The sequence below is a fragment of the Halichoerus grypus genome, chromosome 14 (genome assembly GCF_964656455.1).
Source record: "Halichoerus grypus chromosome 14, mHalGry1.hap1.1, whole genome shotgun sequence".
Lineage (NCBI taxonomy): Eukaryota > Metazoa > Chordata > Mammalia > Carnivora > Phocidae > Halichoerus > Halichoerus grypus.
Window position 1 is genome coordinate 1,591,393 of NC_135725.1, and position 71,562 is coordinate 1,662,954.

At 47.8% G+C, this 71,562-nt stretch overlaps 1 protein-coding gene and 1 long non-coding RNA gene across 2 annotated transcripts; both read left to right on the top strand.

Moving 5' to 3' along the window:
* The first annotated feature begins 744 nt into the window (after window positions 1–744).
* On the top strand, window positions 745–19,521 carry PTPDC1 (protein tyrosine phosphatase domain containing 1). The gene is given in 10 exon segments (XM_036113713.2): window positions 745–954; window positions 956–1,164; window positions 1,614–1,785; window positions 3,814–3,894; window positions 4,114–4,232; window positions 5,235–5,372; window positions 8,878–10,118; window positions 13,405–13,590; window positions 14,957–15,067; window positions 16,789–19,521. Coding segments are annotated over 10 exon segments (2,484 nt in total). The 5' UTR covers window positions 745–844; the 3' UTR covers window positions 16,906–19,521.
* A 10,234-nt stretch (window positions 19,522–29,755) lies between these two features.
* Window positions 29,756–39,452, top strand: LOC118549378 (uncharacterized). Its single transcript, XR_013443981.1, has 4 exons — window positions 29,756–29,832; window positions 30,710–30,851; window positions 38,083–38,198; window positions 38,576–39,452. It is a non-coding gene; the product is annotated as an uncharacterized LOC118549378 (long non-coding RNA).
* The last annotated feature ends 32,110 nt before the right edge of the window (window positions 39,453–71,562 follow it).

Sequence of the window (71,562 nt, forward strand, 5' to 3'; positions counted from 1 at the left end):
AGGGAGGAGGCGGACATCAATGTTAGATTTTCTGTGTTCTTTGTGTCCTTTATCCTCAAGTTGCAGCCACCTCCTCATCCAGTTCCTGAGAAGAATGTGATACTTAGTGAATTTTTTCCACATGCCTCCACTAAGACATTCCTAAAGCTTCGTTCCCCCCCGACAGTCAGTGACAAAAGGCACAGAATTGCATCTTTTGAGTGTTTGAGAGGCATGGCCACTTCACTACCTGATCAAGGCATGGGCAGGATCTGTGTTTTCACATTCTGAAAGTAAAAGTACAGTAGTCCCTGTCTTCTGATTAAATCAACCCTACAGACGTCTTTATGTGTTCTGTGCAAGTATTTTTTTTAAATAGTTCTATCAGGAAAATTACAGGGGACTTTTTGGTTTTGAAGAACTGGATGGTGTTTTAATAATGTTACGAGGTATGCTACACATTTTACTTCATTAGAGTTAACTTCTTGTCCACCCTGTTCCAGGGAGCAGTAGAAAGAGAAGTTTTTTCAGACTGTTCAGAGAGTAGTTATGAAAGGAGTAACAGAATTTAAACCTTTCAACATGTGTATGAACGGCAGGGTCTGTGTCATAAACACATTTTTCTAAACTCATTACAGTGTGTGAGATGTAATTCTTTGAGCTGGCAGATCTTTCAACTGTGTATGAGAAACAAAAGAGAGTAGTTGCAATTTAGTGTAATCTATTTAAAATACATGTTCTTTCCTCTATTTGAACAATCTGTCCAAAATGCAATCCATTCATGTGGGATTTTGCCTGTACAGCTCTGAGTGGGAATCAGTAGTTTCTTTGTTCGTCACTATGGAAACAAGTGAGCCTATCCCGAATGGCTGTCAGATCTCGCAGAGTGCTGCTGGCGGCTCAGCGTAACTTCACCACGGAGCAGGCTGGCGCTGCCATCCCCTCGCCCGCAGCTCTTTCCCGCTGGGAGCCCAGCCATGCAGGACCTGCCCCGGCGGTGCTCGGCCCTGCCCTTCCTCAGCTCCTTCTTCCAGGGCCGCCGGCACTCGTCCTCGGACCCTGTCCTGCAGCATGGCCGGCGTGGCTCGGCCGCCCAGACGCTCTCCTCGTCCTCTCTCCAGGTGATGGTGGCGGTGGCCTCCGTCAGCTGTGCCGAGAGAAACCCAGCTAGCCTCCAGAGAAAAAGTAAAGCTCTTTCCTTCTTAAAGATTGCCACAGCTTTGAGTTTAAATTCAGACTGTTGACAATTAATTCTACGTTGTACTTTCACTGTGTGTTATGCTAGGAGCTTCGGTGGACATGTAATAGGAGATAAAGTGATTGAATGTTTTGTGCTTTTGCATTAAAAATGTAATTTTTGAAAAAATTCATTCTCTTGTAAAAGATCTGCTTTTATGGTTTCTTCCTCTTCGTTACCAATATGACATGTGGAGATTATTGTGTGTGAAAGCCTTTTCTGTATTAAGAGATCATGCACTCAGATGAAAAGGAAACCGTTTTATTTCTGGCAAAATGAAGGGAATGTAGCCCCGGCTCGTCATCTACAATCCTGAGGTGACATGGAAGCTGTTTCTCATGTTACTGTTGCATTTGGAGAGTGGAATTTTGAATCCTCTCTTCCTTGTATGTTCTAGGAAATTCAGGACGTCCAACACCAAAGTACACGAAAGTCGGAGAGCGCTTACGGCATGTGATTCCCGGCCACATGGCCTGCTCCCTGGCGTGTGGCGGCAGGGCCTGCAAGTACGAAAGCCCAGCGCGCTGGGGCGAGCAGGAGCAAGCCATCCACGGGGTGTACTCGTCGTGGTGAGTGAGTCTGCGGGGCCAGCGGCACGGGGGTGTGGAGGCGGAGGGCCCCGCCCCTGCCCCGGCCTTGCGGCTTGATGAGCCGTGTGATCTTGGCTGCCTCACGTGGGTGTTCTGAACTTCTTGTGTAAAATGGAAATAATAAAACCAACCCACAGGGGTTTTTTAATTAAGTGAAATGATGTACGTAAATCTTAAAGAAATGGTAACGAGATAGCTCTTAAGCATTGGAAGTTGCTAGAAATAATGTGCTCAGCTATAAATTTGAGAAGGCAGGAGGTACATACATGGTTTGTCAGTTTCACACAGGTACGTGTTAGCCTCATTTCTTTTTGTTCCCGTCTTCTGGATGAAAGGGCACACTTCCACGCAAATACACCGCCCGCGTGCCTCAGTAGAGAGCGGTGCACGTTGTTGGCTCAGCAGGCAGGGTGAAGACGGGTGCATGCTTTATGGTGTGCAGATGTGATTCATTCTGCAGTGAATCCTTCTGCTGCTTGTTACTAACGGTAAACTGTTAAGTGTACCTCTTTTGATGTAGTGATGTCTCTGATGAATTCTGATAATCAAGCCAAATCACCTTTGTTTTGTTTGTTTGTTTTTTAAAGATTTTTTATTTATTTATTAGAGAGAGCACAAGCGGGGGGGAGCAGAGAGAGAAGGAGAAGCAGACTTCCCGCTGAGCAGGGAGCCTGATGTGGGGCTTAATGTAGGGCTCGATCCCAGCACCCAGAGATCATGACCTGAACCGAAGGCAGACACTTAACCTACTGAGCCACCCAGGTGCCCCGCCAAATCACCTTTGAAGCCCACTAAGAGGAATTCACGGTTTAAAGAACTCTAGTGGTGAATCATTTCCTGCAGCAAGAATCCATTTCCAAATTAGACTTTCGTCAACCGGCTTACCTAACTTGCAGCCTGGGCTTTTTTATATTTGCTGGCACGTGTGTAGTGATAGAGTTGGGGTCCATTGTCACTGCCGTTCCCCACAGATCATATTCTAGTCTAAAGAATGTTGTGTGAAAGCAAGCACTAGGCCTGAGGTGTGCTCGGACCATAAATTTCCAATAATGCAGCTTGAAATCACGTTAATATTTTTGGTTTATTGTTGACTAAACATCTGAGTCTTTTTCACCTGTCATGCTTTCACTTCTCTCCTCGTCTTATACTAAGTACTACTGAATTTGGCGGGGGAGGCCCCCATCAATTTTCAGGGCTTGCCTCAGCAGGGAGGCATGGTATCTTTCTGGATTGTGCTCTGCTCAGCTGATGTCTCTGTTACTCATCAGGCTCATGTGACCCATAGCTCCCAATAGACTGCCTGACGTACCTTTCACCAGACCCCTGAGGAGGGGCAGCTGTCTGTTGGGGGGCCTCTGTCCATTTGTCCTCAGGCCAGCACTGTGCTAGACACGGTCAAATTATTACGTCGTCTTCATAAAGCTCCTGAAAGTAGGCGTGGTTAATGTCATTCTATTGATGAAGGAATTGAGGTCCAGAGAGACTAATCTACTACCCAGCTAGAAGTAGAAAAGCCAGCATTTGAAACCAGGCCCAAATGACTCCAAAGCCCATATGTTTTGCTGAATTACAATAACTCAGCATTTATTCCTAACCACATGCCAGGATTTGTGCTAAAGACTTTACACCCACATTGTGTTGAATTCTCCTGCCAACCCTGCGAGGCAGGCGTTATTCCTACTTAACATAATAGGTAACTGAGGGGCAGAATTACCTTTGCTGCTCAACGAGGTTCCTCCACAACATCCACTAGAATCTCAGGAGAGTACTTGAAACCACACTGCGGGAGTCCACAAATACTTTACATCCTGGAATTTTTTCCAGGGATTCAGGGTTTCTTAGAGCCCTCATCGTGATGCAAAATTGAAGCCAGAATTTGTATAAGAAAATTGTTCTAGATTTGTTAAAATCATAGAAAAGTAGGGACTTGATATCTTGTTCTCTTAGTTCTTAGAGCTGGAACGTTCCAAGTTTTGTGCATCTCACCAGCCCCTCCTCCCATCCTAGGGTCACTGAGAATATCCTAGCCATGGCTCGCCCGTCCACTGAGCTCCTCGAGAAGTACCGCCTCATCGAGCAGTTCCAAAGGTAAATGCCGTGTCGTTGACACACTTGCTAAGCCAATTTGCATGTTCTTGTCCATTGCTTTTGACGTCAAATAGTCAAACGATAGGCAGTGGACAGCTTATTTCGACTAGGAAATTGAGGTTTTTGAGAGTGATTAATAATGTTTATTAATGCCAAAAATACTTGATTTTTTTTTTAAACACTTGCTCTCAAAATAACTTTTTTCTTTTCTCCTGTCAGCCATGGCATAAAAACAGTCATCAACCTGCAGCGCCCTGGTGAGCATGCCAGCTGTGGGAACCCTCTGGAACAAGAAAGTGGCTTCACGTACCTTCCGGAAGCTTTCATGGAGGCTGGCAGTAAGTCCTTCCACCTCCCCTCCATGAGTTACCAAGAACAGCACCCAGACTCTTGTCTGCCCAGCTCTCCCGTTACCGGGTGATAGAATGACCGCTTTCTGCAGGGGGTGGGCTCCCTACGGAGAAGATGAGCTGACTGATTCTAGATAATGTGGCCATTCTTCTCGGGTGGTGCTGCTGAAAGTACAGGATTCCTTTTGTCCTGTGAGAGGGATCTTGGGAGGGGCCCTGTAGAAACAATGCCCGCGTTAGTTACCATGGACACTGGCCCTGCTGCTCTGCGCATCCCATAGTTCTTGTTTCTGCCTCACACTCAGGCCCTGCAGGCTTCGTGAGTCCCCACTCGCCTGGGTCACACAGTGTACACATGGCAGCAGGATTGGAACCCGGGACTCACTCATGCCCGTACTGCTGCCCAGCTCTGCCTCTGGGTAGGACGCAGGGAGTCTTTATGTGACAGTCCCAGAAGCCCCAGTCTTGGGAGCCTAGGGATGGAGTCCACCGAACACATGCCATTCAGGACCAGACTGGAAAGGACCAACCCTGGCCACTTTGGGGACTTGTTTTTAAGAAGTGTGTGTCTAGCTTTTTTTGTCTCCACTGGGTGGAAAATCTGTATGTACCCACCTTGTGCCATTTATGAGTCCTTTAGACACATTGCCATACTTAAACAAGATGCCATGCTTTCCCTCTGTAGCTGAGTAATTTGGGCCAAGGTCGGGGACTTTATTAATTTGTAATCCTGTTTCACCTTAATTCTTTCTGGCTGAGTTTTAGCAGGAAATATCTTAAGTAATATAGAATGTGCTTTGTGAGAAATGTTAACGTGAACTTACTGGAAATGTAAAAAGTCTATTATTTTAGGCCTCTGCATCCAGTTCAATCCATGTGCCTTACAGCTTTACACTTTTCATGAATTCACTTCCTTTCTTCAGATGGCTATGCAAGTACTTTTCCTCGATGTCAATTGTTTTTTCCTGTTTTCTTTTTTTCATTGTCCAGTTTATTTCTACAATTTTGGATGGAAGGATTATGGTGTAGCATCGCTCACCACCATCTTAGATATGGTGAAGGTGATGACATTTGCCTTACAAGAAGGAAAAGTAGCTGTCCATTGTCATGCAGGGCTTGGTCGGACAGGTAAATACTAGGAAGTGGATTTATTGTCTTGTAGCATATTTAAACATGTAAAGAATAGTATTTTGTAATTCTAGAGGATAAATATTTTTCAGAATCCTATCAAAGTTTTGGAGTCAAATGGTAGAAGCCACTGAAAGAAATTAGAAATAACTTAAACAAATGGTTTCAGTGATCATTTATTTGTGAGAGTATTTTTGAGAGACTTAAGCCTGAAAACTCATCATATTTAGTAAACAGATGGGTTTCCACAGCTCACTAAATGATTATTCTGGTTATTCTTTTTCAAAGGAAAAAAGCCCCAACACTTTATTTATAATACATAATATCTTTTTAAAATGTAATTTTCCTTAACCAAAATAATGAAAATAGAAAGCATTGTTTTATTTGGTGTGTTCTAAGCACTTTACACAAACTGTTTTTTTAAGTCTTTAGCAATAATGTGAGTCTTGAAGGAGCTTAAGTAATTTGCTACATTGAGTAAGTGGCAGAGCCAAGATTTAAATTCGTGGCTGGAAGGAATTTATTTGTGAAGGGAGTCTATCTGTGCCTAAAATTCTATATAAAAATCAATGATTTTACTTAAAAATGCAGCAGATCTCAATGCAGTGCTGATACTGGGGCAAAAATAAATACTGTAAGGTTAGAATATTAATTGTCATCTGGTCCAGCCAGACACCTGAGCTCAACACTGTCCACAGTGTACCTGCGTACCCGCCTCCAGTTCTCCCACCTGCTTGGGAGTGTGTTCAGGGCAGGGACTCAGTTCTGCCTGAGAATGTCAGCTCTTAGGGTCCAGCTAAAATCTCACTGTTCTTGGGGATTCCACACGACAGCACTGCAGATACTTCCTGCTTACACTGAAGTGCCATGTCCTGGTGAGAAAGATTTGTGGGACACTGTAGCTACTGGGAACCATGCAGTTTGCAGAGGTCCTGATTTTCATGTGTAACGTGATTAACAAACTTGGTGAATCACACAGATGTCTTCTGATTTGCCTTTTACCTTGATATTAGTTAACTATCAAAGTTGGATTAATTGATTATCACCACTGTGTTATTCATTTTAATTTAAAATTAATTAACAAGAATAATAAGGTTTATAACATTAAGGTTGTTTCCTTTAATAATAAGTCTTTATCGAATAAAGTTATATCTTGGTCTAGAGAAAAGCACTATTAGTGTAGAGAAAAGTCCAGAAGTAAACTGTCAGTGTGAATAATCCCCAAAGAAAAAAAGCCCGAAAAGGAGGAATGCCAGGCTGGGAATGTGGCAACAATCGATGGCAAAGGTGGCAGGAGTAGGAAGTAAGTGTGCAGTCAGGGCGGGGGATGGAGTGAACTGTGCTCGGCTCCTTATCCTCTTCAGACCAACTTCAACAGGGATGAAAGCAAATCCTGCTCTACTTCCTGCTCAACTGCTTTTAAAATATTCCATCCAGTCAATCCATACACTGTTTGGACCTTCCCCTAACCCCCTCTCACTCCGTCATGCCCTCACCATACTTTCTCCCTCATCCCCTTACCACACTCACTCCCTCATCCGCCTCACCCACACTCACTCCCTCACCCACACTCTCTCCCTCATCCCCTCAGCCCCTCTCACTCCCTCCTCCCCCTCACCCACACTCACTCCCTTATCCCCTCACCACATTCTCTCCCACCTCCCCCTCACCCACACTCTCTCCCTCATCCCCTCAGCCCCACTCACTCCCTCATCCCCCTCACCCACACTCACTCCCTTATCCCCTCACTACATTCTCTCCCTCATCCCCCTCACCCACACTCTCTCCCTCATCCCCTCAGCCCCTCTCACTCCCTCCTCCCCTCACCCACACTCACTCCCTTATCCCCTCACTACATTCTCTCCCTCATCCCCCTCACCCACACTCTCTCCCTCATCCCCTCAGCCCCACTCACTCCCTCATCCCCCTCACCCACACTCACTCCCTTATCCCCTCACTACCTTCTCTCCCTCATCCCCCTCACCCACACTCTCTCCCTCATCCCCTCAGCCCCACTCACTCCCTCATCCCCCTCACCCACACTCACTCCCTTATCCCCTCACTACATTCTCTCCCTCCCCCTCACCCACACTCTCTCCCTCATCCCCTCAGCCCCTCTCACTCCCTCCTCCCCTCACCCACACTCACTCCCTTATCCCCTCACTACATTCTCTCCCTCATCCCCCTCACCCACACTCTCTCCCTCATCCCCTCAGCCCCTCTCACTCCCTCCTCCCCTTCACCCACACTCACTCCCTTATCCCCTCACTACATTCTCTCCCTCATCCCCCTCACCCACACTCTCTCCCTCATCCCCTCAGCCCCACTCACTCCCTCATCCCCCTCACCCATACTCTCTCCCTCATCCCCTCAGCCCCTCTCACTCCCTCCTCCCCCTCAGCCCCTCTCACTCCCTCCTCCCCCTCACCCACACTCACTCCCTTATCCCCTCACCACATTCTCTCCCTCATCCCCCTCACCCACACTCTCTCCCTCATCCCCTCAGCCCCACTAACTCCCTCATCCCCCCACCCACACTCTCTCCCTCATCCCCTCAGCCCCTCTCACTCCCTCCTCCCCCTCACCCACACTCACTCCCTTATCCCCTCACTATATTCTCTCCCTCATCCCCCTCACCCACACTCTCTCTCATCCCCTCAGCCCCTCTCACTCCCTCCTCCCCCTCACCCACACTCACTCCCTCATCCCCTCACTACATTCTCTCCCTCATCCCCCTCACCCACACTCACTCCCTCATCCCCTCACTACATTCTCTCCCTCATCCCCCTCACCCACACTCACTCCCTCATCCCCTCAGCCCCACTCACTCCCTCATCCCCTCAGCCCCACTCACTCCCTCATCCCCCTCACCCACACTCTCTCCCTCATCCCCTCAGCCCCACTCACTCCCTCATCCCCTCACTACATTCTCTCCCTCATCCCCCTCACCCACATTCTCTCCCTCATCCCCCTCACCCACACTCACTCCCTCATCCCCTCACTACATTCTCTCCCTCATCCCCCTCACCCACACTCTCCCCCTCATCCCCTCACCCCTGCTCACTCCCTCATCCCCTCACTCACACTCACTCCGTCATGCCCCTCACCACACTCTCTCCCTCAACTCTTCACCACACTCTCCCTCATCCCCCTCACCCCCGCTCACCCCACTCTATCCCTCATCCCCTCACTACATTCTCTCCCTCATCCACCTCACCACACTCACTCTCTCATCCCCTTGCCCCCTCTTACTCCCTCATCCCCCTCACCCACACTCTCTCCCTCATCCCCTCACCCATACTTACTTCCTTTCAGGGTACAGAGATGACTGTGGATTCTCAGTCAGGTGAATAAACACTTGTACAAGAAGTCAGTAAGTTATAATTGTCCTTAAAATGATCCTTTATATGGTTTCCTGACACGTATTCAAAATTTAAAACTTAAAGAGTGATAAGTAAATAAGTTATAAAGTTTTTCATACCAATCTTCTCTTCTTCACCTCTAGGTGTTTTAATAGCATGTTACTTAGTTTTTGCAACAAGAATGACTGCTGACCAAGCAATTATATTTGTTCGGGCAAAGCGACCCAATTCCATACAAACTCGAGGACAACTACTCTGTGTAAGGGAGTTTACTCAGTTTCTGATTCCTCTTCGCAATATATTCTCTTGCTGTGACCCCAAAGCACACGCTGTTACTTTAGCACAGTATCTTATTCGCCAGCGGCATCTGCTTCATGGTTATGAGGCCCGACTTCTGAAACATGTACCCAAAATTATCCACCTCGTTTGCAAATTGCTCCTTGACTTAGCCGAGAACAGGCCAGTGGTGACAGAAGAGGTGCCAGAAGTGCCCAGTCTATCTGCCGAAATTGAGAAGACAGTTTCTGAGATGATCACCCTGCAGCTGGATAAAGAGTTGCTGAGGCAGGGCAGCGACGCCTCAGATTCCTACCCCCCCACTGCAGTGCCCACAGATTTTGAGAATCAGGGTGTGATTCTTTCCAGCGAGCAAGAGATTGACCCTCTTTGGAAGAGACGGAATGTCGAGTGCCTTCAGCCCCTGACTCATCTGAAAAGACGATTCAGCTGCAGCGACTCAGATTTAAAGAGGGCTGAGTCGCTTCTGGAGCAGGGGGGATCTCCGTGGACAGGGCCTGCCCAGGTGTTGCTTGGCCATCATCCGGGGCAGCAGAAGCCCATCAGCCACTGTTACACCCCCCAGTCTCCACAGCTTGATCCAAGTAAGGAAAAGCTGGTCCAAAATACATTCTCTTTCTGGAATCAGGCTAAATTTGGAGGCCTGGAAGGACTCAAAGATGAGGGGTCACCGGTTTTCCATAGGGAGACTATTGCAAAGGAAGTACAGCGGAGTAGAACCTTCTCTTCGGGTGTTTCAAGTTCATACAACCCTAGGGAGCCAGTTATACCGAGCCTTGCAGATACCCCTACGGACCCAAACTGTTCTCCCCAGCAAGCGCCCCACTGTCAGGACGGAACTCCTGCTGGTTGCTGCTCCGACACCCCCCGCGGCCCCGTGGACTGTGGCTTCAGCCCCAAAGCACCCTTCTCCGGTGGACGCATCCGAGCCCAGGACAGCAAAGATCTGTCTGCAGTTGCTCCACACACTGCTCTGCAGTCTGAATTGAGTGTCGAAGCCAGGAGAATACTGGCAGCCAAAGCCCTGGCAAGTTTCAGTGAGTTCACAGAAGAGGAGGAGGTGAAAAGGAAGGTAGAAATGTGGCAGGTACTTGTATTTCATTTGATTATGTGTGGGGGGGAAATACTTATGTCAGAACAAAAACATAATACATTTTACCAAATTTAAGTATTATGGGAATTTGAAGACCTGTTTATGTAATACGTAACTTTTGAACTTCAGGTTTCTCAATCTCTGTGTGAAAGAAAGCGCTCAGTGCTTAGCACTTAGCAGGGCCCTTGGAGCAGGGCATTGATGCTGATGCATGTGGCAGCTTCCTGCTTTCCTGCTGGGTTTGTGGGATGGACAGACCTCAGCAGACAGCTTTAGGAACTAACTTGTGCACCGCTAACCTGAGTCTGGTGGGGAGAATCACTGACCAAGAGACATAAGTGAAATCAGAGAAAATTCTTTTCCAAAGTCATCAACGCAAGTGTTGAGTGAGGTCAGGAGGACACGTGATGGATGCTGTCTGCTCAGCATCCCTTCCCGCAGACTTCCCAGTGCACCCCAATGAGGCAACAGTCAGATTCCACAAAGCAAATGGGAGCAAGCCACAGAGTACCTTTGTGTCATTAGGTTTTTAAAAAAGATTTTATTTATTTAGAGAGAGCAAGAGGGGTGTGGGGGTAGGGGCACAGGGAGAGAGAGGATCCCAAGCTCAGCACCAAGCCTGACGCGGGGCTCCATCTCACGATCCTGAGATCATGACCTGAGCTGAAATTGAGTCAGACACTTAACTGACTGAGCCACCCAGGCGCCCCTGTGCTATTAGTTTTACCTGAGGTTGTGTCTTTGGGGACCATTTCTTGGCTTTTACTTAAATTAGAATGTGCAATTTTAAATTTTAACCCCTTTTTGTGGTGTATTTTCATTAGAAACACAGTCTTAAATCAGTTGTGCTCTTTGCCCTGAATGAGCAGCTGGTGTAGACAAAGGGCAGGCCTTACCACCTAATTATCAGAAACTAGTAAACTGCCCAAATGTGGGGCTGACCTGGGGAGGCCTGGCTCAGTGAAACAGACTTGTTCGCCTATAATCTCCCACAAATTATTTGTGTATGTGCTCCTCTGTATTCTACATTAATTAAGCAAGGCATGTACACTTTCCAGAAGGTTCAGAACCTTCCAGATGCAGAGGTGGGAAAACTAGGCCCAGAGCCTTGCACCACTTACAGCTGTGGACTGCAGAGCATGTGCACATTGTTTGTCAGAACCGCAGGTGTTTGCTGAGCAAATCGCTACGTATATTGATTTCTTACAACACGAAGTATTTTTTCTTACTCCGAACTGAACAAGCCGCTCAGTCTGCGGGCCCTTCCCTTGTTTTTTTTTTTTTTTTTTTTTTTTTAAGATTTTATTTATTTATTTGACAGAGAGAGACACAGTGAGAGAGAGAGCACAAGCAGGGGGAGTGGGAGAGGGAGAAGCAGGCTTCCCGGTGGAGCAGGGAGCCCATGCGGGGCTCGATCCCAGGACCCTGGGATCATGACCTGAGCCGAAGGCAGACGCTTAACGACTGAGCCACCCAGGCGCCCCCGGGCCCTTCCCTTGTAACACCATAGCCACGAGAGCTGGTGGTTGGACCCCTCATAGGTCAGCCCAGCATGGGCCAGACTGTCGGAGCACCTCACACAGAAAAGCATTTTCCAGAGGTGAACACGACCCTTTTGTTTGGATAGGCTTGCCCTTTGTTTCACTTTCTGGATTTTATTATGGGCCTTTCAGCAATAAAACAACTTGAGTTCTGGAAAGAGTCCAGTGAGCTGTGATTTGGACGGCACGGTGCTGCCCGTGTGCACGCTAGGCCCTCTTCCTTCTGCCGCCTCACCTGCTCTCACAGGCACCCCGGAGGGCAGAGGACACCCTAAGATTCCTCGTTGATCTTCACGGTCCTTATGAATTAAGTATCACAGGTAGGGAAGCCGAGGGTCACAGGGGTCAAGGCACATGCTCAAGGTCATGTGGCCCGAATGCGGCAGGGCCGGGATGCAGCTCATGAGTTTAATACTTTGCTAAGTCCCCTTGAGGATTTCAGAAAACATGACTATGTAACGGCATTTTACTGGGAGGGCCTTTGACTTGTGCCGTTCTGCCCAGCTTCTGGTTACTGCAGAGCAGATCTGCTGTGTATACGACCCGTGGGGAACGGGGCCTCCATACAACTAAACCTAGTGGCTTCTTTATAAGATAATAAAGAGGAACCAGAGGAACCCAGAGCCGGAGGACCCTGGCAGCGGGGCAGGAGCATCACGTCTGGGGTCAAGCAAAACCCAGGGAATGCCATCTGCCCCGTTCTGCTTTGGGCTCCTGGGCAAGTACCCTCTTCCCTGGGCCCACACGTCTGCCGTCAGGGCCTCACTTCCGGGGGCTGTAGGAATCGGATAAGCCACGTGCCACAGGCTGTCCCGTTCTAAGCTTTGTGAACATACCAGGTGCGTGAATGAATGAATGTGCAATTATTATGCTTATTCCTGTAGCACACATAGACTTTATTTACTAATGCATAAAACTGAGCCCCATCAGAAGTTAAAATTTTCCTGTTTTTCCCCTGCTCTCTGTGAGGTAAACTGTTAAGGCCTCCTTCTTAACTTATCTCCAGCATTCAGGGCACGGGCAAGACTTGCTCGTCCCTTCCCCTGTCCAGTCTCAGGATGTGGGGCTGGCTCTGTGGCCAGGCCTGCATGGGACTCTGAAAAGGAACGTGAGACAGATGTGTCTGCCCAGTTGCAGACTGTTCAGCACTTTTCTGGGGCCCACTTTGAAGTTTTAGTCAGCTTTTCCTCGTCCCAGGGTAATTTGCAAATGTTGTCTTATGTATGCTTTTTTGGTCTAACGTTCTACTCCATCACAGTAAGTATTTCTCTTTTGTCCCAAGGAACCTAAAAAGGAAGGCTCCCTCTTCCTGAACAGCGTCTGTGGTTTCAGAGCCCGGTGGAGAGCTTAGCGTTTGGGCCAGCTGAGCCCCTCTCTGAGGGAGCTTTAGGGCACACGTGGGGCAGGGGGTCAGCTTCACAGAGGGAAACTGAGGCTTGGAGAGACTCAGCATCTCAGCCCAGTGTGCCACCTGGAGGTGGGGGCACTGGGAGGGGTCCCCATCCACCCAAAGCCCGAGACGGTCACTCATGAACAGCCTGAAGGCCATCAAACCTCAATCAGTGCTACCTCCCTGTCCCTCCCCCTCTCCCTCCTCCTCCTTATCCCTCGCCCTCCCCTTTCTCCCTCCCTGCCCCTCTCTTCTTTTCCCTCTCCCTTCCCCCCTCCTCTTCCCTTCCTTTTTTCCTCCCCTCCCCTCTCCTTCTTCTCCATTCTCCTCTTTCTTCCCTTCTTTTTAGAAAGAACTAAATTCCCGAGACGGAGCTTGGGAAAGAATATGTGGCGAAAGGGACCCTTTCGTCCTGTGCAGTCTAATGTGGTCTTGGGTGGAGCAGCTGAAGGAGCCTGTGATCACCAAAGAGGACGTGGACACGTTGGCTGGCAGCCACGCAGATGCCACAGAAGCGCTGTTTTTATTAGAGAAGGTAAAGAGGCTGTTGGGCGGTTGATGAAGTTAACCACGGCCCTTAGCTCAGGCTTCGTGCACAAAAATCCATTATGAAGAAGGGGACTTGTGCAGAATCCCATATCTGGGTCTAATTTAGGTTTTTCCGAGGGAAGAAGAAATGCACACCCAGCATCACATGTAGAAGATACAAAACCAGACGAGGAGAACGCCCGTAACCCAGCAGCACCACTCTGAACATTGCACGTCCTTTCTGTCAGACTTAGTGCATTTGTTAATGTGGTCACGGACAACCGTATACTTCATTTTTTAGACACACACGGACACGAATGCACACGCTCGCACATGTGCGCACATGCCGGTAAAGGTGAGGACGCCCTGGATCCAGAGTCCGTTTCCTAGTCTGCCTTCTCAGGCCCTGTGTGAGGGGCTGAGAGAGGAGGTCACCCCTGGGGCAGTGGCCAGGCCCTTGCCAGGTCCTAATTTCCGTTTTCGCCTTCATTCATCTCCGTGGCCCGGACAGGGTGAGGCCCCATCTCTCAGGAAAGGCAGTCGGCGTGTGTCACAGCAGGACCTGAGCCCCAGTGGCTCCGCACACAGCTTGCGCCCGTCTGTCCCATGGTGCCCGCTGCACCTTCGTCTTCCTTCACTCCAACCCCTGCACGTAGGGTGTTTACATTATTTCAGGGTTTTACTTCGGTAGCCATCCCTGTAATGATCACTTGTGCTTGCAGGGTTTTCTGCATTTCCGGTTAGGCCCTCAGTAGATTTCCAGAAGCGCAGTCAGTGGCTCTCAGGGGCGAGTGTACTGGATGCATGTCGGCTCCAGACGTGGTGTCTCCTTTGCTTCTCTAAAGTGAACAGCCCCTGGGAGTCAAGTCGGACACGTTCCTTGGGGACCTTCCCCCTTAAGTTCCAGTGGGCGCACTGCTGGGGGGCCACGCTGTCTCTCCCCTTCCCCCCCTCCCTCCGCAGCTCCAGCCACAGGCAGGGCGTGCTCGTACTGACCCTGGCTGCCCACTAGTCCACGTACCATCGTGGCACGTCAGCGTCCGCTAGCCGAACTGAAACAGTCGTGTCTAGAAACGAGTGGATCCTCTCATTGGTTCACTGCAAGGAAGACATTTGATTTGAAGTCACACTGATATTCATATTCAGTTATACTTTATGTAATAACTAAGCAGCTTTGATTTTATCTCTTGAAAGCTTTTCAAATTATATTAACACCTAACAGGAAACATGAGTAGAGCCCTTGGTAGAGAGTTTGGTGTTTGAGGTCATGAGTACTTGGTCGCACAGCAGCTCCTGGCTCTGCGCTTGCTTTGAGTTTATGTCCGGAGGCATTTTTCAAACCACTTGTTTGATTTTGATTTCTGCAAAAACAGGGCCAGCACCAGACCATTCTCTGTGTGTTGCACTGCATAGTGAGTCTGCAGGCGATCCCTGCGGACGTGGAGGAAGCCATCCTCATCCGCGCCATTAAAGCCTTCACCAAGGTGGGTCACATGCTGCTGTCGGCATAATTGCAAATCAGAATCCAGAGGCCCCCCCACCTGCTCTAAAATAAAACTTTCAGTATGTTTTTCCTTAATGGAAACATGTTTGACATTTCTCAAACACAGTTGTAGACTTTGGCCAAAAAATATTAGTTTCTCAACAGTGATATTAGAAAAAGCTGAACTGTGGGTTTTTTGAAGGTGAACATTGGAACAAAGAGCTTTCATACAGAAACAATTGGATGTTGAGAAAATTCTTTTAAATCATGTGCCAAGTAGGAGAGAATCTTTTCTGGTTGAGCCCGTTCTACTTTGGGCCGAAATGCGTAACTGACCACTGAGAACCCCGCATCCAGCAGCGATGACCCGGGACCCTGCCCTAGTTGGCAAATCAAAGCAGAAAGTAATAAAAAAGTTTCCTCTCTATGCACATCCTTTTGGCTTGCAGCAGTCCATCCTGGCTGAAGCAAGAACCAGGGCCATGCCGGGAGAAAAGGCTCCCCTCAGCCCTTCAGTTTGGTTCCTGTCACAGGGCATGTGACACTGTCCTGAAGCACAGAGCCCAGCTTCTCAACGACGGTGTCTGCGGTAAATGTTAGCGACCCTGCCCGTTACCGTGTGTGCGGCTCACAATTTCTGTTGGCCTCTTAGGGGTCCTGATGAAAAGTTAAACATAGCAGTTGTTGCAAACCCGGCTTTGGGAAGGTTGGGAGACACCCGTGGCCGTGTCCCCCGGTGCAGCGTCGTGAGCAGAGCCCCGACCGCTCTCGTTCTGGGCCGGCTCCTCAAGGAAGCTGTGCGGCGGCTGCTTCCAGGGGGACGAGCGTTGTTTCCCGTCGGCCGGAGCCTTCCAGGCTTGCTGCAGCCCCTCAGCAAACACTGGGGTCACCTGCGCCCAGAGAGGTCAGCCAGGATGTGCAGCCCACCCGGGCCGCTCCACGTCGCCCCACCTCTTGTTGGAGGGCGAGGGCGACCGTGTGATTGTGACATGCTGCCTGGAGGGTGGAGTTGTTTGTCTCTGGCCTGGCCGTCCTGTGTGTACAAACACGTTAGCCGGGCCCAGACCCTCCGCAGCGGCGCCGGGAGTCGCCCATTTCTGTGGGAGTGGGAGTGGGTGCAGGTGTGGGAATTGCTCGGGTTCTCTGTCCTCCCGTTGCTCGACCCTGCAGCCGAAATACATGGACACAGTACATCCCCACCATGGGGCAAGGGAACTAACTTCATGAAGGTTTTCTCTGTGGCAGACAAACACGTGAGCCTCTCACACCCACTGCTCCCAGAAATGCTAAGGCGGTGGGTACCGCGGTGCGCGTGACACGGGTCAGGTGTGAGGGGGGCCGCGTAGCGGGCCGGTGGCAAGCTGGGCTCCCGGGCGGGTTGCCACAGCTGGAGACCCCTTTGACAGACCCCGTCCCTTGTGCCCCTGGCGCTTAAGTCTCCGGGTTCAGAACTCCTGGCTTCACGACAACCTGTGAGTGCGCATGTCCGGGCAGGGGTTTCAGTTTTTGAGTTTTCATTCATAACTTTGGTGTTGACATGATTGGCAGTTCTAATATAGTCTTTCGATTAAAATGAATGTGTGAACTGTTATGTATGCTGTTCATTGTATATAACTGTGTTTGTAAGTCAGAGTTTTTTTCTACCGTCCTTTCTTTTCTCCCCAAATCACCTGATTAAAATTCTGCTACTATGTCCTGAGTCTATCTATTCTTTGTCAGCAGGTTAATTTTGACTCTGAAAATGGACCACTAGTTTACGACACCCTGAAGAAAATATTTAAACACACACTGGAAGAAAACAGGAAAATGACAAAAGATGGCCCTCAGCCTGGCGTTTAGTGATGCTTTCCTGGTGGCGGACCCCTCAGACCCGGAGACCCAGATGGCGTTTCTGCGCACAGATGAACAGGTTGGAGCATGGAGCCGCCTTGTCTCATAGCACTTTATCTCAGACGCTCTTGGTTTGTGCTAAGAACACTCATTTCTGTTGGGAGCAATTATTTATTTTAAAATACCCTCGAGCTACATTTTTGTGTTGAAAAATTGCCATAACGTTGGTGCCACTTTCTTGTATTTATTTAACTGAATTAATACTATTGTATTAATATGTTAAGTATGTGGTGTTTACATCTTTATTCTTTTTGACATTTTGGAAAAAGTTGTGACTCTTCTTTCCAAAACAAATATTTTGTCAGTGGAACCCTTGCTGGAGTTTTTACCAAATAGGTAATTTTAGTAGTAAAACTTCACTGTGGATCCATCCCCCTGATCCTTGACCTAAGGAAGTCACAAAGTGTCTTAAGCAGTTTTGTATTTGTTAGTAAGAAGGCTATTGATTTTTTTTTAAGGATCTTTTTTTAATTTGCAAATTTTTTGTTTTTTTCTTTTTATAAACACGTCAAAGGATTTCAAAGTATATTATTTCTCAGAGAGATTTAGTTTTGTGTTGAAGGTTGACTGTGAGGTGGTTGGGATTTTTTACCATGGGAAGTAGACTTGCTCTTGGTCAGGCTTCCAGACCCCCTGCCGACCTCTGCTGTCACAGGAGGCAGGAATGCTTTTCGGCACGTCCAGCCTGATGCCCAACAAACAGCGTCTTCACAGTGGAAGCGGGGGCCGTGGTGGGCAATGTGGGCAGCTGCTCAGAAGCAGGACTCCACAGGGAGGAGCGGCAGGTGGGGGCAGGCTCCATGCAGCAGCGTGACCACCGGCCCACGCCTCCCACATCTGCCCTTCCGTGGACCCTGTCATCTCAGGGCCCTGTCTTCGGCCACTTGTCACTCTGAGAACTAAGATTCTTAAATTGAACGTGACGCACGTAGGCCGCAATCACCCTCTGGGCTCGAGATAAGAAATAAGTGAACTAGTTACTGCCTAACCAGTTCTCTGTGGACCAGACTGTCATTCAGCAGCTGAAGCCGTGATGAACGTGTGCAGCCCCAGAGGCCGGGCCACACAGAGGGTAATCATTTTTCCCAGTAAATGTGATATTCATCTAACCAATTTCACAGTAAGGTTATGACCTAATTTTAGAGACGGAATTTCGGGGGAAGTGAGGCTAACCACGGGTGAGTGTCCCCGACTCCTGCATCTCTGAACCAGGCGCTGGCGCATCAGAAACATGCTAATCCTTGTCGGTCTTACACACTCTGGCGGCAAATGCTCAATGTCGCTACCTCCCACACTGTTTAAGTTTTCTTAGGAAACTAGATCCAGCGAATTTTAATGAACTGGTTGCCCGTTCCTGAAATTTCTCATTTTTAAGTGCCTGACCTGGGAAAGAAGGGAAAGATTACATTTTATCCAAAGGTACATTATAAAAATATGTTTTTTACCCAAAAAGATGTTTACCGTCATTTCTGTCAGTCTCACCTGGGCAGGTGCCAGCAGGGCTCATTGGACAAGTGGCTGTTGGCCTGTGTGTTTGAGATGGTCCCGCACAGTGCCGACGTGACCATGGCAGCGCACCAGACTGAGGAAGAGAGCTGGTGGGAGAAATAAATCAGGCTGTCTGTGGGCTTTGTATGTATTTGAATAAAGGTGAAAAGAACAACCCATAACCCTCGTACATTTTAGCTTGGAGCTCCTCATGATACAGGTATGGTTGGTGATGGGATGATCCTGACAGGCAGACTGGGTCGTGGGCTGGACATCAGTCAGGCTCTGGTCGGTCCCAACTCTGTTGGTCCAGTATGAGCAGGCGGGGCAGGAGGGGAGAGGAGAGCTCTAGGAGGAGCGGGTGAGGGGAATCTTAAGGCTGGCGGGGTTCCTGCCTTCCTGCACTTGAGTGGATGAGGAGTTCTCTGCAGGCCAGAGGATAGTTCTACTGACCAGAAGAACTTACAGGGTTTTGGGATTCAGCTCAGCGGAAGTGTGAGGGGCCAAGAGCACACACTCAGAACTGACGGCCGTGGCCACGCATGTGCATTGTCTGGGTTCTTACCAGAACCGGGGAGAAGTATTATCCATACTTGCCTGTTGAAGGAGTCCCAGTCTGACCAACTCCAGACTGTACCCTCCTCCCTCCCCACTGACAGAGTGCCCGGCGGGAACCATGGGCCCTGTCAGCACTGGGCTCCATGGTGGCGCACCATAGAGCATTGCATTGTTTGTCACTTAGTGAAAGTCCCCATCATGTCTGTCCTCTGGAGCCGCTGAGCTGCCATGTCACTGTCCTATGATCTCAGCATATCTCACTTAGGAAGTGCGGGATTTCCGGCCACTTACCAGTTTTCCTTCTATCCGAGAGCTCGCTGATGCCCTCTGCACCGAAGTGCTGTGGTCTTGAGATTGCTTTCTCCGTGTGCAGAACTCAGAAGCACGCTGTAATGTGCTTAGTCGTGTCTTCAGCCAGCTCCCCAGTCTTATCTCAGGAAGAGCATGTGCTTTCATCATGCTGGCGTCCATGAAAAACCATGTATCATAACTTCAATAAAGTTTCTGTTTTCTCTTAAATGGAGGACACCTGCTCATGTGCTTGCATGCTGTTTCAGCCAGTTCTTTAGAGGTCTGAAGAAATCTCCGGAGACAATAGGCTGCAGACAAAATGCATATCTCAAGCTCCTGATATCTGAAGGCCCACAGTAATTTTGGGGATTGATTTAATCTGACAGTTTACTCAAGACGTCTTTGTTCTTGTTGTTCCAAATGAACAAGGATCGATATATTTTCAGTGCAAGTAAAACAAGAATGACATTCTCTTTGGTGCTTTTTATGAATATGGCTCAAGAGTATCACCTTATCTAAAGGAGCCTCCTTGGGGCACCTGGGTGGCTTAGTCACTTAAGTGTCTGCCTTCGGCTGAGGTCATGACCCCAGAGTCCCAGGATGGAGCCCCACGTTGGGCTCCCTGCTCAGCAAGGAGTCAGCTTCTCCCTCTCCCTCTGCCCCCTGCTCCATTTCTCTCTCTCTCACTCACTCTCTCTCCCTCACTCTCAAATAGACAAATTTAAAAGAAAATAAAGGAGCCTACTCAATGCTAGATGGTTGAAAATTGTTTACAGATAACATGACAGGAGAAAAATTCAACAAATCCTGTGATGCAGTTGTGCATTCTGTTTTAGTTATGCTTTTAGGCATGAGCTGGCCTCTGACTAGCCCAACACTGACAGTAAAACTGACTTGTGAGTGATCACGATGGAGGCCTTGAGCAGTGTGGCTTGGGGAAACCATCACTGTCAGCCATCATTTAAAACATCCAGTCATGGAAGACAATGTCCAAACCAGACTTTACGATCATAAGACCTCGTGCACTGAAGTTTCGTGTGTCCACGGCAGTTTATATTGCAACAGAAGGCTGTAATGCCCTTGCCTCCTGGCTTTCTTGATTAAAATGAAAAGATGTTTGACTCTTAAGATTGCCTGTTTTGGGGAGAAGTTATATTTTTGGAGTAGTTTCCTACTTACATGGCCATTTGATTACAGCCTGAAAACACTCCTTGGCTTTGATTTAGTGAGTTGCTTTCTCATTTTCTTTCTTCTCTTAAAAATAAAATTAAAAGTAGTCAGACATTGAATTAGACTGAACCATGTGGAATAGCCTGCAGGTCAAAAATGATCACATGTGGCCATTTCCTGTGGTTCAACCGAATATTAAATTTAATGCTCCTGAGTAGGTGATATTTCCTGTATTATTTTAACAAAGTTTAAATTAGATGATCAAGTATTTTCTAAGAATATTCTCTATGCTCCCAGTGGGCTTCAAAACAAGTGGAAGAGACCAGTGTGAAGCTCCTTCTCTTTCAGCAAGCAAGGCCATGCCTCCTCTGTGCGTGGCTCTCCGCTGATGCTGGGGGCCACACGAGCTCATCTTCTCAGTCATTCGTCCTCTGTCAGGAGCCAAGTTTAGCACATGCTTGGAACTAATGCTGGAAGCCTAATTCTCAACATTGTCACTCACTTAATTCTGAACGTCCTTCAAAGCTCAGCTCTAATTCCTTGGAACAGAGTGTGTTAAATGTAGTCAAATTCAGCTATACAGCCCAAGGAGATGGAGCGGTATTCAGGCTGGACAGTGTCCTAAAATTCATGTTGAAGTTCTGACCCCTGGTACCCCAGAATGGGACTGTATTTGGAGATGGGGTCATTGCAGATATAATTAGTGAAGACGAGGTCACTAGGGTGGCCCCAATCCAGCATGACCAGTGTCTCTGCGAAGAAAAGGAGATGAGGACACAGACACGCACAGAGGACAACCACGTGAGGACACGGGAAGATGGTGTCTACCCGCCAGGAGATAGGCCTTGGGGGAAGCTGGCCTGCCCACGCCCGGGCCTCAGACTTCCCGCCTCCAGGACTGTGAGAACAGACATTTCTATCGTACCAGCCCGGGCCGTGGTGTTTGTTATGGCAGCCGGGCTGACCAGTGCGCTCCTCAGCGCTTCCACTGTACCTGTGTGTGTTTCTCTATCACGTTACCTCAAACAGCACATCGCTTGGGTTTGCTTGTTTCTCAACTTTATACAGATTGAAGAACGCGGTGTGCATTCTTCTGTGACTTGCTCACGTTGTCCAACGTGTTCCTCACCTTTATCCGTGTTGGTGTGTGGAGCCGTGCTTCCCGTGTGCTCACTGTGGTGACGCAGCCCATTATGTGGATGCCCCACAATTTACCCCTTGGGCTTGTGACGGACACTTAGAGGATTGTATTTGTAGATAAATACAAACACATGGGTGCACACGTGGTCTTTCCATGTGTGGAGCTACAGTGGCATTTATGGGCTTCAGGGCGTGCACATGTCCAGCTTCCTTCACGACGACAAGGTGTTTCTAAAACGATCACCTCCGTTTATCCTCCAGCGGTGGTGAATGCGAGTTCCCATTGCTCAGTGGCCTTGACAACACTTAGTACTGGCTGCCTTCTTGGTTTCTGCCAGATTCAGCTGGTGTGAGAGATGTCCCAGTGAGGTATCTTCACGTGTCCTGGGACACGTGTGCTTCGTCTCCTCTCACGTGCTTGTGCACATGTGTCTGTCTCTCACAGCCCTTAAACACGTGGTGCTCCGTGTGTTGCTTTTCTTTCTTCTCATCCATGATCCTGCCACACTCAGTGTAACACCTGGCACCCAGAAGGGATCAACAAATGTGGATCAAAGAAGTAAGAAAGTAGAGGAAAAGAGGAGAGCACTGTCCCCTAAGATCAGAACAACTCAGGGAAGGCTGCCCCCACTCCTGTTCACATTGTGCTGGAGGTTCTGGCTGGTGTAATCAGGCAGGAAAAAGAAATATGGGGCATTCAGAGGAGAAAGTAAAACCATTTTTATTTTCAGACATGACCATCCCTGTAAAAAATCTGATGGCATCTACAGAAAAAAACTATGACAGCTATTACGTGAGTTTGGTGAAGTGGGAAGACAAAAGATCAATTCACAAAAACCAACTGAATTTTTGTATATTGGCAATGAAGAACCTGAAGTTGAACAATGGCAGTTACCAGAGCATCAAATGCTAAGGGATAAATCTGACAGAAAATGGGAGCCACCTGTTCTATCCATCTCCAAGGGCCACCACAACAAATTATCACAAGTAAGGGGGTGGGGGAGCGGGGGCTTACTTGTTCTGGCTCTCCTGGTTCCAGAGGCCAGAAGTCTGAAATTAAGGTATCAGCAGGGCCACGCTCCTTCCAGAGGCTCTGGGGGAGGATCCTTCCTGCCTCTTCCAGCTTTTGCTGGCCACAGGTGTCCCGTGGGGTTTCTTGGCTTCTGGCCGTATCACGCCCATCTCTGCCTCCATCTTCACACTGCCTTCTCCTCTCTCTCTCTGTCCTCTGTGCAACTCTTATAAGGACACATGTCATTGGATTTAGGCACCTCTGGATAATGTAGGATGATCTCATCTTGAGACCTTCAAGTACCAACTGCAAAGACCTTTTTTCCAAATAAACTCACATTCTCAGGCTCTGGGGACGAGGACACAAACATAGCAGAGCAGGGGGAGGGTGAGTGGCATGATTCAACTCACTACACCTGCACACTGAAAACTACAAAATATTTCCAAGAGAAACTTAAACAGACCGAAAAAGATGGAAAGATAACCTGCTCATGAGTCGGAGGAGTCAAGATTGTTTATATGTCCATTCCTTTCAGATTGATCTCTAGATCCCATACAATCCTAATCAAAGTCCAAGCAGGCTTTTCTTGCAGAAATTGACAAACTGATTCTGAAATTCATATGGAAAGGCAAGTGACCTAGAACAGCCAAAAGAACTTTGAAAAAAGAACAAAGTTGGCAGGCTAACACTACTTGATTTCAAGAATTATTTTTTTTCTTTTTTTTAAAGATTTTATTTATTTATTTTAGAGAAAGAATGAGAGAGAGAGAGCACATGAGAAGGGGGAGGGTCAGAGGGAGAAGCAGACTCCTTGCTGGGCAGGGAGTCCAATGCGGGACTCGATCCAGGGACTCCAGGATCATGACCTGAGCCGAAGGCAGTCGCTTAACCAACTGAGCCACCCAGGTGCCCTTTTTTAAAGATTTTATTTATTCATAAGAGACAGAGAGAGAGGCAGAGGGAGAAGCAGGCTCCCCGCTGAGGAGGGAGCCCGATGCAGGACTCGATCCCAGGACCCTGGGATCATGACCTGAGCCGAAGGCAGACGCTTAACCATCTGAGCCACCCAGGCGCCCGATTTCAAGAATTATTATAAAGCTACACTAACCAAAACTGTGTGGTACTCATACAAAGCTAGACAGGTACATCAATGGAACAGGATATTCCAGAGAGAGACCCACACACACATGAACACCTGAGTTTGGACAAAGGTGAAAAGGCAATGCGGAGAAAGGACCATCTTTCAACAAATGGTGCTGTAACAATTGGATGTTCATATGCAAAATGACAATTAAAAACCCTTGGATCTGTATCTTGCATTATCTACAAAAATCAACTTTTAAATGTAAGATCTAAAACTATAAAACTTCTAAGAGAAAATATATGTGACCTTAGGTTAATCAGAGGTTTGTTGGATACAACACCAAAAGTACAGTCCATTAAAGAACAAGTTGATAATCTGGACTACATCAAGATTAAAAACTTCCGCTCTTCGAAAGACACTGTTAAGAAATGAAGACAAGCCGTAGACTAGGGGAGACTCTTTCTCAAAGCATTTATCTGATGAAAGACTATCTGAAACCTCTCAAAACTCAACAAGATAAAAGAAAAGCAGCCCAAACTTATAAAAGTGCCAAAGATTTTAATATACCACCAAAAATACAAAATTGGCAAATAAGTAAATGAAAAGATGCTAAGCAGTATTAGTCATAGAAAGGCAAATGAATATGCACAGCAAAGGAAACAACCAACAAAACTAAAAGACAACTACGGAATGGGAGAAGATTTGTAAATGACATATCTGATAAAGGGTTAGTATCCAAAATCTATTGAGGCACCTGGGTGACTCAGTCGTTAAGCGTCTGCCTTCGGCTCAGGTCATGATCCCAGGGTCCTGGGATCGAGCCCCGCATCGGGCTCCCTGCTCGGCGGAGAGCCTGCTTCTCCCTCTCCCACTCCCCCTGCTTGTGTTCCCTCTCTCACTGTGTCTCTCTCTGTCAAATAAATAAATAAAACAATTTAAAAAAATCTATAAAGAACTTACACCACTCAACGCCAAAAAAACAAATAATCCAATTTAAAAATGGGCAGAAGACAGACACATGAGAAGATGCTCAGCATCGCTTGGCATCAGGGAAATACAAAGCAAAACCACAGTGACACAGCATCTCACACCTGGCAGAACGGCGAAAACCAACACAAGAAACAGCAGTGTTGGCAGGGATGTGAAGGGGAGCCTCCCACACTGTTGGTGGGAATGCAAGCAAAGTGGTGCAGCCACTCTGGAAAACAGTGTGGAGATTCCTCAAAAAATTAAAAATAGAGTTACCCTACTACCCAGCAATTGCACCACTAAGTATTTACCCAAAGAACACAACACTAATTCAAAGAGGTACATGCACCCCGATGTTTAGAGCATCATCATCTACAATAGCCAAATTCGGAAAAGAACCCAAGTGTCCACCGACAGATATTCATGGATGAAGAAGATGCGGTGTATACGTGCAATGGGATATTACTCAGCCATTAAAAAGAATGAAATCTTGCCATTTGCAAGGATGTGAATGGAACTAGAGGGTATTATTCTAAGTGAAATAAGTCAGAGGAAGATAAATACTGTATGATTTCACTCGTGTGGAATTTTTTTTAAGATTTTATTTATTTATTTGACAGAGAGCACAAGTAGGCAGAGCGGCAGGGAGAGGGAGAAACAGGCTCTCTGCTGAGCCGGGAGCCAGACGCGGGGCTCGATCCCAGGACCTTGGATCATGACCTGACCCGAAGGCAAACGTGGAATTTAAGAAACAAAACAAACAGACAAAGGGAAAAAAGACAAACCAAGAAGCAGACTCTTCACTGCAGAGAACGCACTGCCGGTCACCAGAGGGGAGGTGAATGGGAGGGTGGGTGAAACAGGTGATGGGGATTAAGGAGTGCACCTGTCCTGATGAGCACCAGTGACATAAGGAAGTGTTGAATCACTACGTTGTACACCTGATAATACCATATCTTAACGGTACTGGAATTAAAAGAAATGCAAATGAAAACCACAAGGAGATACCACTGCACACCTTGTAAAATGCTGAAAATGCGGAAGCTGGGGCGCACCAGGTGTTGGTAGGGATATGGAGAAATGAGAACTCACACTGCGAGTGGGAATATGAAGTGGTGCACACTTTGGAAAGCAAAGTGGTGGCATCAGAAGTGTGCTATCCAGCTGTTCCATTCCTAGGCGTTTATCCACGGGGGAAAATGTGTACATCCCAACAAAGACTTGACCAGGAGTGTCTATAGCAGCTCTGTGTGGACTAGCCAAAAACTGGAAACAGCACCAAGGTCCATGAACAGGAAAATGGAAAACCACATCGTGGTGGATCCACACGTGGAATGCCACGCCGCAATAAAAAGGAGTGAACTCTCAGTGATTCATACGACAGCAGGAATGACTCAGCCTCACTGTGCCGAGTGGAAGAAGCCAGACGGAAGGAGTGCGCGCCATGTGACCCCTTGTACATAAAACTAGGGAACGCAGAAGAATGTGTCGTGACCGAGTGCAGATCTGGCTGCCCAGGGCCAGAGGAGGCCCGGGGGTGTGGGGGGGGTGCACCCGTTCACAGTGGTGACTGTGGGGTTGGGTTCGTGGGTGAAGTTCATGGTTTCATGTCAGAAGGTATCAAGTTGCACACTTTTTTTTTTTTTAAGATTTTATTAATTTATTTCAGAGAGAGAGAGAGACCGAGAGCACCAGCATGAGCAGTGTGGTGCTGGGGGGCGGGCAGAGGGAGAAGCAGGCTTCCCGCTGAGAACACCTGATGCGGGGCTCGATCCCAGGACCCTGGGATCATGACCTGAGCCGAAGGCAGACGCTTCACCGACTGAGCCACCCAGGCGCCCCCCCCCCACTTTTTAAAAGATTTTATTAAGTTGCACACTTTAAATACTGTGTGCCGATTTTTCTGTTCCAGAAAATAGACTTATGTTTGTAAAAGAGGAAACGGTGTCCTGGGAGGAGGCACGTTGGAGTGGTCACGTGGGTTTTCTCTGGGCGGGGACGTCCGGGCCATCATGTTCGAGGGGTGCTGGGGCTCTAACTGTGCTTGAATTTCTGTAAATGAGTTTGCCCACAGCGCAACCATGCTGTGTTTCTGAAGTGAAAAAGAAGTGGCTTGCTCACAGCTGGTCTCCGTCGCTTGTCGAGCTCAATCTCCAGAGAGCCTCTCTGCTTGTAGTATTTTTGCAGTGGGAGCTCTGTGTCTACAATCTAAACTATCTTTACATGAACTGAAGTGCATTTCTGATTTTAAATGTTTGTTTTCTGAGGATTTCTGAAGGACTGATTTGGGAAAACTGTGTTTTAACAGATGTCCCACATTCCCTGCTCCGTTGGTAAAAGTGAAAGACTGTTTTCCTAGACTCTGACTCCTGCATGGACTTTCTGGTCGCCGCCCATTCGGAGCACAGCCTCTCCTGCCAGATGTTTGTCTTCCTGCTTTCTCTGTTTAAAGGGTTCAGAGGAGATTTAGCTGCTTTAGCCACGTAATTATTTTTTTCAACAATTAAGAACTTTGACAACTGGCGTTCACAAGCTAATGTGGAGGCACAGAAACCGCAATTTAATTGCAGAGCTTCAGAAGCTCTAACCGAGAGGGTTTGGCCTCCTACCTCCCGCAAGGGCGCCGCTGGTGCGCCCGGAAGTCATCCCCCCGGGAATGTGACGGAGCCTCCTGGCTGCCACCCAGGGCCTGTGAGTCATGAAGAAACCCCGTGTGCAAAAGAAACCCGTGGCAAACAAGAAATGGCTCTTGAGAAGGTCTGTGTCTGCTCGGGAGAGGAGGAAGTTGAATTAAACACGGGACAGTGTTCGTTCCTCCCCCTGTGTCCCACACGTGGCCCCTTCCGGCCCTGGCCCTAGAGACACGGACTCGAGGCCGGTCCCCCTAAGGATGCAGGTGGCCCTGGGAGGCAGGACCGGCTCTTTCTGAGGAGCAGTGGGACCTCAGAGCCAACTTCCTCTGGGAAGAGGGAGGACACGTGCTCGGCGTACGGAAAGTCGGGAAATGGAGGGACGGGGATTCTGGACAAAGCAGTGCACGGAGGTGCTTCTGGCCCGCTGTTCTGAGGCCAAATCCTTTTGTCCCTGGACTGTAGGAGAGGGCTGGGGTCATTCTGTTGCCAAATTTCAAAGAGGTCCCCCCCACCCCGTCCAGTGTTTTATATCCACAAACTCAGGTGAGCAGAAACGGCCCACGTCTTGACTTTCCTTCCTCAGTGTGGACTCTAGGCCCCCGTTTACCCCAGGCTGGGCCCCCGACTGGGCCCGAGGCGCTGGAGAGGCTGGGCCCTCTGCGCCCCCTCGCAGCTGCCACAGGGGGCTCTGCAAGCCTGGAATGGGCACATGTCTCTCCTTAAAATACCGAAGTGTGTCCTGGAGGCCGGCCCCTCCCCAGCAGGCAGGGCGCTGCGGGCCAGCCAGGCCAGGGCATGTCCCCTCCCCGAGGAGCCCAGGCGGACGGGGGTGTGTGCTGTGGATCGGGGCTCCTGGCAGGCGGGGCCTGTCTGCTCGAGGGGGATCCTCCCTTGACCCTGAGCCGAGCTGGCGGAGGAGGTGGCTCTTGGCACTCTTGGGAGAGGGAGGAGGAGGGGCAGGAGCTAGGGCCCGCCTTACTGAGGCTGTTCCGGGCTTGGAGCACGGACAGCATGACCGGAGGACATGGAGCACCAGGGTGTGGCCCTTCCCAGCTCCCAGGGCCAGGCTGGTCTGGAGGAGCCCCTCCCCGCCGTCCCCCAGAGCCAGGCCCCGTGGTCCAGCCCTCCTCAGCCACCACAGCTCGGCCGCCTCCCCCCTCCCCTCCCAGGGGCTGCTTATTTTAAAGTCAGGTATATGGAGATAATGGGTCAAATGCTCAACCGTCCATGTTCCGAGTTTTGCAAACACGCAGTCACGTAACTGCCACCACGAGGGAGACACAGCTTCCGGCCAGTGCAGAAGGTCCCCTGCTGTCCCCGCACAGCCCACCGCCGTGTCCTCTGGTTCTGTCTTCGCAGCCCTCACACAGCCGCAGGCTCTGGGCCCCACTGGATGCGCCCGCGCTATCGTGTGTGTCCACGGCGGCTCCCATCTGCGGCTCAGGAGCTCCTGCCACGTGGACTGGCCACGGCCTGTGGGTCCATTCTCCCAAGACCACTCGGGTTAGCACTGGTTTTGGCAATTGTGAATAGGACCCGATGCCCTACCCAAGCCCCAGCAGGCTCTCCCGGGAGCTCAGCCTTGATTTCCGTTGGTGAAAAGCCGAGGCCCTGGCTCCTCGTCCACACCCACCATCCGTTTCTGCTCGGGCTCCTGGGCTGCGTAGTCTGTGCTCCATCCCCTGGTCCCCAGCCCCACACACCTCAGCTTTTCTAAAGAAAGTCTCATCACATCCTCTGCCGCCCCTTCCAAGTCCCAGGGTCTCTCGGGGGCCCAAGACCCCCACATCTCCGAGCCCCTCCTGCTCTGTCTCCACCCTTCTTCAGTGACATCTGTTCCCCCCCACCCGGCTCTACACAGCCTGCCAGGCTCCAGGCCGGTTCTCCTAGGACAGCACTCATGTCCGCGGTGGGGACTGGGGGTCTGCATGTTGGTGCTCCCACCAGACTGCGGGTTCGTGGAAGGCAAAGCAGCTTCTGATCAAAACCTGACTCCCAGACCAGTAGGCACCTGGCCCTGCAGTGGCGTCCAAGGGGGACATGGACAGAGAAGTCTGTGCCACAGAAAGGGGCCGGTGTACCGAAGGGGCAGAGGGAAACCCCACGCACGAGCCAGAACACTGCAGGGGCAGGAGGGAGGGGGCAGAAAGGTGTTGGTCTTTCTTAGGTTGGCGCCTGGGCCCAGCCCCGGAGTGCGTGCTCTTGCTGCTGGCCCCCCGTCCCTGAGCCCACAGGCTGGCCTCCATGCCCCATCCACCCTGGAGGCAGCATGGACCCCTGTCCTCTCTCCTTGGTGCTCCACCTCTCCTGATCCCTCCTGCCCGGAGGGGCTCACCCCGCTGCACCCACGCCCTCCAGCCCCCATGATACCACCTGAGTGAGCTCGGTCCTGGAGGCTGTCCTGCCCAGTCCACACACTGTTTAGTGCGGACAGAAGTTCAGTTTGGGAAGATGGAAAAGTCCTGGAGATGGATGGTGTGGATGGCTGCACTCAGTGCTGCTGAGCTGCGCACTTACAAATGGCCCAAATGGTAAATTTTAGGGGCGTCTGGGTGGCTTAGTCGGTTGAGTGTGCTGACTCTTGGTTTCGGCTCAGGTCATGATCTCAGGGTTGTGGGATCGAGCCCCACACTGGGCTCCGTGCTGGGCACAGAGTCTGCTTGAGATTCTCTTTCCCTCTGCCCCTTCCCTGCCTCAAATAATTTTTTTCATTTTTTACATTTAAATTCAATTAATTAACATATACTGTATTGTTAGTTTCAGGGGTAGAATTTAGTGACTCATCAGTTGCATATAACATCCAGTGCTCATTACATCAAATGTCCTCCTTGATGTCCATCACCCAGTTACCCCATCCCCCCTCCTCCCATCCCTCCAGCAACCCTCAGTTTTTTTCCTATGCTTAAGTCTCTTATGGTTTGTCTCCCTCTCTGTTTTCGTCTTATTTTTCCTTCCCTTCCCGTATGTTCATCTGTTTTGTTTTTTAAATTCCACATATAAGCGAGATCATATATTTGTCTTTCTCTGACTGACTCATTTCACTTAGCATAATACCCTCCAGTTCCATCCATGTCGTTGCAGGTGGCAAGACTTTAATTTTTGATGGCTGCGTAATATTCCATTGTGTATATAGACCCCATCTTCTTTATCCATTTAACTAAATAGATCTTTAAGAACCAAAGGCACAGGAGCAGCAGGTAAGTGAAGAGCCCACAGAGTGGCAGCACCGTGGCCCCCATGTGGCCGTCACGTGTGTCCAGCATGTTGGGTGCTCACTCTGTGCATGTCGAATGGAGGTTAAGGGCATACAGTGGGTCTTCATGGTTTTCTCCTGCTGCCCGTGGCTCACAAGCACGTCCAGGAGTGTAAGGAGGCCGTGCATCTCACCGGGAACGTCCCCGTCTGCAGGACCTCACTTGTGAGCAGCGCAGCCTGTCAGAGGCAGAAGGAGAGCCCACGGGGCACCACGTACCATCAGCTCCTCCGTCTTCATGAACTGCAGCCCTGGACAGGTCGCTGCACCTCTCCACGCCTCCGCATCCTTGCTCAGGTGAGAGCCAAGACCTGTGCTTCCTCGGGTGTGGAGACAGCCCGGCCTCGGGCTGTCAGCGCGCCTCGTGGAGGCTGCCTGGTCTTCCGAGGCACCCGAGGCCAGGTGGGCCCATTCACCTGCCCCTCTGCAGGGGGTGGAGGTGCGGGAGAGCTCAGTGGCGCGCCAGAGGCCGTCCTGTGCAGGGGCGCAGGCCCGCACGGGACCCCAAGTCCCCGGAGCTGGAGCCAGCCGGTGGGCTGCTCTCCGGCCGTGTGTCTTCTGCATCAGAGAGGTCAGCAAATTCAGTAAAGAGCTGGAAAGTCAGTATTTCGGGCTTTGCAGGCCACATATGGTTTCCGTTACATATCATGTGTTCCTGTTTTTGTTTCTTACCGGGTCTTAAAGATGTAAAACCCGCTTGTGTCTGGTGAGCTGTACAAAAGGAAGCTGTGGGCAGGCCGTAGTTTGCCCCCCACACGTGCTGGTGCCCCGGGCGCCTGAGGAATGGCCTCGCTTCTTGTCCGCAAGGAAAGTCTGGCGTGCGCGTGGCAATGTGTCTCCCGGGACTGTGTCTGGTGCCTGATCTAGAAGCCTGGCGGGGCAGGCCCTGGGCGCGGTGCTGTCCTGCCCTGTGTGCATGGAGGGTTCACACCCCTTGCTGCTCCTCCCGGCTCGTCCCGGCCCCCCCAGGCAGGTGCCAGCAGGCAGTCTGCCGTCCCGGGCGTCAGAGAGAGAGAGAGGGTGTGGGGCCCCCTACTGAGGCGGCAGGTCTCTTTCCGGTCGGCACGTCTCAGAAGCCACCCCACAAAAGGACTGGGGCATGTCTGGCAAAGTAGACACTGGCCGGCCAGAACCCCTCTCTGAAGGGTTGGGAAGGGTGGGAGTGGGCTCCGAAGACATGGGGGACCCAGGCTGGGGGGCCGCGGGGACGTGCCCTGGCGCTCGCGCTGGGGGCAAGGAGTGTTCGTTAGCACCTGCGCCGCAGCCCAGAGATGCACGGTGCCAGGCCCCGGTGGACACAGAACATTCAGAGAAGATGAGAGTGCACAGAGCAGGGCATCTGCAGGTGGGGAGGGCATCCCGGGAGGAGGGGGCGGCAGATGCCGGGGCCCAGGGGAGGGGCCCACACCTGGAGATGCTGGGGCTGGTCCCTAGGAGAGAGACTTCAGTGGAGGACGTGGGATGTGCTCTTGGGAGGGCAGGTGAGGCCCTATTGGAGGGGGTCTTACAGGTCATGCACAGGGCGCTGCGTTTTGACCTATGGGCAGTGGGGAGCCGTAATCCACACCACGCATCCGGTGGGACCTGATCGCGAGCTAGAGCGCAGGAACCACAACTGGAGCTTATCCAGGTCCCTTGGGGATTTGTGGAGGGAAGGAAGGAAGAAACGCAGACGGAACAGATCGCAGGAGACGGGGCCGTGGAACAGAGGGCGGCCTGGGCAGGGGGGCCCGGCCCCCAAACAGTCATCAGTCGGACATGGGGGCGGGTGATGGGTTGCGGGCCTGGGGCAGCTTCAAAAGCACCAGATGCTTGGATTTATTTATGCTTTTCGTTTTTCAACTTGGAATTTTCACTTACTTTGTATTTGTTTTAAAGTCCTCTCAAAGTAGTACACACCAGGCTAAAGGGTCAACCTTGGAAAAGATGGAGAGTGAAAGCCACGGCCTCTGCTCCGTGTGCCCCCCCCCAGGCCCACCGAGGCAGCCCCTTGGAACTTGTTCTGGAGAGTTCTTCCCAGGGCGGTCTCACAGTGCTATGTAACGTGCTCACTCTCTAATGTCCCTTTAGGGCCAGCTGTGGCCACGGCTGGTGTTGGCTCCCCGTGTGGGCGGAGCCCCCGTCCGGGTGGCTTCACACCGCCTCCGGTCCCCCAGTGTGGTTCTAAGTCACATGCTTAACAGTAGGGGCGAGGGAGTCCCCTGTAAAACGAGGCTCCACCGTTTGTCCTCCAGACTCAGGGAGACCGAGGGTGCCCCTGCCGAGCCTGGGCGTGGGGGATGTTCCGAAGCCGTTCATCTTCCCAGCGCTGTGTCCCCTGTGTACGCGCGCGTACAGCCCCTACTTTCCACTGTCCGCCTGACACGTACTCTGCGCAGCTGGGACTTGGCGTGGAGCTCTCCCTTCGGACTCCGGGCTCGGTTACCACGTTTCCTCCACAGAGACGCGTATGCAACTATGCGCTCACACGAACCCCCAGCGGCACGGGGGAAAGGACAGCTTTAGGTTGCCGGTCCGGCGGGAGACCCCAAGGTGGCGCCGGCAGGGCGGCTGTCCAGCATGTGTGTCCCGCTCAGCGTCCAGGGCCCCGAGGGGGGCCAGGGGGCCTCTCCCCTTCCCCCTCACGTCCCCGGCATAGCGCGCCCTGAGTAAAAGTTTGCTCAACAGGTGGATTGTGACGGTGGCACCTGCTCTTGTCCGTTGTGCTTTAAAATGTAGGTATTATTACTCCTCAGGTGTGGCAGGCAGCCATCAGATCAGAAGGTAGCTCGCTACCCACGGTCCCTGAGGGGTGGACTTGCCGTGGGGGGCCACGCGGGAAACACTGGGGTCAGCCAGCGAGTACTGTGATTTCCACGGAAGGAACAGGCGAGGCAGACTGTAGCGGGTTTGGGATTAGCGGGTGAATGACCTCAGCGGGCTCTGGGCAGGGGGCCACCAGAGATGTCTGGCACCTGGTGCTGGGCGACCAGGGCAGGCGCAGTGATCGGGTGGCAAGAGCTGACAGAGGCCGCGGTGTGGCTCCGCGTGGGTTGTTTGAATGTGGAGGCAGCCCCCAGGTGAGTCCCTCACCATCTCCAGGCGTGGCCCGTCCCTCCAGGGTCTGCAGGGCCCTAGACGCCAGAGCGTCGAAGGCAGCAAATGAGAGATGGAGTTAATACACTTGGGTTCTCAGTGCCTAGTTCAGGCACCCGCTCCTCAAGGCTGCAGCTCTGGTCTTCGCAGTCACCCCAGGAGACCTGGTTCCTCCCTGTCTGTGCTCCCCTGTGCGTCATCGTCACCTGGGAGCGTGCCCGGGGACAGGCGGGGCACTCACTACCCAGGAGACGGCTGGCGGGCGGTGCCCCCTCCCGTGGTGACGTCACCGTGGGCGATGGGCACTTGCCACAGGCTCCTGCCTCTGTTCTAGCTCATCTCTCTGAGGGGAAGGGGAAGGCAAGGGGACATCCTGGGAGGTCTGAGGAGGCACCAGAGATAGTCCACACCACAGAGCACAGCCAACTTGCTCAAATGTGCGAAGAGCATGGGGAGGCCACGACTCTGGTACCCAGTTACAACTTTAGTTTATTCTTGCCAAGCTGCCCAATCTGCCAAATTGTGCAGCAGCCTTAGAGCTGAAATCAGGTGTTTGCTCAGGAGTATAGCAGAGGGTTCCTTTCCAAAAACATTCCCGCACCCGCACTGACTACCCTTCACTCCTCGCGCTGGAGCCCAGGGACATCACCCTGGGTAAGTGTGGCATCAGCCACGCAGCCCGCAGCAGGATTTAGGGGACCACAGAGAGAAGGGCTCAAGCAGTTACACTGAAGTAGCAGCATCTTCAGACTTAGGAGGATTTGGCTACCCCTCATCATCCCAATGACAGAGGGCGGGGGAGGGGGACCAGCGAAGCTGCCAGCCCTCCTGCTGGTTCCTGCGCTGTTTGCAGAGCTGAGCGTGTTGTTCACACGGGACACACAGGAGCCCTCACTGCGTTCCGTACAGTGCTCGAAACGTCATGCACTTCCATGCGCATGTCTGCAGCACCGCGAGGCAAAACCCTGTGTCCCCTGCACCCCATGCCCCAGTCAAGGGACCTTCAAAGGTAATCTGATGCACGTAGTCTTCCCCTTTGGTACAGACTTGAGGACAACCCGTGTCAGATAAAACTCAGGTATGAATTGGACATAACACCAGTCAGCTCTAGTTCTAGCCCATCTGATGCCCTCAACAACCCCGGCCGGCCGGGGTGCTCCTTGCTTCGCAGATTACGGAGCACAGCCCACCAGCTTTAGGCTGCTTTGTTAACTGCAGGGCATGAACCAAGCTGGTGATTTCTTTGGAGGAGGTCAAGATGATTCCCTGGTCTTCATTATTTGGCTCTGGTTTGAAGCTCGTGGCCAACTCCGGGAGCACAGACGTGGCCCCGAGAGATGGTCTCGTGGTGCCCGGGCTCCCGGCTCTTCAGCGCAGAGTGCTGGGGGTCCATCCTCACGGAGCAGGGTGTCCCTGTGATGTCAGCTTCAGCAGACCTCCTGGGCCTCCAGGCCGCTCCAGCCTCTGCTATTCCTTCAGTGGTCCCTCCTCCTGCGGGACATGGTGGCAGTCTTGGGCAGGGTGGCCACACCAGTAAGAGGGCTCGAGAGAAGACTGTGCTGTTCAGTGTTGCTGTTTGGACTCTGCCTTTGAAAATCAGTTTCATCTGCCACAAATTCTCAGTGGTTCTGCATCGTGGTCGGTGGTAATCTCCCCTGCCGAGACGTGAGTGCTCGTCCCGAGCCCCCCACTAGTGGAGGGAAAGTGAAGGGTCCTCCCTCCTTCCATCTACCTGGCGCTCACCGTGAGCCTGCAGTGGGCTTGGCGTTGTGGAGGCCCTTATGCTACCAGTAGCTACCACCGAGTGGCAGGCACCTCACCAAGCACGCCACGGACGCTGCAGCCAGTCCTCCTGACAAGGCCCAGGAGGCTGTGGCGTGGCAGAGTGGAAGGGACTGTGCTCTTCTAATCCCAGCGCTGCCCCTTTCTGGTGTGTGCCGTGGGCGTGTTACCCAGCATCTTGGCCCCTTCCCAGCTTCCCTGCACAATTACCATCTAACGCAGTCGTTGTGAGGATTCCATGGAGCACCCAGTGTGGTATGCTCTTGCTGAATGACCAATCGAGCATCCCCATGCTACCATCACCTCTGTCCTCCACCTGGCGTCCTGTGCAGGTGACCCTTGATACCTGCTTCAGAACACATTCCACAGATGTCACTGGCCTGGGGCATGGTGGGTCCTGAGTGCACAGCGCTGGGACATGGAGGGAAAATGCATCAATCAGATATGCCTCAGTGATGGAGAACCAATATGTGGATGTGCAAGCTCTTTGGGGACCACAGGTCTCACCAGTTGGCCAATAAATAAAATAAAATCTTATTAAAAAACGGAAACAAAGTGCTGAAAACCAGTGATGAAGAGAAAATCTTAAAAGTGACCACAGGGGGAGAAGATGTTCCATACAGAACAAAAATAAGGATGACATCCGATTTCTCATTGGAAACAATCTAAGCAAGAAGATAGTGGAGCAAAATTTTAGAAGTATGCATTTAAAAAAATAAAAGTCAATCTAGAATTCTATATCCACTGAAAATATCTTTCAAAAGTGAAGGCAAAATAAAAACCTTTTCAGACATACAGAAGTTGAAAGAATTCCTCACTGCAGACCCACACTTGGAGAGATGTTAAAGTCCCGTCAAGCAGAAGGAAGATCTGGATCCACGCAGAGAGATGAAGAGCACCGGAAATGAAGCCAACACAGAACTTCCAAAGATTTTTCTTGTATTACTTAAATCTCTCTAAAAGATAATCAGTTTTAGGGCGCCTGGGTGGCTCAGTCGTTAAGCGTCTGCCTTCGGCTCAGGTCATGATCCCAGGGTCCTGGGATCGAGTCCCGCATCGGGCTCCCTGTTTGGCAGGAGGCCTGCTTCTCCCTCTCCCACTCCCCCTGCTTGTGTTCCTGCTCTGGCTGTGTCTCTCTCTGTCAAATAAATAAATAGAATCTTTAAAAAAATAAATAAAAAAAATAAAAGATAATCAGTTTTAAAACAACAATATATCGTGGGATTTACAATATGTAAAAGTGAAATGCAGGACAAGAAGAGCACAAAGGCCAGGAGGGACAGGATGGGAGGGCGCTGTATGTGAAGGGCTGCAACATCCTTGGAGGCAGACGGGGATAAGTTAAAGATAAATATGATCAGCCCTAAAGCAACCACTAAAATGGCAAAGACAGAGTTACAGAGAATAAGCCAGCAATGGAGATAAAACAAGATCACCGAAAAATACTCAATCCTAAAGAAGGTAGAAAAAGAGGAAAAAAGGAACAAAAACCAGATTGGGCAAATGGAAACAAATAGCAAGATGATAAAACTCGAATCTAGCTACGTCAGTAACTCAAATCTAGCCATGTCAGTAATCACATGCAATGAAAATGATCTAAATCCTCCAATTAAAAAGGTGATTATCAGAATGGATTAAAAAATCAAGACCCAACTATATGCTGCCTGTGATAAATACACTTTAAAAAGGAAGACACACACAAACAGGTTAAAAGTAAAAAATGGGAAGAAATAAGTCATGCTAACATGAATCAAAAGAAGCTACAGGGGCTTTATCAACATCACAAAAAGCAGATCTCAGACCAAATAACATTATCAGAGGTAAAGAAGGTCACCTCGTTTTTTAAAAAAAGATTTTATTTATTTTGAGAGAAAGAGAAAGTGGAGGGAGGGGCAGAGGCAGGGGGAGAGAGAATCTCAAGCAGACTCCACACCGAGTGCAGACCCCAACTCAGGGCTCGATCTCACCACCCTGAGATCATGACCTGAGCTGAAATCAAAAGTGGGACGCTCACCCGACTGAGCCACTCAGGCACCCCGAAGGTCACTTCATTTTGATGAAGGAATCAACTAATCGAGAGAACATAGGGGCCCTAAATGTTTGTGCATCTAATAAGGAGGCTTCAAAATATATAAAGCAAAAACTGATAGAAGGCCCAGGAGAAATAGACAAATCCATAATTTTCAATACCATTCTCGCAATCGCTGGCAGAACAAGTAGGCAGGAATTCAGCATATACACAGTAGACTCAGACGACGGCACTGGCCAGACAACGCTTCACCACTCTGCCCGGCAACCGCAGAGTGCACAGCTCGCCAAGACAGACCATGGAGCAAGTCTCGCTATTTAGAGGGATTGAAATCACACCAAGTACTTCTCTGACCACAATACAGTTCAATTAGAATTCAATGACAGAGATCTCTGGGACGCCTCCAAGTATTTGAGAGCACAGAGCAAGGAAGAAACCAAATGGAAACCACTAGCTGTTCTGAACGGGATGGAAATGAAAACACAATGTTCACTCTTGAACACATCCCACTTGGCCATGGGATGGTGTTACATCAATGTGGTGGTGTAGTTTCTCCCCTAACATTATATTTACTGTAATTGCACTGATATTTATAAGTAACATTTGTTTGTAAATTTTGCTCTTTTGATATTGTCTTCTCAGGATTGTGTCTCAACATCCTACTTGTTTCATAAAAGGCACTTCAAAGTCCTCCATGTTCTGTGCTCTGGAACAAGTTGAAGATTTGATAGAATTCTTCTTGGGAACAACGGGGCCAGGTGATTTTGAGTGGGATAGTCTCTCAATAACTTTATTTTGTTGGTACAGAAACTATTCTGCTCAAGCTTTCTCTCTCCAGTGGGGTCAATTATGTTAAGCTATTGTTTCTTAGGAAATTATCCACGTCATCTGGATTTTACATTTAATTAAAAGTAGTCTTCTATTTTAAAAAATATTCATTTGATTCAATGGTTATTTGTCCCTTCTCATTTCTTATTTCATATATTTTTATTTTTTCTAGATTAATTTATTCAGTGCTTTGTTTATTTTGGTGTTATTTTAATAAATCAATATTTTATTTTGTTAATTATAGTATTGTTTTTCTATTCTCTAGCATTTCTTTTTTTTTTTAAAGTTTTATTTATTTATTTGACAGAGGGAGAGGGAGCACAAGCAGGGGAAGCAGCAGAGGGAGAGAGAGAATCTCAAGCAGACTCCCTGCTGAGCAAGGACCCCGACAAGGGCCTTGATCCCAGGACCCAGAGATCATGACCTGAGCCGGGGGCAGACGGGCAGATGCTTAGTGACTGAGCCATCCAGGTGCCCCTCAAACTCAACTCTAAGAAAACAAACAATCGAAATAGGCAAAGTATTTGTACAGACTCTTCACCAAACAGCACATGAAAGGATTCTCAGCGTCGCTGGTCACAACAAGATCCCACGCACACCATTAGAAAGACAAGGCCACACCGAGTGTTGGCAAGGACGCGGAGGAAGTGGGGCTCTCATACATGGTCACAGGGAACGTAAAATTGTACAAACACTTCAGAAAACAGTTTGGCTGTTTCTTAAAAGGTTAAACATATGATCTACTCATTCCACTCCTGGGTCTCAATACCCAAGAGGAAAGGAAATATATATGCCTACAAAGACGTGCCCACAAACGTTCATAGTAGCTTTATTTATAATAGACAAAAACTGGAAACCATCCACACATCCAGACGAATGCATAAACAAACGGCTGCACACACAACCTATAAATGCGTCTGAAAATTGCTGTGTGAAAGAAGGCAGAGAAAAAGCGAGCACGAATCCATTTATATAGAATCCTAGAAACTGTGGCGTAGCAAGCAGTTAGAGAAGGGAGGGCAGAGATTGCTGGGGAGGCCCTGGAGGCACTGAGGGGGGAAGGGAGGTGATGGTAAAGGGGCGCAGGATAGATGGGCTCGCCCCCCTGGTTGCGGTGATGGCTTCCCCTCATCCAGTAAGCTTCAAAACCTATCAAATTGTATAATTTTCCCATGTCAATTATACTCAATAAAGCTGTTTTAAAAATTTAAAGGATGTTTTGAAGAGCTGGGTTTATCGCACTCCTCCGAGCCTCTGCTTTATCAGCCAAGAAAGCATCCACCTCCCTCTGTTGTTCACTTGGGTGTTTGTGTCTGTTGGGTGCCCGTTGGGGGCCTGACAGGGGGCGTCCGACAGTGAGCAAGACAGGGGTCCTGCTCAGTGAATTGAAGGCCCTGCTGGACGGACCGGTGGGTTTGGGTCATTAGTATCTCAGTTATGTTAAAGGAACGGGGACGTGTTACGCTGAAGTTCAGTGGTGGACAAACTCGGGTAGTTTTGAGAGCTGGCCCCATGGTCCCCGCTGAGTGGGAGGGGTCTGCTCCAGGGCACCTGCTGGTCTCACTCCCAGTTCACTCCGCGACCAGAGAAGCCAGTTGTGTTTTAAATGAGATCCAGGGCTGGAGAAATAAGCAAGCCTGCTCTCTTGTGAGCTTCTCCATGTGAGTTGCTGTCGCATTACAAAATAATTTTACTGCATCACGTATTCCTTATCATAAAAACAGAAATTCAAATGACTCACTCATTTTTGGAATCTGTTAAATTTTTTGTTGTTGTATTTGTGGTTCTGTTCTCTATACAAAGCCTAAAATACTCAGAAAATACGTCATTTTATATTTATTTATCACAAAATGGATCATTTTACAAATGTAAAAAAGTCCACAATTTGTAGCATTTAATATTTCTTGTATAGCACAGAACTGTAAGTTTTCTTGGAAGCCAAAGAACAACCAAAGTAATATTAAAAACTGAAAAGAAAGAGAGAGATATTTAACATCTTGCAAGACCCAGGTGGGTGAAGGATACAGACGAGCTCACTGGCCTGCTCTTCATCCACTTTGTTCTCTCTTGCCTGTGGGAGCCACCATCCCAGAAAACCCTCATTTCCATGGCCCCAACACTTTGTGGACTGGTGGGAGTGGACGTGGCCTTTCCTGGCGTCCCCACTCGTGCAGCTCCCCGGGCCCCTGGTCAGCCGTGCTGCGCTCTGTGATGACCCTGGGGGTGCGCAGGCCTCCCCGCGGGTCCCACCCTCCTCATCTCTGGCCTGGACCCTGCAGTGGCCCCCACGTGGGCTCCTCATGCTCACACAGCCCCACTAATAGCCAGCGCTTTAGCTCATACCATTCCCTTGTTCAAAATCCCCACTTGGTGGCGGGGGTCCACATACTGCGAATAAATCCAAGGCCTGGCCCCCCTGCCTCTCCAGCGCCGCGTCCCCACTCTGAGCCCAGCTGTGTCTCAGCCTCAGCGCCTGGCCGCTCCTCAGACGTCCTTTGTGCTTTGTGTCATGAGACCAGTGCTTGGCCATCATTCGGTCCTGCCTCTGAGGACAGCTTCTCCGAGATGCCTTCCCGGGCCACCCCAGGTCAACAGCCGCCTGCCCCCTGGGCGCTCCGCTGCTGCGCCCACCGCGCTCCATGTCCCTTCATCTTTCTGCAGTGTGTCTGTCAGGGCCGCGAGGCGGCCCACGGGAAGATTACTCTAGTGGGTCAAATAAGACGCCTCAACACACACCGGGCGGGCTACCGGGGGCGATAGGGAGGCAGGCATATCTATTTATCAACTAAACTGGCAACTTGAAGACGGTTTTGGAAATCGGGGAGAGTCGTATCATTTCTCGGTTGGCTCGCAATGTTGGGACGTGTTTGTGCCGTGCTATGGTGACCCATGGTGACATGTGCGGGACTGCGGCGACACGCAAGGGTGGAAGAACCGGTCGCTGCCCGGGGCGGAGGGGGTGTGGGGAGTCGAGCCCCATCTGCCGAGGGCCTACTGCGTGCTGCGTGTGGCTGTATGCCCTGTGGTGACGGTCACTCTCACTCCGTTCTCTGTGGGACCCGGGTCCCTTTTCCACAAGCGGGAATCTCAGATGCAGGACTCTCCCGCCATCAGAGCCAAGGTGACGGCAGCGTCCGCAGGACCTCACCGCGCCTTGCGACGGAAATGTGTCCCAGAGCTGACGGGGGCCGAGGTTGACAGGATGAGCGGGTGATGGGCCGATGGGCTGAGACAGGGAGGGGCTGTGGCCGTGGACAATCCAGGGCGGAGATCTTGACTTTTTCTAGAACGATCACGACGGGCGGGTCTGAGATTTCATTCCCCTCAAAATTATTTGGGTAATCCTTCTATTTGGCCATTCTTTCAGCAAGGATCTGCATTTGATTGTAATGAAAGCTCAGGAGCAGTGATTTTTAAAAAACTAAGGGTTCTGTTTTCCTACTGAGATGTCCAGAGGTGGGGAGCCAGCCCAGGCAGCTGGGTGCCCTTGAAGCCCTGCCCTCTTCTCCGGCCATGCTGGGGCTGCCCTTGCCACACAGGGTCACAAGGTGCTGCCCTGTGCGGGCACCAGCCCCAGGCCGGCAGGAGGAAGGCGAAGGGCAGGGGTCAAGACTTGTCCCAGAGGCATCTGCCCACTTTGAAGCCACTTTCCCAGAGGCCCCACCCAGCCACTCCTACTTCTGCTTCTGTTGCATGTCTGGTCACCCCTAACTGCAAGGGAAGCAGGAAACGAATGTAGTATTTTTAGTTGCCCACACATTGCTGGCAGGGCTCGGGGTTCTTTGGGGAGGAAAGGTGAAAAATGGGTGCTGGGCTGGCGACCATGGGTGCCAGCCACACCCAAGGAGGCCCTGGCCCATGGAGGACAGGAGGCCGAGACAATGCTGTGAAGCATGCCCACGCCTGCCCTCGGGAGGTCGTTCCTAAGGAAGCGTTCACGCTGCCTCCGCAGGACATGCAGAAGCTCCTCTGGGAGCTCCGCGCCAGGGCCACCGACACACGGGCCATGCTCTGTGCCACCAGAGTGCCCAAGAGCCACTTGGAAAAGGCAGCAAGCACTCCTCCAAGCTGGAGAAGTTGCAGCTAGTTGCCCGGGAACTTGACGCAGCCCGGCAGCTGGGCCAGCCGATGAAGACGCTCTGGCGGTAACACTCGAACGTGGTGCGGTTTCTCCATGAGCATCAGAGGCTCAAGGTGAACAGCAGAGACTCGTGGGGGGCGGCGTGTCCCCCCAGGGCCCCACCACGGACACTATTTCCATCGGGCGTTATTTTCAAGAGCTCATCAAAGCAACAGACACCGCTGCCTGTCACCCTCAAGACTGACCCGCTGCAGGCCAGCTCCTGGCAGGGGAGTCGTGGCGCCCAGGGCCACCGTCCCAGCAAGTGCTTGAGGATACTTCGTGCAAGGCAGGTCAGGCATGGTGCCAAAACTGGAGGAAGAGACAAAGCTTCCCGGGAGCCCATCTTACCCCTTTTTTGCCCGTTCCACCCGCGCAGGGAATCAACCGTACGACACAGTACTTTGGCCTCAAAATGCCAGCAACTTTTATCATTTTGGCTGCAACTTGAAAGTTGCTAGACTTTACTTCTTAAAAAGAAAAAAAAAAGATTCTTTCTACATTGTGGTTTCTCTCTTGATTTGGGGGTCTTACATTGCCAACTGACCATCTGAAACTTCTCCTTTTCTTTCTTTTTCTTGAGCAGGAATCTGCTGTAACAGCCCGTTGTCTGAAGCTCCCGTCGGAGGTTCTGAATCGTGGGGGCCGCCGGCTTGGCGGTGGGGTGAGTGCTGCACGAGGGAGTTCTTGGCCCTGCTGAACAGAACGGCTCTGTGCTCTGATGACTTCCATGGCTCAGTTGGGCCTCAGATACTAGAAATCACAATAGCAGTGTTTCTCCAGAAGTGAAGCCTTTGGCTGGCTCTCGCCTGTGGCCTTTCGACGTCTATCCTAATAACCACAATTTGTCGAATGCTTAGTATAACTACGAGGCACTCCTTCTGCTAGGGAGTTAATTTCTTTCTCAAAGTCACTGAAAGAGATGAGATTTATTATCTCCACTTTATAGGAGGAACCTCAGGGTCCAAGAATTGAGATAACTAGCCCAAGAGGACACAGTCCTTGGAGGGATGGGATGTAATGCGAATCCCAGTCCATCGGGTGGAGGCCTGGCTGGTTCCAGCCCACCCCAGAGTCCTCGAAGGCAGTACTGGTCTAGAAATGTCTCCCTAAAGGATACTGCTGCCGTTCTTCAGGAGGGAGGGGGCTCGTCTTAATGCCAGCCCACCTGTGTTTAAACATTTGCCATAAAAGTCAGTAAGTGCTTACGGAACCCTCAGTAGCCCCTATTATGCACAAGCATTGCATTCAATGCTCCGCGTAATGACATAACCCACCTCGGAAGGTTAGCAGCAGAGTCCACATGGCACAGCTGAAGAAACGGGCGTGGGGGTGGGGGGAGGGAGATCTAAGATTTGTCCAAAACCACAGCTGGCCACCTGGGTTCCAAAGGTCTTTCTCAAGCCCCCTGCTTCTGCTACCTCCTGGTCAGGGACATCTGAAACACACGGGGGCAGGGTGGGGTGGCCTCAGGGATGACGGGACCCCAAGACTCAGCCCTGCCTCTCTTCTGTTTTCAACACTTGTTTTGTGTATTTTCTGCAGAATGACTTCTCCCCTCGTTACAGACTGGGGTGTGAGGCTGTGGGTGGGTGTGCGAGGTCTCTTCTCCCCGTCCCTCTTTGATACATTCCCAGGAAACGATTCTGCTCCACCTAGACCCAAGTCAGGCCGGAGCCATGCCCCCAAGAGGAGGTGGTGGGGACACAAACTCAACTGACCACGAAGCCAGGCTCATAATAAAAATCAAGCAGGCGGGGGCAGGGGGGCGGGGGGTACTGTGACAAATAGCAGAGCCCACGCTGCGCATAAAGAAAAGATTGTCCTGTTGGAATGTAGGCCGAGTGTAGCCAGAGATCCCGGGTTTTTTGAGAAAAGCAAGAAATCCTGATTTTTTATGTTAAATGTCTTGATTCTTTTGAAAGCTGTCAGCTAATTAAAAATAGATTTAAAACATTGTGTGGGCGGAACAAAGCCCTTCTGTGAACCAGATGGGACCTCCCCGCCCTCACCAGTTTGCAGCCTCTGGTAGAGGTGGACAATATAACTGCCCCTCCCCCAGGGCCTGGGGGGGGTGCATTTGCCAAGTATAGGCTCTCCCCCATCCGACTGTGACTTCCCAGGCCAGCACTTTTCCAGCAGGCGTGCAAGGAAGCAGGAGGCCCCTGGAGCCACAGGCAGGCACAGTGGGGGGCCCTTGGGAGGCATGCTCAGACATTTTCCTCCAGATCGACACACACCGGAGCTCTGCTGTGACCTGGCCCCAAGGCAGGAACCCAGGAGTAAGGGTGAGAAGACTGAGCTTTGAAGAACAGGGAGGCCCAGAGGCAAGCTGGTCATCTGCACCCTGCTGAGTGTCAGGCCAGAGGAGGGGAGCCCAAGACGCCCCCAGTCTCACCTGGGCATGGATGCATCACACGGAGCTCCCAGGACTGTGTTTTACTCCAAATTTTGGCTGCCAGAAAACAAGGGTGGAGGATGGGTTCTGTCCCGAGGCTGCCTGCAGAGAGGTGTGGACCAGCAGTGGGATCGGGACAGCAAGGCAGGGACACTGGGCCTTTGGGGTCCCATGGGAGTTTGCAGGTCTCCTCAGAACTCTGTCTCCTGCTCACTCAGCCTTTTCACATTGTCCGCTGGTCGTGGCCCTCACGACCGGGACTCCACTGTAACCTTTCCACCGTTGGTGTCCTTCGAACTCAAGCACTGTGAACTGCCCTTGTCACTTCCCTTTTGATTCCACACGAAGAGACTGAAGCACCTACTGTGTGGATGGGGCCCTGTTCTAGGAGATGGGGTCACAGCCGTGAAAATGCAGACAAGCAGGCCAGGTTCAGAGAGCACAAAGACGGCCAGGTGTGATCAAAGTGGGGGGCTCAGGCTGCGTGGTCAGGAAAGGGCTCTCTGAGCAGGCCAGCCTTAAGTGCCATCAGAACGACAGGACCTGCCAGACAAAGAGGGGGACGAGCATTCCAGGCAGCCTGAGCAGTGGTAGGAGCACAGGGAGTGGAGAGGGAGGCTGAGGCCAGGCCGACTTGAACCCAAGGATTGCTGCAGGCTGGTCTGTGTCACCAGCAGGTCCTTCTGCTTGTGCCCAGTGATGCGTGTTCCTCCTGCCTCTTCCTCCTCTTCCGTTTGTCACCCGGCCGTTCCACGGCGCTTTCCTGCTCTGGTCTAAGTGGATGCGGTGTCTGTGCCTGAGGGGGCCCCTGGGACACAGACGCCAGGACTTTCACCCATGTTTGCTCTATTCCCAGAGCTGCAAGGTGTTCTACAAAATGCCCTCTCCACCTTCCCTAGACCCCCCCGCAGAACGAGACACGGGGTGGGGGGCATGCCCACCTGCTCAGGTGGGGGGCTCAAATCAGATGGAAGTCGTGTCTCTGTCACAGTCCCAGCTTTCATGGACGATGCCCTACGATGCCACCAGAGGACTGGGGTTTACTCCAGGTGGCTCTCCGCTACACTCCGTTCCACCCAGGCCGCTGGGAATCAGAGGGGGAGAGAAGAGGCAAGCCCTTCCCCTGGAGGGCAGAACCCAGAAACACCCACATCTCCCCAGCCAGAACACAGTCACACATCTCCATCCCGGGACGCTCTACTTGTGCTATTACCTAAAAACCGGGTTCCTGTTTATTGCAGAAAAATGGATACTGGGGAACAACTGACCATGTCTGGATAAGTTTTTTTTTTCCCGATTATGAAACAGCACACACTCAGTTCTAAGAATCCAGAAATAGATGGGGCACCTGGGTGATGCAGGGGATAAGCATCCAACTCTTGGTCTTGGCTCAGGTAGTGATCTCAGGGTCGTGAGATAGAGCCCTTGTGGAGCCCTGTGTCAGGCGGCACACTCCCCAGGGAATCTGCTTAAGTTTCTCCCTCCCTCTCCCTTGGCCCCTCCCCCCAGCTCTCTCTCTCTAATAAATAAATCTTAAAAAAAAAAAAATCCAGAAATAGTTAAAGACAATAAAGACCATCAGTAATTCCAGAGCTAACTGATGTTTAAGACTTACGGGGTCATGTCATACACATAGTTTTGTAACCTTCTTGCTTAACAATATAACTCTCGTAACTTCCACGTATCGAGAGAGACCTACTTTACCATCATAGTTTTTCATGGCATGCTTAAGTGATGACTATGATGAACTTGGAGAGGGCTGTGATTTGTATTTACTTGACTACTAATGAGGGCCAGCATCTTTTCACATTTATTGGTCATATTTATGTCTTTTGTGAACTGCCAGCTCATATCCTTTGTCTCTATTTTAATGGACTGTCCACTTTTTTCCTATTGATTTGAAAAGAAAATCCACATTACATATTAAGGTTAACATACAAGCACTTCTATAGTTATGTGCACCAACACTAAGTACTGGTAATGCAGACTCACCTAAACCTTAGCTAAGTATTACTGGAATCCCCATGTTACCTTCTTAGGCACAGAAAGGATAAGCAGTGTGCCCAGTGCTGTGTCGTGTGTAGTCGGGGAAGACAGACCCGGGATTTAAACGCAGCGTCGGGTTCAGGTTCCTGCTCTTACCTGCTAGACATTTTAATTAATGTTTTGCCAGTTACAGATTTTACAAAATTGTTTTTCCAATTTGTCATTGGCCTTTTAACAGTAGGTTTTTTTTTTTAAATTGGTTTTTCACATATACGGTCGTATCCATTAATCTTTTCCATCATGGACTTTGGAGTTGCTTGGTTGGCCGGGACTGGAAAGCAGCGCGTCATGTATTTCACGTGCACTTTCCAAAGTTACAGGTGAGTAAAGAAAACGTCAGAAAGGCTCGCAGTGCTATGGGGCTCCTGGCAGACGTCCCCGAAGCACCCGGGCCCCGGCCTGGGCCGCGCGGTCCAAGGGCAGGGCACCTGCTAGCCGGGCGCCCGGCGGGCCCCCGCACGAACCCAGCCAGCTCAGTGGGCTCGCGCCCCTCCCGGAGCACCTCCTCCTCCCAGGAGTCCTCCCGGAATGCGGCCCCGCTTTCAGGCCCAAGCTCAAGCGTGCCCTCCTCTAGGTTCCCACGAAACAGCCTCTCGCCTCGGGCACGCGTGGCGGGCAGCACTGCGGGAGCTGCAGGTGTGAACGCCCTGGGCAGACGCGACCCGCTCGATCTCACACCGAGTTTCCGCGCGCGGGCCCGGGGGCGGCTCCCGGGGCAGACCCACCGCCCCCGCAGCTGTCCCGCGCGCCCCGGGTCCTGGCCCGGGAAAGTCGCAGCGCAGGCGGCAGCTCCGCCGGAGGTTGACTTGAAAGCGGGAACATTAAGGCTCGCTTTGAGAAGCGTCCGAAGACAAGACTCTTCAAAGCTGGGACAGCACGAAGAAACAACTGCCTCAGCCACAGGCTGGTAAACTGAGGCACAGCGCGCAGCCCGGCCTCCGCCGGGCGCACGGCCGCCCAGCGCGCCCTCGGCGCCACGTGACGGCGCCCGTCCATCACGCTCGGGGGGCGGGGCGCCGCCGCCACTCTCCGGCTCGCCCAATAGGGAGCGGGGAGCGGGCAGGGTAGGCGGGCCCGCCCGTCCCTCCGCCGGCCGCCCAGCGCGGGGCGGGCCCAGCCGCCGCCCTCCAGTGGTGTCCCGGCGAGCCCGGCTCGGCCGAGGCGAAAGGGCGAGGCGTACGTCAGTCAAGCGGCCCGGCCAATGCCCTCGCGCGCTGCCCTCGCGCCCGCCCCCGCCCCGGCCTCCCGGCGCCCGCGCTGCCTTCCCTCAGGCCGCCGCGGCCCGCCCGCCCGCGCTTCCATCCGGGTCCTCGCGCGCGACTCTCGGGCGGTGGCGGGCGGCGGGCGCGAGGGCTGGGTCGTCCCCGTGGAGGGAGGTGGCGGATGGAGGCCTCTTCTGCGAGCTCGAGGTGGGTACGAAGACGGACGGCGAGCGCAGGCCCGTCGCCATTTTCCTTCCCTCCGAACTCTAGTGGCGGTGGGAGAGGGGAGTGCTGCGGCCGGGCCGGCGGGGGCCCGGAGCCGGGGCGGGTGGTTGGTGAGCGGGGGCAGCGGCGGCAGGCGGGCGGGGGATGGGCGCCGCGTGGCGCGGCCGGCTGGCCCCAACCCCCCTCCGCTTCCCGCCCAGCGCCTCACGGACCGGGGGGAGGGGTCATTCTTCACATTCTTCACCCCGCCCCTCCCCCCCGCCTCAATCAAACTTGGGCGGGGGAAGTCCCGCCCCCGGGCCGCGCCCATTGGCCGGCGCCGCCTCCCGCTGTAGCGTGACTGGCTGTGGGCACAGCCAGGTCCCCCTGACGTCACTTCCGCTATCAGGTTTGTGGGCCGGGGAGACCTTGGCCTTGGGGGCTGGGATGCAGGAGGGAAGGTAGGAAGTGCGGGGGGAGGGCCGGCGCGGGCGGGCGCGGGCGGGCCCTGGGCTGGCTCCCTGCCCCTAATCCGACCGGCCGAGCGCAACCTCCGTCCCCGAGCAGCTGTGCGGCCGGCTCCGCCGCGGCGGCCGTCCTTGGCGGGGAGCGGGGTGGGCGGCGGGAGGAAGTGGCATCCCGGGGGGCGGTCTCGTGCGCGGCGACCCTTCCCCGCTGGCGGCCGCACACCCGGACCCGGGCCGCTCGCCCCGCACGCGGGCTGGCCAGGGTCCGTGCCCGGCAGGCCCCGGGTGAGGAATGAGTAACCTTTCTGTCCTTGGCCCGCGATGGCCTTGGGTGTCCAACTTTTACAGTAAGGCCTGGCCCCCTGCCTTGGGTGTCGGAGGGGAGGGTGTGCTCGGTGCTCCGGCCCTTCCTTCGGTGGCGGACTTCTCCCTGCGGAGGGTCGGCCCGCGGACGAGGGCGTCCAGGCCGCGGGGGTGAGATGCCCGCCGCAGATTGGGAGACCGGACGAGCGTGCTGCTTCCTGGGCGCTCGGTTCCTAAAGTTAGCAGCTCCCTGAGCAGCCCCTGCTCTTGTTTCTGTTGGCCTGAAAGCCGTGCGTAGTACAGGAGGTTAATGTTAGGTTTTAGATTTGTCCGTATCCAGGCTTTTTGCTGGCTGGCGGTTAGGTTCGTTTACGGTGTGTGAGGGAGTGTGTGTAGTTAAGGAAGGAAAGCTTGTGGTTACTTTGAGTGGGTTTTGTGAGGGTGTTTGATTATTATACACAGTCTTGAAGCTTTTGAGTTTGAGAGTAGGCGAATGTCTTCATAGTTAGAAAATGTTTTTCTTTATGTTGGAACGGCTGTGGGTCCTTCCCTCTTCTCCACTAAGTTCAGACTGTTGAATTTGAGAGACTCCAGAATTATGCAGGTGTGAGGGAAACAAAATACCTGCTCATAAATAAGAGGAAATTTGTAAATGAGTTCAGACTTCTGGAATGAAGAGATGAATATTCTACGAGTTGGTCTTGTTTACTCCTTAAGGGCATTTTATTCTTGTTAGCATGAACTAGAATTTCTTGGTTTAGAGTGCAGCACATTGCATATTTGTGCCTTTTCTTTCAATAGTGAACAGTAAGAGCTTTCCTAATAGTAGGAATTACTCTGTATGAAGAGCTGTGTGCCATTGTGTCAGACTGTAGGTCTTGACTCATGGAATCACTAGTGGGTGATGGTTAGAATTTTTTAAAAACTAGAATAGAAAATATTAATGTGTTACATGAAACTTGATTCAGTTATATGCACATACATTCCTGTAAAATCTCTTTTTCTGGGGGTGTCAAAAAAGTTTGAAAAACAGTACTTCTAAAGGGAAGGTTTCTCACAGTACTGGTCTTCTGCAAGGAATACTAAAAGCCCTGTTAATTTATCACTTAGAATTTTTAATATCCTGAGAAGCTTTTATTTAGACAGTAAAGGATCCCAGAATATTAATTCCAGTGATTTCCTTTTTTCATGTCTAGATGAGCATAGAAGAATCTGGATCCGCAGTAATGAGTTGTCAACATTGCCTCATGTGACCTCAGGACTGGAGTCAAGGAGGCCTGGTCACTTGTGCCCTTTGCCTGTGTGGGTGTTCTAAGCATTGCACAATCACTTAAGAGTGGACTTCATTAAATAACCAGATAAAATGAAAGCCACTACTCCTTTTTTTGGTGCCAGGTCTTTGAAATCTAGAGTGTATTTTACAGTTACAGCACATCTCTCTTTGGGTTAGTTGCAATCCAGTGCTCAGTAGTGACAAGTTGCTAATGGCTACTGAGTGGATAATGTAATTCTAGTGGATTGTCTAGCTGCTTTTTAAACATTAGCTTTCTGTAGCTGTTCGCAGTTTCATATTATCAGCAGAAATGTTCCCTCTCTCTATAGCCTCATCTCAAACATGAGGAAATTGCATCAGGTGATTTCTTAGGCTCTTTGTAGGTCTAAGATTTAAGTTTTCTGAGGCAGCTGACAACTACACTTCTGTTAAGTGTTACTTTTGCTTCTCTAAGAATATTTCAAGAGATTTTAGATGATGTTTTAAAATGACAGGTAATAAGGATGAATATGATTTGGGATCATTTTGTTCTGTTAAGAAACCATTTTTTGCTTTGTGTCAGTATTCATTATCAGGAAGTTATACCAGCTTTCTGTTCACTTGGGAGGTTTGTTTTTATTTGGTCAATTACATGGTAGCTTAATGTATAGGAGGGAGCATTTTTCTTAGAATTCACTTTTGTACAATGTAGACTATGAATTGTCTACCTAGAATATAGGTAATTGCAGTAAACTGGAATCTAGATTTAAAAACCAGAACATACCTTTTCTTGGCTTTGGGGGATGTGTAGATAATACAGTCATTTTTCAACCTGGGAACATATCAGTATAATGAAAGACAGGAAGACAGAGATTTTAAAGGATTGAGAAATAATGATGTATATATGAGGACTGTTAAGCAGAACAAGTCACCCGGGTTGTTGAACACTGCCTCACCCTTAGTATTTGCATGCATTGTAGTAGTTGTAGCAGAATTTTCTTAGTTTTACAGAGGTAGCATAGAATGCTCTTGTGGTAGCAGGAAGGTTGGCCCGAAAGTAACATGCAGCATTGGAAAATTTACAAAGGAATACCAAGAATTGAGTTGGCATTAGTTACCTTTTTAAAAATTTTCAGAATTGAGGTATTTCATCTAATAGCATCTCAGGGTGCCTGGGTGGCTTAGTCGGTTAAGCATCCGACTCTTGATCTCAGCTCAGGTCTTGCTCTCAGGGTTGTGCGTTCAAGCCCTGTGTTGGGCTCCACACTGGCTGTGGAGCCTAGTTTAAAAAAAATAGCATCTATGTACCTGCTGTATGTTTAAGTGAGTGAAAGGAAATTGTCCTTTTGGAAAATATGACCTAGTATTTCACAATTTAAAACTTGACATGGATCCTCAGTGCAGTGTTTGGTGGGGTAAGAAATTGAGATCTTAAAAAAAAAGGAATTGAGATCTTCAATTAGAACTGGGTTAACTTTCATTAGCAAAACTTATTTATATCTAAAAACATTATTTTGTCAAGTTCACTTGTCAGCTTATGTTGATGGAGTTGATCCATTGTTGGAAATACTGCATATGCTCTGTCAAAGGAATGAAAATGTTTTACTATTCAGCCAGCATCATCATATAAATGATTTCATTGATGTTCAACTGAATATTTGAGATTGAAGGACATCTTATGAAGCAGCCAGTATTCGGTTTGATTATCAGCAAGTGAAACAATGACAGGACTGAAGGAAATGTTTTACTTTATTTGTATGGAAGTTTGGCAAAAATAAAATTTATACAACCATACATAGAAGGGCGTATGAGTAAAGGTTTTTAAAAATAAACTTTCTGAGCTACTTTGATAAGAGTATGTAAATTAATGTAAAGTCTAGAAAACTAGACTTGTAGAAAATCAGCATTTTTGCCCAGAACTCTTAATAAGTATGAAGTGTATAGAAGGTAGAGTGTGCCTGCTACTGGACTAAGTTTAGTATATTTTAAGAATTTAGAAGCTAGTTTGTTTAAAATACTATCTTTGAAAAATTGTCAAAGGTGAAATTTACATATTTTACTTCATTAACGTGTAGCCTTCAGAATGTATATTCAGATATGTTTTTCGAACCATGATACTTAACCGTTTTGTCATAGGTTTTCTTAAAAATGTGATAAAAGTCCTAGATTATTGCAGAAAAATTGTATATGCAATTTCTAGGGGTTACTGTAGCCCTTCTTGAAGCCTGCTGTGGATGCAGGTTAAGACCCCTGACTTTATTGTGATGAGCACTGGGTGTTAAACGCAACTAGTGAATTGTTGAACAGTGCATCAAAAACTAATGATGTACTGTATGTTGGCTAACTGAACATAAAAAAAGAACAACCCTCACTTTAAGGTGTTGACTGTATAAGTAGTATTTAAATATTATGGTATAATATTATACACTATGATTTACTAAAATACAAGTGGATTTTAAAATGTGTTAAGGATTGAATCTTTTAGTTATGGAACCTTAATATAAGTAGAGATAGAGGCAAACAAGCTTATTGATAATTAATAACTAGTCTCTTCGCAGCACATTTTAAATTGACAAAGCAAATTTTACATTGAACATAAGTATTTCTATCACAAGTAAATCTGGGAAAGGGAAATTACTGTCTGAGACAGGTTTTCAACTTGATTTAATTTAGTAAGAAGAATAGTTATGATTTGTTAAGTACTTCTAGGTCATTAAGGTGTTTTGCACATGTTCCCAGTTCTTAAAACGACCCCATGAGGTGTGCATGTTAGTTCCCTAATCTGAGGTGAGAGAACTAAATCTCAGGGAGGTAATGTAATTTGCCCAAGAACACAGCCACTGAGTACCTGCTCAACCCCAAAGTCATTGGCCTGAATTCTTTCTTACACTGCTATGTTGTTCTGAAATCAGTTTATTATGATATATTTGTCCAGATTGAATTGTAACTTTTAATGACTATAATTTTTAATGGGTGAGGAGTAGTTCAAGCTACAGATTGAGGTAGTATGTGAATAAGCATTGAAAGTAGGTATAAAAGTGTGTTACTTTCTAAAAAATTTATCAAAGATCAAATTCAGATAGTTTTAACTAATAGCATCTTGTCTAAGAAATTTTTTTTTTTTTTCAGATTTTATTTATTTATTTGAGACAGCACAAGCAGGGGGTAGGGGAAAGGAAGAGGGACAAGCAGACTCCCCGCTGAGCAGGAAGCCTGATGTGGGGCTCAATCCCAGGACCCCAGGATCATGACCTGAGCCGAAGGCAGCTGCTCAACTGACTGAGCCACCCAGGCGCCCCTTGTCTAAGAATGTTTTGGTTAACAATCTGGTAATTGACGGTTGCAGCTACCAGATATGCAGCATCCATTATGCACCCAGCGTTGTACTTGGTGCATTTTGTATTTTATTTCTAATCCTTCTTAACAGCCCTGTAAAATTTGTCAGATTTTTATAAGTTAAAATAACAAATGCCCAGAGATTACCTGATGTAAATTAAATAAATATATGGTAAAATAAAAAGCTGGGATTCAGATCAGGTCTCTGAAATACACTTTAACTATGGAAGGAGAAATCTCAACTGAAAATAAGCTGGTGACGTACCCCTACTCCTTTCTCTTTCCCAGTAGCCGAGCATTTTATAGTTGTGATTGTGTACATGGTAGGGTTTTTACTTAACCTTGTTTCTTAATGAACATTTCCATGGATCGTCATAATTCGTTCTATCTGAATCTGAATCTGAAAGCTTGCTTAATTGAACATTGCCTCCTCTCAGGTGTTAGATTTTAGTTTTCAAAATTTGCACTTATCAGTGCTTTCTAGAAAACAGGCTGAGAACTATCAGTGGACCATAAAATCAATTTATTCTGTATAATAAAATAGAAAATATAAAAGTAAGGGATAGTGTTGATTTATGAATGTTAATATTTTATTGTACTAGTATTATCTATTTATAGGCACATGAATGTGGTTTAGAAATATGAAATCACTTTTCTTGCTATGGATTGTGGAAAGGTGGAAACCACTGCTCTAATCAATAGTAATGCTACATTGTAGCTGTCTGTTTCCTCTGCCCCTTGTTCATAAACACCCAACTTTTCCATTATATTTGTGTATGGTTTCCCCCCAAATTGAGCAGCATTTTAATAGCCCTTGGTGTGTAAATTGCCAAATTGCTTTCTACCAATATGGTACTTACATTGCTGGATCAAGAAAAACAGTACAAAGTAAGCAAGCCACACTTGCTGAGATAGAAAAATGAATACGTTTTAGATTGTACATTTATTTCATTTTAGATACCTATGTTTGATGAAGATTCAAACTTTTTTTTTTTTTTAAGATTTTATTTATTTGAGAGAGCATGAGAGTGGGGTGAGGGGCAGAGGGAGAAGCAGACTCCCTGGGACTCTATCCCAGGACTCCGGGATCATGACCTGAGCCAAAGGCAGACGCTTAACCAACTGAGCCATCCAGGCGCCCTCAAACATTTTAAATGAGAAAATTGGTTAGAGTTGAGGGTTGGGGTAGAGGTACCAGCCGGTTTTACTGTTGGCCGTCATTCTTTTAAAAGATCCATGCTGGTTCTAAGGAAGGATTTTGGCTTATAAAGACTTGACTTTTTAGGGACAATCATCTGCATGTTCACACCTTGGATCATCTGGCCTTGTATAATGGAAATGAGCTCAGGTATAGTAAGTTTGGAGATCTAGTGCTGTCTTCTGTAATTTGGGACAAGTTATTACACTTAGCATGAGTTCCCACCATGGAAATAGAGATGATGACTATTAAATAAGATGAAGATGGCACTCGTGAAGGGCTTTACAGTGGGGCCTTGTGTGTGTTGGATGCATGGTAAATCTTTCCCCTTATTCTCACAGATCATTCAGCCCAGTGTTCTGATGTAACAGTGAGTGAGCAGGGCCAGGATTTGATCTTGGTTTTTGATGACTCCAAATGAGTATTGCTCCTGTGAAAGATTCATGTACAAGTTTGTGTGTTCAGTTTTCTTGGGAATATACCTATGAGTTGGAATTGCTGGGTCATGTGGTAACCATGTAACTTTCTAGTGAACTGCTAAACTTTTCCAAAACACCTGGCGCCATTTCACATTCCCACCAGCTGTATATGAGGGTTCTAATTTTAATTTCTCTGTATCCTCACCAATGCTTACTTGTCTTTTTTGAACATAACCATCCTAGTGGATCTGAAAGTGGCATCCCATTGTGGTTTTGGTTTAGATGTACCTAATGTCTAATAAATGATGTTGGGTGTCTTCTTATGTACTTGGCCATTTGTGCTTGTTAGTCATTGGAGAGAGGTCTGTTTAAATCCTTTGCGCTTCTTTAAAATAGATTGTCACTTTTATATATGGTGTGAGGTAGGGGGTCTAAATTCATTCTTTCACATGTATATATCCAGTTGTCCTAGCACTTTGTTGAAAAAACTATTCTTTCCTCCATTGAATTGTCTTGGCACTGTTGTTGAAAGTCAGTATCTAAAGTGATCATATTGCTTAGTGCGAAAGTATTGTGCCAAGGTGTTAAATATCTTGGTCTCTACCTTTGACACCCTCATGGCACCTTTCTAGCTAAAGGAAGGATCCTGGTCCTGAGTCAGATCCAGTTAGTTTTCTGTTAAAAAGACTACTTAGTGTTAGTTGGCATGGAATTATGTGTATTAGGTTAATTTTTAAATTAAGTTCTTGGGGTGCCTCGGTGGCTCAGTTAGGTGTCCTGACTCTTGATCTCAGCTCGGGTCTTGATCTCGGTCATGAGTTTGAGCCCTGCATTGGACTCCACGCTCGTTGTGGAGAATGAATGAATGAATGAATGAGGTTCTCTTTGTGTATATTTTTTTATATCATCCTCATGTACATTAATGCATTTAATCATGGATTATGCATGAGATATATAGCACGTCTGGGTTTTGAGGGCATTAGATTTCGTTAGAGGTTCTTGTGTTCCTTTATAATGGATTTTCTTTTTTTTGGTTTCTCGTGGAAGGGTATGTGATTTTCTGAATTTTCATTTCTAGCAACTAAAAAAAAATCAGAAGTTGGTAACAGTCAAGTAAGAGATAACGTACTAGATCTTGTAAATATATGGCATTAGGAGCAGATTCAGATAAACAAGGATTTAATAGTAACCAAATAATAGGAAATGAAGCACTGCATAGATCGTAAATGTAGCTAGAACTTAAAATGCTGGTTTTAGAAGGTTTGTTCAGTTACACTTATGTTCAAGTTGAGTGAATGAAATTGTTCTAATACTATTTTTTCTGCTTTCATCACACAGGGAAACCAGGGTTACTGAGGAGAAAGCCTTCCTGTGGTGCTCAGCTGACCCTGGACCTTCTCTTCACTGTGGGATGAGGTAGTAGGTTGTATAGTTTTAGGGTCACACCCACCACTGGGAGATAACTATACAATCTACTGTCTTTCCTAACGTGATGGAAAAATCTACATCCCAGCGGCCTCATAGAAAGTTGATAACTAGTTATATAATATTTTAACTTGTATAAAAATGCTATAGTGCAGCATGTTTTATGTTTTGCAGGTTGCTTACTCATTTAATGATTAAAAACTTTGACAAGTACACCTAGATAGCAGTGGGGATACTTTGTTTCTCGTTTCTGTATATAAGAATAAGTGTATATTTTAATTTGATTGATGCCGATAATTTTATTTTGTATTTTTCTTTTGAAAAAGATTGTGTTCTCCATTCCAGAAGAAAAGATTGCTCTATCAGAGTGAGGTAGTAGATTGTATAGTTGTGGGGTAGTGATTTTACCCTGTTCAGGAGATAACTATACAATCTATTGCCTTCCCTGAGGAGTAGACTTGCTGCATTTTGTCTTTATCTAGATGATATTAAAACTCAGAAGAATTAATTTTGACATTGTTTTGTACTCTATATCAGTTGCTAATTTTCTCTTGAAGGATTGTGTACCTACAGTAGATATAGTGATCTAATATTTTTTACATTTCACATGTGTCAGAAATTTGAAATTAAACAAAAATCTGAGTGGAGAAAGTAAATCTTAACGGGACTAAGCCCCTTTGGAATTAAGAATAGGTTGATCGCTCTGCATCCCACTGCATGTGTCCAGGACGAGGTCCTGGGTGGCAGCAGTAAATACAGACTGGAAAGGCACCCTCTGAGCTGAAATGGAGTCAGTTTGCTTATTACTCCCAGTTTGGGGTTTTGGGTGGCCTTCGGCAATGTTGTAAGCAAGAACTGTTTCACTGGTATGTTGATTTGGACAGCTTCACCTCCAGCCTGGGAAATGAGCGATGGGCTCTGGGTCCTACCCTTGCTCTTGGTAAGTCACAAAGACCTCAGCTTTGCCCCCCATAGGGTCCCTTCATTCACAAAGGGAAATCCCCTGAAGTTGTCAGATGGGGAAATCCATAGTTGGTTGTTTTAAAGGAAAATGTGAGGATCATGCTAGAAAGGGCTATTTGAGTTTTAACACCCCCGAAGGCCGGTGTTTCAGCCTTCTTCAGTGGCCAAACCGTATCCTACCTTGGGCCTTTATAATCAAGCAATACTAAAAGCTCCCTGTTTAAAGCACTTGTGTTTATTTTGTTTTGGGGGAAGAGAAAGAGGCAACGTATGGAGGTGAGGGAGAGGTAACCTCTTCCCAAATGTTTCCTCCATCTGTTCCGAATCTTACGGTCTAAGATAATTCTAGTGCATTGCCATTGGCAGCAGGAACTTTGTGTGAGAGAAAACATCCAATTCTCTTGGGTGGGCCTGCCCAGGTGATGTCTCTGGGCTGAATTTATGCTTTTTATTTTATCCCTGGGGTATAGATGGACACCTGCATGGTCCAGAGTTTGTTTTTGTTTAGAAACAGGACATACAGGGGAGGGGGGAGACCTTTTATGTTCTTGCCTTTTGGTGTGTTGAAGAAAAGTGGGAATGTTCAAGAAATTCTCTTTGGCTTAGTTTTTGTGAAGCTGATAAGGTGAGTAATTCACTGTGTGGCTAGTGGAGTCATGGGGTTTTGTGGTTTTGTGACACATGTTGCCTCTGGTCTGGACATCCTGGCCACTCTGCAGTTGGAATAATTAAGGTCTGGAGAAACATGAATCTGTATCTTTCATTAATTAACAAGGGCCCACTTCATAGCCTTACTAGCCAAGCCCAGTAAGTAAATCAAGTTGTGGAGAACTGCTGCAGTCTGAAAGCACTTAGGTCAAAAACTCAAATCCCGGGGCCCAGGAAGGGGACTGGCTGGAACTAGGAAACACTTGGTGTCCAAAGGGAACTTGGTAAGTTAATGTGCTCCAGTGGAAGGTGGCAAGCAGCATTTACACATACAGTGTCACCTCATTTTCCAGTGGCTCAAGAGGGGCTGGAGATTTTGTGAAATTAGATTTAAATTTTGGTAATCCTTTGTTTTTAAAAGTCTTTGGCTCCAACAATATGTGGTGGGCTGGGAGATATTAGGCTTCTGAGATTTGCATCTTCTGATAGAATTGCATTTTTGTTCTTTTGAACAAGAGGTTTATTTTTAAGCAAATGCATTTGTGAATTTTACCAAGGTCATGGCCAGTAACTTTTATTTAAAAGCCTCAGTGAAGAAATTCTAATTGATTTGAATTTGGAATAAAACCCAAAGAATACGGCCTGATTTGACAGGTTAATTTGAAGTACAGCTGCCAAGTGGAAGACCAGCATGGAAAAAATGGGTTCCTAGGAAGAGGTAGTAGGTTGCATAGTTTTAGGGCAGGGATTTTGCCCACAAGGAGGTAACTATACGACCTGCTGCCTTTCTTAGGGCCTTATTATTCCTCGGTAACCTGTTCCTTGTCACCTTGTTTGGTGTAAGCACGGTTCTTCCTGCAAGTTTTCTTAGAAGTAAAAACATTGCAGGAATAGCACAGGAAGCTGTGCCCGTGTTGGTGACTTAACAGACCACAGCCAGTGCCAGCATCGGTTACTACAGGTCAGCTAGTGAGAATGTAGGACTCCGAAGAATACCTAGTTGCTTATGTGCCTCACTTGGAGGTCACTGGAAAGTTTTGGAAAACAGGTTTTTTGGTTTTGGTCAAGTTGCCGTTTCTGATCTAGAAACTGCCAGCTGCTTCCCCCCTGTTAAACTTAATGAAGGCACCGGGTCAGGCCGTCGAGACACCTGCTGTTCCCTGCACTGTGTGTGCAGGTATTTATCTTGCGAGGGTCTGGGTCTGGACTTAAAGTTTGGGCAGCTCTTAGAGTGGTGTTGCATGTTGTGGGAATCCATCATTGCCTTGAGCACCATTATGGTATGTAACCCTGTGATTGAATCTTAAATGTGTGCATGGGCGTTAAGTATCTTTTCAATAAAATACTACTTTTAAAACTTGTGGTTCTAAAATCATTCTTAACTTTCATCTCCATCCTTGCAGAACTAGATGTATTTAAGTATTTAGACTTGTTTTAAGATCTCTTAAAGTACTTAATTTCATTTTTTTTATGCACAGTAATTTGCTAATCATACTATTCACAGATGTACATTAATAAAGCTAACGAGCCATATCCAACATTTCCATTTTTACAAGCGCTTGTGTCTCTGTGCACGCAGTTATATATGCTCGGGATGCCCCCACTTTCTTGGGAGTAATTTTTTTGTATCTCCTCAAGCAGATACTACCTTGCAAAAATTGCTGTCCTTCCTCAATTCCCCAGTATGGTTCAAACATCTATTGAGCATGGGATGTGTGTGCATTAGCATCCCAGCACTAGATTTAATTTATTGCAAACTACTTGGAACAGTGATTAAAAGGTTCCAGAGTGGAAAGGTTGAAGGGGCATTCAGTGGAGTTTCACATCCTGTCGCCCTTAGAGGATGTTCAGGGGAGGAAAGGTCAGGAGGTGGGTTCTAGGCATAGTCTACAGCTCTGGGGCTTTAAGTTTCTCTGTAAATTGATAGTTGGATGTGGCTTCCAAGATGCTTTTTACATTGTGTATCCTTTTAAAATAAAAGATTTGAAAGATTTCAGTTGAGCAAAAATACATAAATTTTGTGTACACTGATTTGAGTGAAAAATGCATAGGGAAAGCGAGAAAGTGGAAATGGTACTGGCTATATACTAAGATTAGGGGTGATTGATCAACATTTCAGATTTCTTCTGGTTTTGCTTCTAAAAGTATTCTAAATTATTTCTAACCATCCTCATGGGCCATACCAACCAGACCTCATTTTTTCCTCCATACCACTGAACTGACTTTCCACGTGTTCTTGCTCCCCCCCATTTTGTTTCCTTCCACAACAGCCTTCCACTGTTGGGGTCTTGGTGGGAGGGGAGCTGAGGGGCCCCCTGAGCATTGGCCAGCGGTGCTCTCAGCAATGTCAGCTGGTTGGATGGCCCACCTGAGGGAAGCATCTGCTGGATGTGGATGCTGAGATCCTGCCTCTTGTTTGAAACCCGTAACTGACGATTTTCGTTTAAAGGCTATTTTTCCCTAAGGAAGAGGGTGTAGGGGTAGAGTAGTGGCCGTGAAGACTGTGGGTTAGAGAAATCAGTGTTTCAAAGAAATACCGAGCCTGTAGGAAGCATCCTGACCAACATCCTAAAAGTTCTAGCTTCTCTTCCATCCTCAGCACATGGTTTCCCTTCTCGAGAGGTCCCCTTTTCGTCACGGAGACTGCTCTAAACTGCCTGGCAGCCTTTTGAGGAGTTCTGGGCAGTGCTGCCTATTGACCCCTCTGCCAACAGTGGGTGGTTGTCACGTGGGCAGGCCATTTCCCCTGCAAGGAGACGGAGGAGGAGGCGTGCAGGGAACTGGAGCAGAGGGTGTTAGGAAGGAATGGGGTGTAGAGAGGGTGAGCAGGCCCCGATCCACACCTGCCATGAACACTTGCACAGCAGATTTCCAGCTGAGGCAGGAGGTCTAGTCGGAAGGGCTGTGGGGCTCCACCTCTCCAGTGAGCAGCTGAGCTGCTCAGGAGGCCTGTGTGGGCCCTATGGCGTGTGGGCCCTTGGCCTGGTACAGAACGAGAGCTAATAAGGCATTTCCCCCCTTAACGTTTTGTTTGGAACAGTTTTAGGTTTGGGGCACATGGGTGGCTTAGTTGGGCTTAAGCGTCTGCCTTCGGCTCAGGTCATGATCCTGGGGTCGTGGGATCAAGCCCCCCTACAGCTTCCTGCTCAGTGGGGAGTCTGCTTGTCCCTCTGCCCCTCACTCACACTCATGCTCTTGTTCTCAAATAAAATATTTAAAAAAAAAAACCATTCTAGGTTCACAGCAAATGCAGCAGAAGGTAAGGAGTTCACATATACCCTGCTCCTCCCCCTCCAAACTTCGCTCCACCGACACCTGACCACTATCGTCTTAAAGCACATCGTTTCTCCCTTTGCTTGAAGTTCTTCCACCACTGGAATTAGGCTCAGAAGCTTAGCTTGTTGCCCCATAGAAGCAGACACGGAACAGCAATGACCAGGGGACAGATTCTTGGCTCTGAATGCCAAAGTCAACTGGAAAATAAGTGGCAAAAGCAGGTATCTGAAATGATTTTTTGGCATTTTGTATAAACTTGTCAAGAGGTAAACCTGGAGGACTGAGGGCAGTGAGTCGCGTTGTAGCGGAGTAGAGGGAAAGGCGTGATGAACTGTCTCTGCCCAGGAAGCAGGCAGTAAGGTAGGTGGGGATGGGACTGGTGGGTGCTGGGGAGGAGTCCCCGGGGCTCCGCTCTTGGAACAGGCCTGGTGGGAGCCCAGGGGCAGCAGGTGGTGGGTTTGCCGCCCGTCCCCAGAGCACAGCCTGGGGAGAACACAAAGTGTCCAGGGAAACCTGGGTACGAGGTGGTTTTTCAGCCATGACGGCTGGAGGAGAGCTGTGGCTACCCACAGGGAGGTGCTGGGACCTCTGGGAAGGTGCCCTAGCTCTTGGTCTAGGGATAGGTTGTGCCTGGATCCCACCAATGAGCTGTAAGGAGTGGTGGAGGGCACAAGGGATCCTTCAGAAGGTTGTGGAGGAGAAACTGCCTTGTGCTGTACCCTGCTGCTTACCTTCAAACACGGTTGTGTGATGACCAGGGCTACTGCAGCCATCTGTGACCATGAGAGGGATGCCATGCCAACCTAGAGTTGTGACATCACTGAGCTTTAGGGACAACGCCAGTATTTGCCCACTCCACACTTCAGTTATGTGAGAAAAACTACGCCACGATGAGTGGATGTGCTGTTACTTGCAGTGGAAAGCTCCCTCATAGGATCCCACCTCACTCAGGGAAGTCCAGGGCAAGCCCCCAAGTGTGCTTACCTGTTGGGGAGGAGTGAAGAAGGTGCTGAGGCCATCCGCTAGGAAGGAGTCTTATGGCTGAGATGAAGGTGCTAAAGACTGGATCTCTGGCATCTGGAGGCTGCAGTAGAACCTGAATCTGAGCATGACTTGTGGCAGGGATTGGCACAAGATTACATATATATAAGGTGTACAATTGGTGATGTGATGTAAGCATACCTTATGTAACAATTGCCACAAGTTAGCATATCCGTCACCTCCCAGGCTTACCATTTGTGTTGAAAACTCTTAAGATCTACTCTCATAGCAAATTTCAAGTATATAATACATTATTATCAATTATAGTCACCGTGCATACAGTGGATTTCTAGAACCTACTCATTTTATAACAAAGTTAAAGTTTAAAGAAAGTTAACCCTATGACCAATATTTCCCCATTTCCTACATGTCCCAGCCCCTAGCAACCACCATTCTATACTCTATGTAAAATTCTACCTATAAGTGATATCATGCAATATTTTTTTTTCTGCGTCTAGCTTATTTCATTTAGCATAATGTTCTCCAAGTTCATTCACGTTATAAATGGCAAGATATCCTTCTTTCACATGCCTATAATAGTTGATGACACATACATACCATACTTATATCCATTCATCTGTCAGTGCACATAGGTGGTTTCCATACCTTGGCTATTGTGAATATTGCTGCAGTGAACATAGGAGAACAGATACCTCTTCAAGATTCTGATTTCATTTCCTTTGGATAGATACCTAGAAGTGGGATTGATGGATCATATGGTAGTTCTATTTTTAATTTTTTGAGGACCCCCCATACTGTTTATCATGGTGGCTGCACAATTTTATATTCTACCAACAATGCACAGGGTTCTCTCTTCACCACATCCTTGCCAACAATTTTATCTATTGCTGTTTAATGATGGCCATCCTAACAGGTGGAAAATTATATTTCATTGTTTTCATTTGCATTTCCCTGATAATTAGTGATGTTGAGCACTTTTTAATGTACTTGTTGGCCATTTGTATGTCTTCTTTAGAGAATGTCTATTGAAGTCCTCTGTTTTCCTAAAACTTTAATTCCAGTATAGTTAACATATAGTGTTATATTAGTTCCAGGTGTACAATATAGTGATTCAACAATTCTATACATCATTCGGTGCTCATCATGATAAGTGTACTGTTAATCCCCTTCACCTAGTTCACCCCTCCTCCACTTCCCTCCCCATCAGTTCTCTATAGATAAGAATGTTCTTTGGTTTATCTCTTTTTTTTTCCTATTCGTTTATTTTGTTTCTTAAATTCCACATATAAGTGAAATCAGATTGTGTTTGTCTTTCTCTGACTTATTTCACTTAACATCATACCCTCTAGATCCCTTCATGTTTTTGCAAATGTCAAGATTTCCATTTTTTATGGCTGAGGAATATTCCATTGTACAAAAGGTACCACATCTTTTATCCATTTCACCTATCAATGGACACTTAGGTTGCTTCCATATCTTGACCACTGTAAATAATTCTGCAATAAACATCTGGGTGTATGTATCTCTTCAAGTTAGTGTTTTTGTATTCTTTGGGTAAATACCCAATAGTGAAATTACTATATCATTTGTTAATTCTATTATTTAACTTTTTGAGGAACCTCCATACTGTTCTCCAGAGTGGCTGCACCAGTTTGCATTCCCACCAACAGTGCACGAGTGTTCCCTTTCTCCACATCCTCACCAACACTTGTTTCTTGTGGTTTCGATTTTAGCCATTCTGACAGGTGTGAGTTGATAAATCTCATTGTAGTTTTGTTTTGCATTTCTCTGATGATGAGTGATGTTGCGCATCTTTTCAGGTTTCTGTTGGATGTCTTCTGTGGAGAGATGTTTGTTCATGTCTTTTGCCCATTTTTTAATTGGATTATTTGTTTTTTGGGTGTTAAGTTGTAGAAGTTCTTTCTATTTTTCAGATACTAACCATTTATTGATACATCATTTGCACATATCTTCTCTCATTTTGCAAGTTGTCTTTTAGTTTTGTTGATTGTTTCCTTTGCTGTGCAGAGGCTTTTTTTTTTTTTTTTTATGAAGTCCCAGTAGTTTATTTTTGCTTTTGTTTCCCTTATCTGAGGAGGCATATCTAGAAAAATGTTGCTATGACTGATGTCAGAAATTACTGCCTGTGCTCTCTTCAAGGATTTTTATGGTTTCAGCTCAGACATCTAGATCTTTAATCCATTTTGAATTTATTTTTTTTGTGTATATGGTGTAAGAAAGCATTTCAGTTTAATTCTTTTGCATGTTGCTGTCCAGTTTCCCCAACACCATTTGTTGAAAAGACTCTTTTCCCACTGTATATTCTTTCCTCCTTCGTTGAAGATTAATTGTGGGTTTATTTCTGGGCTCTCTATTCTGTTCCATTGATCTATGTATCTGTTTGTGTGTGTGTGTGTGTGTGTGTGTGTGTGTGTGTGTGTGTGTGTGTGTGTGTGCCAGTACCATACTGTTCTGATTACTACAGCTTTGTAGTGTATTTTTAAATCTGGGATTGTGATACTTCCAGTTTTGTTCTTTTTCAAGACTGCTTTGGCTATTTGGGATCTTTTGTGATTCCATATAAATTTTAGGATTCCCTAGTTCTGTGAAAAATGCTGTTGGTCTTTTGATAGGGATTGCATTAAATCTGTGGGTTGCATTAAATCTGTAGATTGCTTTGGGTAGTATGGACATTTTAGCAATATTTGTACTTCCAGCCCATGAGCATGGAATGTCTTTCCATTTGTTTGTATCCTCTTCATCTCTTTCCTCAATGTTTTATAGTTTTCTGAGTATCAGTCTTTCACCTCCTTGGTTAAGCTTATTATTTTGGCTCAGTTGTAAATGGGATTGTTTTCTTAATTTCTCTTTCTGCTGTTTCATTATTAGTGTATGCAAATGCAGTGGATTTCTGTATATTGATTTTGTATTCTGTGACCTTATTGAATTCATTTATCAGTACTAGTAGTTGTTTTTGTGTGTGTGTGGAGTCTTGGGTTTTCTATATATAGTATCATGTCATCTGCAAATAGTGAAGTTTTACTTCTTCCTTACCAATTTGACTACCTTTTCTTTTTCTTTTCTTTTTGTTATCTGATTGCTGTGGCTAGGACTTCCAATACTGTGTTGAATAAAAGTGGTGAGATTGGGCATCCCTATCTTGTTCCTGACCTTAGGGGAAGAGCTCTCAGTTTTTCACCATTGAGGATGATGTTAGGTGTGGGTCCTCTAAAACCTACTTTGTTGAGGGTTTCTATCATGAATAGATGTTGTACTTTGTCAAATGCTTTTTCTGAATCTATTGAAATGGTCATATGGTTTTTATCATTTCTCTTGTTGATGTGACATATCACATTGATTGGTTTGTGAATATTGTACCACACTTGCATCCCAGGAATAAATCCCACTTGATTATGGTGAATGATTTTTTAAAATGTATTGTTGGTTATAGTTTGCTAATATTTTGTTGAGGATTTTTGCATCAATATTCATCAGAGATACTGGCCTGTAGTTCTCTTTTTTTGTAGTCTCTTTTTTTTTTTTTAAGATTTTATTTATTTATTTGACAGAGAGAGACACAGTGAGAGCAGGAACACAAGCAGGGGGAGTGAGAGAGGGAGAAGCAGGCTTCCCGCTGAGCAGGGAGCCCGACACGGGGCTTGATCCCAGGACCCTGAGACCATGACCTGAGCCGAAGGCAGACGCTTAATGACTGAGCCACCCAGGCACCCCTTTTTGTAGTCTCTTTATCTGGTTTTTATTTTGGTATTGGGATAATGCTGGCCTCATACAATGAATTTGGAAAATTTTGACATCTTCTCTTTTTCTTTTTTTTGCATAGTTTGAGAAAAATAGATGTTAACTGTTTAATATTTGGTAGAATGGTAGAATTTACCTGTGCATCTGCCTGATCCTGGACTTTTGTTTGTTGGGAGTTTTTTGGATTACTGATTCAATTTTATTTTTGGTAATTGGTCTGTTCAAATTTTCAGTTTCTTCCTGATTCAGTTTTGAGAGGTTATATGTTTCTAGATATTTATACATTTCTTCTAGGTTGTTTAATTTGTTGGCATTTAATTTTTCAAAATATTCTTTTATAATCCTTTGTATTTCTGTGGTGTTAGTTGTTATTTCTTCTCTTTCATTTTTAATAGTGTTTATTTGAGCCCCACCCCCCACCCCGGCCTTGGATTGAGTCTGGCTGAAGATTTATCAGTTTTGATCTTTTCAAGGTACAGGATGCTGATATCATTAATCTATTCTATTTTGTTTGTTTTTTAGTTTCTGTATCATTTATTTCTGCTCTAATCTTTATTATTTCCCTTCTTCTGGCTTTAGGCTTTGTTCTTTTTCTAGCTCCTTTAGGTGTAAGGTTGTGTTGTTTATTTGAGATGTTTCTTGCTTCTCAAGGTAGGCCTGTATTGCTATATACTTCCCTCTTAGGACCACTTTTGCTGTATCCCAAAGTTTTGGACCATTGTGTTTTTATTTTCTCTTATTTCCATTTATTTTTTTTATTTCTTTTTTGATTTCCTGTATTCCATGTATTTGTGGTCTTTCCAGATTTTTTTCTTGTGGTTGACTTCCAGTTTCATAGCATTTTGGTCAGAGGAGGTGCATGGTATGACTTAGGATCTTCTTGAATTTGTTGAGACTTGTGGCCTAATATGTGATCTATTCTGGAGAATGTCCCATGTGCATTTGAAAAGAATGTGTATTCTGCTATGTTAGGATGGAATGTTCTAAACATGTCTGTTAAATCCATCTGGTCCAGTGGGTCATTCAAAGCCAGTTTCCTTGTTGATTTTCTGTTTGGATGATCTGTCCATTGATGTAAGTGGAGTGTTAAGGTGCCCTGCTATTATTGTATTATTATTGATTAATATCTTTATATTTGTTATTAGCTGGTTTATGTATTTGGGTGCTCCTATGTTGGTGCATAAATATTTACAATTGTTATTTCTTCTATTTTTTTTTTTTTTAAGATTTTATTTATTTATTTGACAGAGAGATAGAGAGCACAAGTAGGCAGAGAGGCAGGCAGAGGGAGAGGGAGAAACAGACTCTCCACTGAGCAGGGAGCCTGACGCGGGGCTCGATCCCAGGACCCCGGGATCATGACCTGAGCCGAAGGCAGCTGCTTAACCGACTGAGCCACCCAGGTGCCCCAATTGTTACTTCTTCTTGTTGGATTGTTCCTTTTATGATTATATAGTGTCCTTCTTTCTCTCTTATTACAAATCTATTTGTTTTTTTGTTTTTTTTTAAAGATTTTATTTATTTATTTGACAGAGAAAGAGACAGCGAGAGAGGGAACACAAGCAGAGGGAGTGGGAGAGGGAGAAGCAGGCTTCCTGCGGAGCAGGGAGCCCGATGCGGGGCTCGATCCCGAGACCCTGGGATCATGACCTGAGCCGAAGGCAGACGCTTAACGACTGAGCCACCCAGGCGCCCACAAATCTATTTGTTTTAAAGTCTGTTTTGTCTGATACAAGTATTGCTTCTCTGGCTTTCTTTTGATATTCACTTGCATGATAAATGTTTCTCCATCTCCTCACTTTCATTCTGTCTCTATGTGTCTTTAGGTCTGAACTGAGTCTCTTGTAGGACAGCATATAGATGGGTCTTGTTTTTTAATCCATTCTGTCACCTTGTGTCTTTTGATTGGAGTCCATTTACATTCAAAGTAATATATATATATTTTTTTAAATTCCAGTATAGTTAACATACAGTGTTACATTAGTTTTTTTAATGCTGAAAGGGAAAAATCTACAGTGACATCATTACTGATAGGTAAGTACTTATTACCATTTTCTTACTTGTTATGGTTGCTTTGTAGTTCTCTGTTCCTTTCTTCTCACTCTCTTTATTCTTTGCATATCTATTACTGTTTTTTTATTTGTGGTTACCATTAGGTTTATATGTAACATCTTCTGCATATAGCAGTCTATATTAAGTTGGTGATCATTTAAGTGTGAACCCATTCTTTACTCATCTCCTCTCCACATTTTAGGTATATGATGTCATACCTTACATCCTTTTATTTTGTGAATCTCTTGACTGATTTTCACAGAGATACTTATTTTTACTGCTTTTGTGCCATCTACTTTTCTTACTCCTACTTATGGTTTTTCTTTTTCACTCAAAGAGTCCCCTTTAACATATTTTGTAGGGCCGGTTTAGTGGTCATTAATTCCTTTAACTTTTGTTCGTCTGGGAAACACTTTATCTTCTATTGTGAATGATAGCCTTGCTGGATAGAGTATTCTTGGCTGCATGTTTTTTCCTTCAACATGGATATATATATCATGCCACTCCCTTCTGGCCTGCAAAGTCCTGCTGAAAAATCAGCTGATAGCCTAATGTGGTTCCCCTCATATGCAACTGTTTTCTCTCTTGCTGCTTTTAAAATCCTTTCTTTATCACCACTTTTTTGCCATTTTAATTCCCACATGTCTTGGTGTGGAACTCCTTGGGTTGATTTTGTTGGGGGCTGTCTGTGCTCCTGGATCTGGATATCTCCAGAGTCACTGATCTGTTCTTCTGTTTCCTGTAGTCTTTTCATTCCTTCTAGTGTATTTTTAATTTCAGTTACTCAGTTCTTCATTTCTGATTTGTTCTTTTTTATGTATTCTCCTTTTTGAAGGTCTCACTGAGGTCCTCCACTCTTTTCTCAAGTCCAGTGAATATCTTTATGACTATTACTTTAAATTTTCTATCAAACATATTACTTATCACTGTTTTGTTTAGCTCTCTTGCTGTGATTTTGTTCTGTCCTTTCATTTGGGACATATTCCTCTGTCTCCTCATTTTGTCTAACTCTCTGTGTCTGTTTCTATGTGTTAGGAAAGTCAGCTACATTTCCTGTTCTTGAAAGTCATGGTCTTATGAGGAAGAGGTCCTATAGCGTCCTTCAGTACAGTATCCTCTGCTTACCGAGCCTGGTGTTTCAGAAGTGTCTCCTTTGTGTGTTGTGTGTGCCCTACTGTTATGGTTGAGTTGTGTTTGTCTTCAGACCAGTCATCTGCAGTGGCTCTCTTTGCCATTATTGAGGGCAGGGTTTGGTCCTTTGTTAAGTGGGCCAGCCTGGGGCTGCCTTGGGCTTGAATTGAATCAGACCAGGCCTTTGCCAGAGATTCAGTAGCACAGAACTGCAGGGCACTCTCCCTGTGTTGTCTCAGAGAAGCTTTTATTGGTGGGTGGGGCCTGTAGTCAGAACTAGTGTCTACTCCTAGTCTACTGCTGGGGCCTCAGTTGGACAGCTGTGGGTGGTTTTCTTCCCCTCTCTCTGGGGCAGGAGTCACTTTGGAGTGGTGCTGGCCCCTACCGGGGCTGCTTGCACACTGCTATGCTTATGGCACCACTTCGGATGGGCTTGGCCAAAGGTGTATTTAAGAAGGCAGGTCCACAGGAGGACATGGGGGTGGGAGACAGTGCCAGCAAGGTCCACTGGTCTGCTGTGGGGTGGGGGGGGGGGGTACCTGGAACCAAGGCCTGGCTCTAGGGGGCAGATCCACAGAAGAATATAGGGCAGGGCATGCAGTGTTAGCAAAGTTTGTGCTGGTCTGCTGTGGGAATGAGGCCAGCTGGAAGGGGCTCTGTCCACCGGAGATCACAGGGGCACAGCACACTGTTAGCAGGTTAGGTTGAGCATGTTGGTGCTGCACTAGTTTTCAGAAGTGTCTGTGTGTCAAGGCTGGGGCAGGCCGGGGCAGGGGTGGGGATGGTGCTTGCCAGCTCTTTTGTTCTTGGAGAAGTGTCCAATGATCCCTGCCCCTACAGCACATGCTCTGAGATGAGTAAACAAATATCCCTCCCATGTACCCCAGACATTTTTCAAACTGCTGCTTTTTTGCTCTATCTCCACAGGGCTATTTGTTGTGCTATCTTTTTAAGGCCAAGGACTCCGTTTTCTATCACCCTCTAGCTCTTCCAGAGCTGAGCCTGTAATTTTTAAAGTCCAAGTGTTAAGCCCCACAGATTGTAAAAACTCATGAAATTCAGCCCCTCTGGTTTTCAAATTTGAATGTTACTGGATTCATCTACCTCCTGTGGGTTCCCTGTGCCTGGGGCACCTAGTGTGAGGGTTTGTTTCTCTCCTTTCTCTGCACTCATGCCATCTCTCCTTCCTGAGGACAGTCCTGTGTGTCTGCCCTTCCTACCCTCTTTCATGTGGCCTCTTCTCTACATTTAGCTGTGGAAATTGTGTTCTGCCAGTTTTCAGGTCATTTTCTGGGTTATTTACACTCATGTGGGTGTTATCTACTTGTAACTGTGGAACAAGGTGAGCTTAGAGTCCTCCTACTCTGCCGTCTTCCCCAGAAGTCTCCTCTGCCCATTTTGTAATCAGAATATTTTGCAATTGAGTTCCTTATATATTTTGGATATTGACCCCTTGTCAGATAGGTGGTTTGTAAATATTTTCTCCCATTCTGTAGGTTTCCTTTTCATTTTTATTGATTGTTTCTTTTGCTGTGAAGAAATTTTTAATTTGATGTGGTCCCACTTGTTAATTCTTGTTTTTGTTACTTGTGCCTTCGATGTCATCCAGAAAAGCACTGCCAAGACTGATGTCAAGTAATACTAAAATTTGTATAGAACCACAAAGACTGTGAATAACAACCAAAGCAATCTTGAGAAAGAAGAACAAAGCTGGAGGTATCACAATCCTAGGTTTCAAGATATACTACAAAGGTGTAGTAATCAAAATAGTATGTTACCAGCACAAAAAGGCACATAGATCAATGGAACAGAATAGAGAGCCCAGAAATAAACCCATATTTATGTGGTCAACTAATCTATGACCAAGGAGGCAAAAATATACAATGGGGAAAAGGCAGTCTCTTCAACAAATGGTGCTGGGAAAACTGGAAAGCTTCATGCAAAAGAATGAAACTGGACCATTTTCTTACACCATGCACAAAAATAAACTCACAATGGATTAAAGACCTAAATGTGAGACCTGAAACCATAAAACTCCTAAAAGAAAACATAGGCAGTAACGTCTTTGACATCAGGCATAGCAACATTTTTCT